This window comes from Manis pentadactyla, chromosome 15 (genome assembly GCF_030020395.1).
Source record: "Manis pentadactyla isolate mManPen7 chromosome 15, mManPen7.hap1, whole genome shotgun sequence".
In the NCBI taxonomy this organism is placed as follows: domain Eukaryota; kingdom Metazoa; phylum Chordata; class Mammalia; order Pholidota; family Manidae; genus Manis; species Manis pentadactyla.
Window position 1 is genome coordinate 1,529,129 of NC_080033.1, and position 63,072 is coordinate 1,592,200.

The window sequence follows — 63,072 nt, forward strand, 5'->3', positions numbered from 1 at the left end:
CCTCTAGGCTAAGCTACCTTCTTGAAATAGATCTTTCCTTTAAGGATATGAAAATGGGGGTGGGAGGGCTCCGGGGTGATGCTGCCTGACAAAACGCCACCCCTACTCTGAGGACCCGCTCTGCGTCACCTGGAGGCCCACTCTTCCTTCCGCCCACTCTCCTCTCCTGGTCCCTGGCGCCACCTTGGCTTTCTTGACGTTCCGCTTTTTTCCCGCCTTTTCGCTCTTCCACAGCTGATTGGCTGCGTCCAAGCCCCGCCTTCCCTCTTTTCCCACCTCCTCAGGAGCTGACAAGAACTGGGGCGTGGCCTCAGTGGACGTTGGCCTGCCCGCCGTTGGCTGGTGGCGCGCGAGAGCCCTCCCCCAACCTGCCCTTCCCGGGGTCTCGCACCTCCCACCCGCCCGGCCCCTTTCCCTTTGAAGCTCGCGGACAAGGAGATACTTCTTCGGCGCATGCGCTGCAGCCAAACAAGGAGAGTAAAGGGGAAAAAAAAAAAAACCAGGAAGAATGCGCATGAGCAGTCGAGACAGGGCGGCACAGGAGAAAAATGGACCAGGCTCTGCGCATGCGTCTTAGTGCAGGCTGAAGCTGAACCTCAAGGGCCCAAGGACGCCTTCCTGCACATGCGCAGAAGGCTCAATGACAGTCGAGCGTTGGCTAAGGTGAGGGAGAGGGCGGAGGACTGCATGGTCCAGGGAGGGCGACCTTGCACACTCTATGTAGCCTTTCTGAGCATCGCTTATGCTCTTAAGGTCCGCCTTCAGCCCAGACCCCGCAGAAACCACTTGTAGCACCACAGAGTCACTGGGCCAGCAAAAGCACCCAGGACCTGAGACCTCTAAATCCCTGCTGGGACCTAGTCCAAAAGAACAGTGTGGGTAGGACGGGCAAGAGGTGTTAGAAGGCTGGCGGATGGATTCTGCGCCGTGCCGGGGGGTGGATGGCCCTTGGGAGTTGGGGCGTGGAAGTGGAGTGTATAAGCTTTTCCTCCGGATGACCTTTGGCCCCTGTTCATTTCCCTCATTTAGGCTCCGGGAAAAGGGTCTGGCCATGCTACATGTGACCCGGGGGGTCTGGGGATCCGGGGTCCGAGTATGGCCCCTGTTGCCCGCAAACCTCGGGCGCTCCCGGGCCCTGTCGTCGCTGCAGGCCAAGATGGGGGAGTACCGCAAGATGAGGAACCTCACGGAGCCCCGCGACTGGGCCCAGCAGTACCGCGAACGGTTCATCCCGTTCTCCAAGGAGCAGCTGCTCCGCCTCCTGACACAGGTACCGTCAGTCTCGGGTTCAAGAGCCGGGGGACTACGACTCCCGGCAGGCCTCGCAGCGGCACAACTCTACGTCTATAGAGGAATACCCTGGCGCCTCCTGGGAGTTGTAGTTCCCATTTCCTCTTAGAGTCCCAGGTGGGCGCGGGATGAGTTGGAAGGCTGGGGTAAGACCTCTGAGATGCATATGTAGCCGCAATTCCTGACTCTAGCTTGTTTTGGGGGCTTGCAACAAGCATTTATTGGGGCATAGTTTTTCCCTCTGCAAAATGGGGTAATCATCGTCATCATTACCATTCCTACTACCCACTGATAATTATGTCTGTGAAGCTCTTATTGTAATTGCTGTCACACTGTTTGAGCTGTCACTGTATGGCACGGTGCTAAGCATTTTTCACATATTACTGAATCATCAGAACAACCCAGTAGGAGAGATGCCACCATCATCCCTATTTCGCAAAAAGGTAACTGAAGCAGGAGAAGGAAAGGGATTTACCCGGGGCTGTGATGTAGTGGCTCAAATTTGAACCAAGTGGTCTGACCCTAAAGCAGGGTGGGGACTAGGCTGAGGCAGTAGGCACTTGCTTGACCCTTAGGGTGAATGTCTCCTTAAATTTTGCTTCATTTACCTCACCTGGTCCATCTCCAGAGCTTAAGCTCTTACCCAGCTGTGTTCATCACACTTGTCATTATTGAAGATCATCATTCATTCATTTAACAAATTATTTATTGAACACCTCTTTATGTGCTAAATCCTGTCCTCTGCTTTATCCACACACACACACAAATATATACACACATACATAAACATACATGTACATGTGGACACCCATAGTTGCGTTAAATTCTCACCATCGCTCTCTGAGAAGAGGGTGTGATCCTCTGTTGTTAGTAAGAAAGCAGGCTCAGAGATGTGAAGACATTGACCCAGGGCACCAAGGTAGGAAGCATAAAGAAAAGGTTGAATATGTGTGCTCTGGGGTCAGGCATGGATTGGAGTGTCTGATGGGGGTCAGGCATGGATTGGAGTGTCACAGTGGAGACACTGTGGCCCTCAGCAAGTGATGACTTCTCTGAGCCTCAGCTTCCCCCATTGAAAACTAGGGGTTATAAATCCATCAACTGCTTTACATTCATTCTCTGGAGGATGGCATTGTGCCGGCAAACAGTGCCAGGCACACAATTAGCATTGTGTGAATGTTGCTGAGTAAGTGTCAAAGCAGGAACTTGACCTTCTACGCTTCCAGCCATCTGTTTTTCACTATATACTGGGCTACCTTAGTTTCTTGGTCAGTAAAATTGACCAACCCCTTTCTACCTCCCCAAACAAAGACCCCAGAACTGTGATTATCTGTGTCTGGCTGCCTGGCAAAGAATTCCCATGAGGAAGGGGAAAGAGTCCTAAAAAGAAGTTTTGCTTCCTGGGGTAACAGGAATTCCACTCCAGCCCTGTGGAAAAGGCGGCTTTCGAAGAGTTCTCATCCCACGTGGACTTCTGCACCTTGTTCCACTACCACCATGTCCTGTCCCGCCTGCAGGTGAGGATAGGGGCCCCTCGGCCCTGTCATGCTTTTTTTGCTCATCTACTCTTTTCAGTAAAAATTGTCTGAGCACCTGCTTATTGCCTGGCCCCATTTTAAGCACTGGGGATTTGGCAGTGACCAGGACAGATGAAGCCATGCCCCTGTGGAGCTGACATTCCAGTTGGGGAGACAATAAATAAATATAAAATATGATGCTCAGGAGTGGTAAATGCGAGGAGGAGCAATGAAGCAGAGTGGCAAGATGGGAAAAGATAGGAGACTGTTTTAGACAGGGTGATCAGGGAAGGCTTCCCCGAGGAGGTGACAAGGGAATTAAGACCTAAGTGAAGACACGGAGGGAGCCTGGTAGATGTCTGGGGGAGGATGTTCCAGGCAAAGGGAAAAGCCACTGCAAGGCCCTGGGGTGAGAGTGTTGGAAGAACAGCAAAGGGCCCACTGGAGGGGAGAGAGGGTGGGAGATGAGGGCAGAGTGGGGATGGGGGTAAATAGTTCCTGGCTGTGTGCGCAGTGGTGAGGACTTGGCTTTGGCTCTAGGGTTGCTGGGAGCCACAGGAGGGACGTGAGGTGACTTGGGTGTTAACAAGATCCTTGTGGCTGCTGTGTGGGAGCTGACTTCAAGGCAGGGAGATCTGTTACAGAGGCTGTCATGTTTGCCCAGGTGGGAGATAATGGCAGCCGCAACAAGAGTAATGGCAGTGAAGTGGTGAAAAGTGGTCAGGCGCTGCTAATGGTTGGGAAGCATCAGCCTTTGCCTGTGTGGGCGGGGCGATGAGAGAGAGGGGTTGTGTGCCTCTAGCGGTTCTGGCCTGCTCCTCCGGAAAGGGGGAGCTGCAATTCACTGAAGTGCAGGAGATGGGGCAGGGGCAGTAGGCAGATCTGCGAGGAAGCTCGAGAGCTCAGTTTTGTACTTTGGAATTTGAGCTGCCTGTTAGACAGCCAGGTAGAGAGATGGACTCAAATGTGGAGTCTAGAGGTCAAGGGAGGGTCTGGGCTGAGAAGGAACCCTGGGAGGATCTAGATGGCACTAAATGAGAGCAACAGGGGGGTTAGCTGAGCCCTAGGGCGTGCCATCCTGGAGTCGGGAAGGGGAACTGGAGTCAGTGAGGGGGGCAGACAAGGAGCAGCCAGAGAGATGTGCAACCTCAGCAGAGAGTGGTGTCAGGAAGCCCAGTTCTCAGTGTCCCCCTCCTCCTCCCTAGGTCCTGCCTGTGTTGGGGGTCTCCAGGACCACCCTCAGACTCAGACTCTAGAGGGTTTTCTAGATGGACTCACAGAGCTCAGAAAAGCTTACAGCAATAGTTTTTACAGCAAAAGGATAACAAACGGAATCAGCAAAGAAGACAGGCAATAGGCAGGGTCCAGGGGAGACCAGGGGAGGGCTTCCAGTTGTCTCTGCCAGTAGAGTCAAAAGACAGCGCTTCATTCCCACGGCACTGATGTGTGACAATATCCACGGAGTATCATCAACCAGGGAGGCTCCCCCAAGCCTGGTGTCTAGGGTTTTTACTGGGGGTCAGTCACATAGGCCTGGAGCACCCCTGTGACTGACCTTAGGTGCTTGCTCTCCAGCCCCTTCAGAGGTCAGGCTGATACCACGTGGTCCAAGGCCTCACCATAAGTCCTGTTTTTATCATAAACTAGCTGGTGTGGCCCAAGGCCCCAGGTAAACAGACACTGTTATCGGGCAGGACATTCTAAGAGGTTAGAGGTTACTGCCCAGGACTGGGCAAGGGCCAGTCCTTTGCAATAGGCAGGGTTTGGACAACCCACGTCTACTGAGTTAGCCCTTTCACACTGCGCCCCTCCTGCAGGTCCCCCCTTTGCTGTGAATAGTAGCAGCAACAGGTCTTCAGAGCCCCTGTCGCTGAGCGCTTACTCTGTCAGCCCGTCAGCTCCTTCTCGCAACTGTGAGGGGCAGCTGTCGTCAGCCCCCCTTGCTGAGGCAGAAACCGAGGCTCCAGGGGGACCCAGGATGTACCCCAGGTTGCACAGCCCACAGTGTCAGAGCCAGGATTTGTGCCCCTGTCTACCTGCCTTCTTGCTCCTCCCTCAGGCCCCTGGGGTCTCTAGAGTCAGGGTTTTGTTTTTTATTTTTAAGTTATTTTGAAATATTTTTCATTATGTAACTACTTAAATATATAGAAATATAGAAAGAATGTACTGTGAAGATGCATATTTCCACTGAGACAGGAGATTTTAAACAGATGCTAAGAGGGGCAGGGTGGGAGCACCAGAAGGCAGGTGTGACACTCTGAGTGACCTTTTGCTGGTGACCTAAGTGCCTTAAGGAAGAGGCCTGGGGCAGGAAATGAATTAGAATAGCCCCAGTTCAAAGGATAACAGGTGATTTATTTTTGCCCCTCCTTTCCATCATTCATTCATCACTGAATTCACTCAGTGGATATTTATTGAGCACCTGCTTTGTCCCCTGAATGGCTCCAGGTCCTGAGACATAGTGACAAGCCCGAGAGATGTGTGTTATCTGCTTCCCGGGGTCACATTCTAGTAAGGGAGACAGACCCTCAACAAAGTAAAGGAGTGAAATATGTTAAGAGGTGCTAACTACTAAGGATAGAGTTGCCAGATAAGGTAACAGGATGCACAGTTTATTCATTTCCTCCTGCTGCCATAACAAAGTACCTTGAACCAGGTGACTTGAAGCAACAGAAATTGATTCTTTCAGGGTTCAGGAGTCCAGGAGTCAGAAATCGAGGTGTTAGTAGAGTTGGTTTCTTCTAGTGGCTCTGAGCAGGGTGCCATCCCACACCTCTCTCTCAGCCTGTGGTGGCTGCTGACACTCTTTGGTGTTCAGTGGATTGTGGACACATCAGTGCAATTTCTGTCTCCATCTTCACGTGGTCTTCTTCATTGTGCCTCTGTATGTCCTTTCCTGTCTCTTATAAGGACAATCTCATTGGATTTAGGGCCCACCCTAATCCAATATGATCTCATCTAGATCCTTACCTTAATTACACCTGCAGAGACCCTATTTCCAAATAAGGTCATATTCAGAGGGGACATGAATTTTTAGGGGACACTATTCAATCCTTGATACCCAGTGAAATTTGAATTTCAGATAAGCTGTGAATTTTTTTTTAAGTGTAATGCACCATGCAATACAGTCCCCAAATATTGCATGGGGCATACTTAAACTGAAAAATGGTTTGTTGTTGATCTGAAAATCACATTTGACTTGGTGTCTTTTATTTTATTTGCTTATTTGGGGCTAAATCTGGTAACCCAAATTCAGGAGGAAAATAAAGCAGGGGTGTTTTGCAATTCCAGGTAGGGTGGTCAGGGAGGGCTCACTGAGGGGGTGACATTTGAGCAGAGACCCGAAGGAAGCAAGAGTGAGTCATGTGGAGATCTGTGGGAACAGTAAGTGCAAAGGCCCTGTGGCAAAAGCATGCCTGGTGTGTAGGAAGAACAGCAAGGAGGCCAGTGGGGCTACAGTGGAGTGAATGAGAGTGGAGGGCTCGAGATGAGGACAGAGAGGGGACTGGGGCTAGATCCTGAGGGTCCTGTGGTTCACAGTGAAGAGTTTGCTTTGATTCTGAGTGAAGTGGAAGCCACTGGGAAGGTCCTGAGAAAAGAGGGATGTGACTTAGATTACAACAGGCACCGTCTGGCGGCTGCATGGGGAACAGACTAGGGGGTGGGGATAGAGGAGGTGAGCAGTGCTGAGACCAACACAGTGAGGATGAGGGTGGCTCAGATGCGGGGGGGAGTGAGAAGTGATCAGATCTGTTTGGAATGTGGTGCCATCAGGACTTGCTGATGGGATCAGCGTGTGAGAAATAGAGGGGTCCAGGATGGCCCCAGACTTGAGACCTGAGCACTTGGAAGGATGGCCTTGGCTTCCTGAGCTGAGGAAGATGGCCAAGAAGCAGGTCTCAGGGGTGGTTTCCGGACCCCAGCTGGGATACAGTGGGTTTGAGAGGATGCCTGTCAGAAGCCTGTGGGGGGGCTTCCAGGGGCCCAGAAGACATCTGGAGGGTGTATCAAGTAGGCTCTTGGCTGTGTGAGTCTGGAGCTCAGGGAAGATGTCCATTCCAGAGACAGAAATCTGGGAGTCCTCAGTAGACAAATGGTATTTGAAGATCTCCAAGGGAATAATTGAGGACAGAAAGTGGCAGCAGCCACCTTCATGAAGACCCAATGACATCTTTCATTCTTTCAGCAGATGTGTACACAGGGCCCCATGCCAGGTGCTGGGGCTTCAGGAGCAGTGAACTCGGGCCTGCACTCTGCCTTTGGGGAGCTGACCTCGGGTGGTGGGGACAGCTCTGGGTCACACACTCTTCTCCAGTGAATGGATGGGTTGAGATAGTGAACTCAGGGGGCACAGTCCTTGAGAGCGGATAACAAAGCTGACCTTGGTTTCTACACTGGGGTCTATGTGCAAGTTAGAAAAAGGCACCCCTTTCCCTATCCTGGTGCTGTCTAATTCCATAGTCTAATGTGACCCACATGTGGCTATTTATGTTTGAAATAACTGACATTAAATACAATTTTAAAACTCTACTCCTCAATCTCCTTCATCTCATTTGTGACCAGAGGCAACTTATTGGTTGGTATGGGTCAAGATGTTTGGATTATAGCAGAGAGTTGTATTTTATTCAATGGTGCTGTTCTGTACCCTTTATTTTCATCTGAAAGGGCGAATTTATGATAAGCATGTATAGGTCTAGAGGATCTACAATGATGCTTCTTAGAGCTACTACCTTTGTGCAGTGCACACCCTGCCCAACCATACAGGTGGCCCTGCTCAGCCCAGGGAGTGGACAAAGGCTTTTTAGAGTGACAAGAGAGGTGGAGCATGATAGAAGTATAGGACTTCAGCAATGGGAAGGGAAGGAGGCAGGGAGGGGGCAGGGAGAGTCTCCCTACAGCATGTACAATGTCCCATGCCTGAAGGAACTAAAGCTAGTGTGGCTGGTGTGGAGCGACCAAACGGGATTGTCATGTCAGGACCTTGCAGGCCACAGTACAGATCACGGTCCTGCTTCCTGAGGTCAGTAAGAGCCTTGGAAGGATTTTAGCTGGAGATTGACATGATTAGTTATATAACTCCTGATGTACCATTTCCTGGCTATGTGACCTTAACCCCTCTGTGCCTCAGTTTCCATATCTGTAAATGAGGATTACAAAAGTATCATTCTCACATTGTGTGTATAACACTCTTCAAACGGTGCCTGACATATGCAATTGCTATATAAACACATGCCATTATCATTTATTACTGTTATTGATGAAATCTTGGCTGCTGTGTGGAGAACAGATTGGTTGGGGGAGAGGAGGCAAGGGAATTTGGGGAAGCCATTGAGCAGGTTCCTCCAGGCAGGAGGAGGTGATGGGGTGCAGATGGGCCAGGGCTGGTGGGGAGGAGAGCTGGGCCAAGTGGTAATCTGTTCTGGAGGAGAATTATCAGGAGCCATTGAGTGAGGGAAGGGAGCAGCACGGGTCACTTGCAACATCCGGGTTTCTGGCTTGAAGCAGTGGTGAATGTGAAGTTCCTGGAAGGGACTCTGGCTTGCAGCAGATTATCTGATGAATGTAGACACTGCCTCCTCCAGCTCTGAGATACCCTCCGTCTCAAGTTGTAGTCCCGGGAATGGAATTTCTCAAGGTCACTCTGTGACTCTGCGAACATGGCCCGTGGGACCTGCTCTGTCAGCGTGGGCTGAAGGACTCAGGCACAGGCCTTAGCTGTGGGCCAACAAGCCCCAGCCATGGGGGTTAGTTCAGAAGAGGATTCGCGAGGCTCGACTCTCCTGCTTCACATCTCCTTGCTCAGTTGTTTCTGAGGCCCTGGGCCTTCCCACCTCCAAATCTTTGCTCAGGTCCTTCCTCCCACTTGGAGCACTCTACCGTCTTCCCTTCCACTAACTCAAAATCACACCTGGCCTAGACAAGTTGCTCCTTAAGGCTACTTTTCCCGAGAGCCAGAGAGTCGGGTTTATGGGCTTGTTTTATGGAAGGGTGACTTCCCTCTGAGGGTGTGCTGTATAGTTTGGGACAAGTCACTTGTCATCCTGAAACTCAATCTCTGCACAGGTAAGCTAGGTGCCTGGAATCTCACTCATTCATCATTCCACAACTTTTTGAGGGGGATTGTGGTGGGTGCCTAAGATGCAGCAGGCAAAGCAAGAGGCCAGTTTGCAAGGCCTTTGAAGGTGGTGGAGTAATTCTGGCATTTACTCCCAAATGCAGCGGGGAGCACTGGACCGATAGGGTGTGGGAGGCGTTCATAATCGAATTCAGCTCGTTATGACAGCCACGTGGAGAATGGTGTGGAAGTGGCAAGACTAGGAGCAGGGAGAGCAGATGCCCAGTGCAGTTTAGGGATGGAGTGAAGGTGGCTGGGATGAGAAGGTAGCAGCGGGGATGGAAGGGGGATGGAGGGGGCATGGGTTCAAGAGCCACTCAGAGGTTTAGCCAGTGAACCTGCTGGAGGATTGGATATGGGGATGATGATAAGAAAGGAATCAAAGGTCAGAGCATCTGGTGGATGGTGGCAAATTTCCTGAAAGGAGAAGATGGATGGGTAGACTTAGGAAGAAATGAAGCCCTCTCCTTGAGCCACGTTAGATATGAGATGCCATTAGACATCCAACTGGAAATGTCAAAGAGATCATTGCATATGAGAGTCTGACGCTCAGGGGAGAGGCCAGGATTGGTTCGGAAAATCGGTTTTGGAGAGGGAATCCAGAATGGTGGTTCGGTTAGAAGATGTGGATGCGAGGATGTGATCTGTGGGCTTGACACATTGGATTTGAGGTGATTGTGACATCCAAAAAAAAATGTCAAATGAAGAGTTTGGATTAGTTGGTATAACAGCTTAGCTGCTGTAACAAGCAGACGTGTAGGGTTAAAGGAGGTGGAAGATCATTTCTTTCCCACTTAACAGTCCTGTGGTAAGTGGGCCAAGGGGGTAGATGGCTCCATGCCACATGAGAGGAGGCTGAGGCTGCTGGGAGCTATAGTCCTGCACTAGCTCATTTGGTGCCTTCGGTGAATTAGAAAAAGTTACCTCTTTCCCACGTGGCTCCATGCCATTCTGGAACTCAGATTCCTTCCATCTTGTTGCTCTGCCATCTCTTTGGACATTGTCTTCATCTCTGTGTGGTCAAAACTGGGTGATGGGCAAAACAGTGCTCTAAGCTGGCAGAGGAAGGAAGGGAGAAGGAGTTCATGGGAGTAAGAAGTGAGGGAGAAGGAGTACCCAGCACTTCTGCCCACATCCTGTGGATGAAAACTTAGTCTCCTGGCCACGCCTAGCCTCAAGAGAGGTTGGGAAAGGTAGTATCTCTGGGCAGCGCCATGTCCGCCTTCTCTTCTGCCACTGTGGCAGAAGGAGAGGACCGGTGCTCATGCTCTGGAATCAGATATTAGGTCCAGAACTTGGAGGAGAGGTCCAAGCTGCAGATGTGAGTTGCACAGAGATACACAGACATGCACAGAGTGGTGTTAAAGTCACGGGAATAGCAAAGCAACTTAGGGCAAGCTGGAAGAGAGAAAAGGGGAGAGGGCTCAGAGTAAGCCCCGGGGTACCCCATCATTCAGAGGATGGGGCCTGAAACACCCGTAAGTGGACCCACAATCCCTCATGCTGTGCTCTAACCCATTTTTCTTTCTCATTCTCTCTGCAGGCCTTGTATGACCCCATCAACCCCGACAGGGAGAGCCTTGACCAACCTTTGCTCACAGACCCCCAGCGTCTGTCCAATGAGCAGGAGGTGCTTCGGGCTCTGGAGCCCCTGCTGGCCCAGGCCAACTTCTCCCCACTCTCTGAGGACGTCCTGGCCTACGCTCTGGTGGTTCACCACCCTCAGGATGAGGTCCAGGTGCCTGTCTTGCTGACCAGAGGCAAAACTCCCAGCAGGCCTTGGGGCAAGGGAGGAGCTTTTGGGAGGCTGAGGCTGCTGGGAGCTATAGTCCTGCACTAGCTCATTTGGTGCCTTCGGTGAATTAGGAAAAGTTACCTCTTTCCCAGGTCACTTCACTGCCATCTGTTGGAAAAGTGTAAGATACAGATATCCTTTGCACTAGAAACTTCATTGCCATCTGCCAGAATATTGTACTAATAAATAATATAAAACGCTTATCCTTAAAGTGAACAAAATTATCATAAAAATACTGATATCTTCCAAAGTTCCATATTTTAGTGATTTTTAAGATGTACTTTTTAAAAAATCATATCTTACTGTCTCTGAAATTGGGATGTGCCTTGTAAGCGGCAGTGTGACATAGTTTAATTGGCATATATTTCCTCTTTTAGTTGCTTCAGAAAATAACTGAGCCTCCAATCAGCAATCATATTACAATAAACAGATTATCAAAGTAACACATTGTATACCTTAAATGTATACACTGTTGTACATCAAATTTATTCAATTAAAAAATAATGGAGTATCTTAAAATCATTGGCATCTCAGTTTCTAGGAAATATAGTAATAAAGATGACTGTGATGTGAATGGTGCGATCTTAGATGGTATGCCCTTGTGCAGTATAAAACGTGAACAGCTGTATATGGCCACCCTGCCTAGACATTGGGTGATGATAAGCCTGGGAATGAGGGAAACTGTTGGGGAGAGGAGCATCTAATTGCAGTATCCCGTGCTCATGTCCCAGTCCATGCTCAGCCGCCTCTGCTTCCCTTGTGCCCCTTGGCAGGTGACAATAAATTTGGATCAGTATATCTACATGCAGTTCTGGGCCCTGGGCCAGCGAGTTGGGCAGATGCCCCTTAAGTCCAGCGTGGGCTCCAAGCGTGGCTTCTTCACCAGGTCGCCCCCTGCAGAGAGGTGAGGTGGCCCTTGTTCCCCAGCTGCAGCGAGAGGGAGCAAGGTTAGAGTCGAGAGGGGACCGACAGGTCAGTGTCTGGACTGGGGTGTCTGGGCCCTGGGTGGGAAGTTGAGAAAGGGTGGGGTGGTGAGTCATCCAAATGCTACCCTTTCTTTGCAAGGGAAAGTAAGAATTACATTTCCCAGGGGAAGAGATAAAGTAGGGGTACATCTCCCCATTTTCTGAATGAGGACAACTGAGGCAAAGAGAGGGAAGGCCACGTTCTGAAAAGCCACAGCACAGCCAGGATTCTGATAAGCATCCTATTTTTAGCAGAGGCTATTCAAATAGAGAGAGACATACACAAATTCAGGAGAGCCAGATCTCACAGTCAGCCAGTGGGCCTGTAAATTACCCAGTCTTTCTGGAAATCAGTTTTTCAAATATGGTCACAAATCCAAAAAAATAAAACTCAACTAAAACCAAAGACAAAAGCATCCCCCCTCATCTCACTTAAGCCAGTAATTCCACTTCTAGAAATTTATTCCAAGAAGATATTTATGCTCTCATATGGTGTGTTTTAATTATCTGTCGGTCATGCTGCACTATAAGCTCCACAGAGGCAGTGACTGACTCATTTTGTCTCTCCAGAGCTTAATAGCTCTCCCTTGGCACTTAGCAGATACTTTAAAATATATGTAGAATTTGAATTGGAAAATTAATTAAACAAAATAATTGTATACAGCTCTCATTTATCAAGCATATATAATCAGAAGAAACCTAGGTGTCCAATAATAGATATGAGCATTATTTAACTAATCCCCTATTGTTGGACATTTACCTTACTTCTGATTTTTTTCCTTTCACCATTGTTAAGTAGCTTTTAATGTGAGTTTGTGACTGAAGAGCCAGAGAGTGTCCTGGGGTTGGAGGGGGCTCCTTGGGGCAGTCCTGACCACCCCACCCCTCTGTCTCTGCCCGCCAGGAGATACTTTAAGCGGGTGGTGCTAGCAGCCCGAACGAAGCAGGGGCATCTGGTGCTGAAGAGCTTCAAGGACACGCCCTTGGAGGGCCTAGAACAGCTGCTGCCTGAGCTAAAAGTGCGCACACCCACCCTGCAGCGTGCCCTGCTCAATGTCACGCTTTTCGTCTCGGGCATGGTGTTGTTTGTCAACGTGGGCATGGTGGTGCTCTCAGACCTCAAGGTGGCCACCTCCCTGCTGCTGCTGTTCTTTGCTGCCTTCATGGGCCTGCGGGCCTCCAAGGTAAGAGGACCTCTAGCCATGCCTCCTGGGTCCCTGCTTCTCGGTGTTCAGCCAGAAGGTCAGGCCACCATATAATTGTTTATTTCATGTGTTATTGCTGTTTTACGCTGTACTTCATTCCTTCCCTATTTTCCCTTCCTTTGTCCGTCCCTCCTTCCTTCCTTCCCTTCCTTATTTACTCAACACTTTGGGCAGGTTTCTCGGAATCTCTGTGCTTTGGTTTCTTCATCTGGAAAGTGGGAATAATAGGGAGACCCACCTTGCAGGGTGACTGTGAGGATCAAAGGAGTGAATCGACAAAAAGCACCGGGTACAGTGCCTGGTACACAGTAGGCACTCTATGCGTGGGCACAGCCAGTCACTGAGTGCCTGTTTTGAGAAGCACTTTAGTGACATGGTGAGGGATGTGTGTTTTAGAACCAGACTACCTGAGTTTGAACCTAGCTCTTCTGTCTTCTAGCTGTGTGACCTTGAGCAAGACACTTAACTTCTCTGTACCTCAGCTCTTGCATCTGGAGAGCAGAGGTGCCAATGGGACGTAACTCATAGGGTTGTTGCGGGGATTAATGAATTAATACACATGTGGTGCTGAGAACAGAGCCTGACATAGCCCAGAGGTACTATATGAGACTTAGCCATTACCATTATTATGATTATTAATTGGGCTATGGTTCCCTGAGTCTGGGTTCCCTGTCCTGGCCAGTTGTCATTGTCACCAGGGGAGCTGTTCTGTAAATGCAGCCTCCTGAGCTCCAGCCCAAATGGACTGAATTGGAAACTCTGGGACTAGAGCCCAGGAAACTGTATTTTTAACAAGCTCCCTTCCTGATTCTGCTACATGTGATTGCAGGACTGCCTCATGACAGTGGCATAGGTTGTTTGCCATCCAATGAGCTGTGGCCAAGGGGAGGGGTGGGGGCTGACACCCAAGTTGTACTGCATGCGCTGTCTCGAGGCTGAGTCGGCCCCGGGGGCTGCCTTTTACTGATTCTCCCCAGGGTTGGCACTGGCCCCAGGAGTGTGGACCTGCATGAGGCGTCCGTTGTACCTGATCATTCGCTTGCTGGTTCAGTGGTTTTCAAGCTGTTTTCAGCCATCCCAATGGGCTCTTAGGAAGACTGGTAATAAATCCGGCAGATAACAGCCAGGCTGCACTGGCTGAGAGGGTGAAGGGCTGGGGCCGGGGCCAGCTGGTAGCAGTTCCTGCCTAGGACAGGGTTCAGGTGGGATTTAGAGGAAGCTTTGAAAGGGAAGGATTGAGCCTGGTGGAGAAGGGGCTGGGCGAGCAGAGCGTGGAGGATCTTGGGGCTGGAGTCCAGGGTGCATGGTGGAGAAGTGAGGCCCCAGAGGGTGGCAAGGACCTCAGATGCCAAGATAGGGGCCCTGGACTTTGTCCTCAGGGCAGCAATTGCCATGGAAAAGTTGTAAGCAGGGAGGGAGAGCAGGCACCGCGGAGGACAGAGTGGAGCAGCGAGACCAGAGGCAGGGAGGCTGGTGAGGGGTGTCAGCTGGTCTGGGGAGGACACTGAGTCCCAGCCCAGGGTGGACCATCTGTCCTACCTCTAGTGCCCCCAGGAGCCTCTCAGGCTTTGAGCGGCATAGTTTAAAACCCAGTTCACTAGTTAATTCAGAGCACCCATTAACATTTTCCCATGCCTGGGCTGAGCATCCCACTCTTCAGTGTGGGTGCTCCCCAGCCCCACTCGGCTTGTTCTCTCCCATGTGTCAGTCACTTCCAGATCTCTGTCTCCATTGCAGGCTCCTCTCCCAGTCTCCAAATCCCTGTCCCCACCTGCTCCCTGGACATGCCCAAGCCCTTCCCATATGCACTGCATGCCCACTGAGCTCAGCTGCCCTCTTCCCCTAGCCCCTGGGAGGCTGATTTCACTGCAGGACGCCCATCCCTTTCTTCCCCCTCGAAGAGCTCATCGGCTTCTGTGGTTTCTGTAAGCAGTGCTCCCTGCTCAGCCAGGAGCAGCCAGTTGAGGAGCAGCCCTCCTGGCAGGCCCTTGGCACTCACTGCAGCAGCATCTCCTCCACACCCACTCTTCCTAGTTCTCTGTGCACGGCCCCCCGCTCTTTGGCTCGACCCCAGAGTGGACTCGCGCCGGCCCCCAGTCTATCAGTGCTCAGCCCATCCTTCCTGCTCCAGGGTAAACTGTCTCATTCCACATGGGCTGCATTCAGAGGGGACAAGCAGGAAGTGAGAGGGAGAAATCTTTAGGGGCCAGGCCAGGGAGCTCAGACTTTCTGAGGGCACTGGGGAGCCATGGCAGGGCTGTGAGCCAGGGAGGAGCAAGGTCAGCTCTGTGGCTGTTTTGGGACAGATTGGAGGGAATGAGACTGGGGTGGGAGGTGGGGGGGCTAGGGTGCTGCAGTAGGTGGGTTGGAGAAGAGGGGTAGGGCAGGAGGACAGGGCCGGAGACTGACAGGCTGGTGAGGAGGGGTGAGGATGGTGCCAGGGGTCTGGCCTGTGACTGGGTAGATGATGGGGCTGCTCTGATGTGGAGCCCAGGGGAGAAGGACCCAATAGAGTGGATTTGGGTGAGGGGAGACACTACAGTCAGCGGAGCCGTGGTGAGCGTTGAAGGTGGCAGGTGGTGAGCCCTTTACAGGGAGAGGTCTGGCCTCATCTGTGTGCCATGGACTGGCATGACCTGCTCATTTAACAATTGAGAATTCAACTCCATAAGCTGCACAGAAACAGACACAAAACCTGGTGTGTTTTTCATACCTGACAGTGGCTAACACATGCAATTCCTGCATCTTACCTTCAACCAAAGAAACGGCGATTTGTTCCAATACAGGGACATAAACGGACTGTGCCAGGCTTGTAAGAAGAGACTACAATCCATACACAGCCGTGTCATTGGTCCTGGGCAGGTCATTTCAGCAATTTTCAGGGGTGTGTTGACTTCAGAGGCATTTCACCTTATATCTCTGTGTGATGGATAACATTATGGGCAGGCAACGTGTACAATTAAAAGGCAGGCAGCACCCAGCATGGGGTGAAGATGAATATTCAATAGTAGCTAATGCTTAAATGCTTGCTATGGGCCAGGCTCAGCGCCAAGTGTCTTAACTGTATTGACTTCCTGAGACCTTCCTGTTATCTACCTCATTTCACAGACAGTGCTATCCCAGGACTTAGGTCTTAGTCAAGGGATCATAGTTGGTAGGGACAGAGTTGGGACCGGCTTCCAGGACCCAAAAGCCTTGAGCCCACTTTGCAGGTGAACGGAGGAATGCGGTGGAGGTTTTAAAGGTTTTAAGTGGTGCCCAGAGGGTACCAGTGGGGTCTCATTTCCCTCCTTAGGGACACCATGGATGGGGAGAGAGATCCTGGTGAGGAGGTGGCCAAGGGTGAGGAAGGGGGCAGCTAATAGGCAGCTGGGCCTCAGACCTGCCCTGCCTGCCATTCTTTTTCCCTTAAAGTGGAACTTTTGAGTATTTGCTGTCTGTTAACATTTCTCTTTACAATTTAATATTTAAAACCTTTTTTTCTTATTCTGGAGAAGTTCAAACAAATGTAGAAATAGAACAGTATGATAAGGCCCCTCACGTCTGCCAGCATCCACGTCTGCAACTAGCAGTAGTCAATCGGGTTTCATCTAAAGATCCCAGCTCTCCTCCCACTTGGATTATTTTGAAGCAAACCCTAGACATATCATGTGGAAATACTTTAGTATGTGTGAAAAGATAAGGACTTTAAAAATCATTGTAACAAAAATTTCCAAGGCTAAAATTCCTATCATCTGGAAATCCTTGAACAAATCAATTTCATCCGTGGCTCACATGAGCAAGCCACAGAGTGCAGCTGTTGCTGCAAGCTTGGTGGCCCCAGAGTCTCTTGTGGCGAGAACCTGTGTGTTAAAAACAAATACCGAGGCCCAGGTCCTGGGGACCCGAACCGAAGACGTCGGGGAAGGACCCGCGAGCCCGCGGGGCGACGTTACCTGCGCGAGTGACTGAGGGGTGTGGGAATGGGTGGAGGCGTGGGGACCCAGCGCGGCCCTGCGTCTCCGGGGTCGCCCGGCTGAGCGCGCGCGGGCCGCTGTCCCGCCTGCAGATGTTCGGACAGCGGCGCAGCGCGCAGGCGCTGGAATTGGCGCACATGCTCTACTACCGCAGCACGTCCAACAACTCGGAGCTGCTCAGCGCCCTGGCCCTGCGCGCTCAGGACGAACACGCCAAGGAGGCGCTGCTGGCGCACAGCTTCCTGGCCCGGCGGCCCCGGGGCGGGCCGGAAGGTAGGAAGGACTTGGTCAGGGACCCCTGCGCCACGAGGCCCCGCCCCACCTCTTTGCTGCTCCGCCCCGTCCCGCGACGCCAGGCTCTGACGTGGCCCCACCTGGACAGACTCCACGCTGTCCCCACAGGGTCAACACTGCCCTCAGTCCCGATGGCTCCGCCCCAGTGAGACATCATCCCCAAGCTGCCCACTGCCTGCTCTCAGCTCTTGCTGGTGAACTTGACCTATTTTTCCAGCTGACCCTCCTTAGACGGAACCCCTGAATCCAGTTTCCGGTCCTGACGGATGCGATCCCTCCCAGGGGTGACCTCTCTTTCCTGACCTCAACCTCCATAGAGATGTTGGATCAGACTTCCCCTGTGGCTTGCCTCCCGTCACCCCTCCCCCTCCCTGCGCACTCCTTCCTAGGCATAAGACCCTTGTCTCCCTCCCAGGTGGTCTCCATCCTGACAGGAACCCCCACCCTTCCCTGAATGAGAGTCCTGGCTTGTCTCTGGACGAAAGTCCCAGAGCTGGACCCTCCTAAGTCTTGTCCCACTCTCTTCCTGTCCCCAGGTATACCCCAGGCTTCTCTCAAACTCAGGCCCCTCATATTCTGCGTCCTGAGCCCTCCCGATGCCCCCTCCACTCCTTCCCGTTCCCAGTCACCTCTCAACACCTGCCTTTCCCCCTGCAGAGACCTCCCAGTGGCTCCAGTTGGAGGTGGAAAACTGGCTCCTGGCCCAGTCAGGCTGCGACGTGGCCTTCAATGGAACTCGGGCCCTGGCCCACCTGCAAGCCCTGACCCCCGGCATCGGGGTGTTCCGGTCCCCGGGGTTTCCCAAACTGGATCCATTGGCTTCTGAGCACCCCCAGGCCGCACCCAGCAGAGACAAGCCGTGAGCACACCTCTCTGCCTATCCCAGACCCTCCACCTGGTTAGGAACTAAGCCCCGCCTCTGCGACAAGCTGTCAATCATAGTTACTACGCTTTGCCACTCCCCAACTTCCAGTTACAGGAGATCACTTCGTTACATTGTATTCTTAAAGCCAACAAGCAAGGCAGCCTGCAGTTACTAGGCCCCCTACTTCTGTTGAACAGCCATTCAAAGCTTTTTGACTCTGCTTATATTCCATCTCTGAGTTCCACAGGTCCATAAACACCCAAACGTGGTTTGACTGCGGTGGGAGTGTCAGCAAATCACAGCTGTTCAGCTCTACAACCACCAGGCACAATCATAATCTACCCTCCGAGGCGTAGATCACTGTCTTTTTAGTCTGTTTCAGGCAATGTGCCATCATTTCAAGAAGGCAGAGTCCCAGTCCACAACCAATGAGAGCTGTCCAGCCCTCCTCTCTGGCAGACCGCCAATGACAGCTGCTGGGCACTGTCAACCTTGGGCAGTCCGTTATCGCTGCATAGAAGCAACCAGTTAGAATTTCTAAAGGAAACCTGATCTTTCAATTGCTACTTACAAGGCAGGCTATCTGGTCAACTGCCGATCAGCTTGTCCAGGCTGAAGGGCTTGGGAGTCACATTGGGCAGAGAGCTGTGGATCTGGAGGAACCGGAGACCCATCCTCACCCAAAGACTCACTGCCACTCAGGCCCCAACAACCTCAGGTGCCTTTCCTGCCCAGGTCCCTCACCCTTTCTACAGAAACTACCTCAGTCTGGATCTTCCCTCCACCAGTGGCCTGTGCAATATTTATTGGTATATCAATATCTCCCCCCTCTCCCAAATAAATCATGATTAATAAGTTTGGGTGAGTGGATAGCTGCAGGGGTTGGAGAGAAGGAAGGCATCAGAATTCTGGAAAGAATTTGAGTGTTGGGGGATCACATTTGTGTAGGTCCTAGGCAAAGAAAGCCATAATCCTAGAGAGAAACTGGGTTTGTGGTTGATAGAATCCACTGGCTGTAGGTCACAGAAGAGGATCTTAGAGAAGACTGATTACTGAGGAGAGGTCCTGGTTCCCAAAAAGACTGGTTCTTGTGAGCGAGGGAGATAGGGTGGCCATGTGCAGTTGTACTGAATGTTCACTGCACAAAGGCACACAACCAGGGGATGGGTGGGTGAAAAGCCCTACCCCCACACCCTACATGTCCTGGTGGGGCTAGTTAAGCCTGGAGAAGTCGGGGGGATGCCATGTGTTTTTACTAAGGTGTCATTATGGGCCATAGGGAGAATTTGTGGAGGGGAAAGAAGAGGGGTTGGGCTCTAGGGAGGGAAGGAGACTGACTGGGTTCTAAGAGGGAAATTGAAGTGTCTTCCCAGAGAAAGGGTCAGAGAGAAAAAGAGCAAGGAGAGGACTGGAAACCTGCCCTCTTGGCTCCTCCCCAGAATTGTGCGAAGGTCTAGACTCAGAGGAATCCTGAACCTTGGGACAGGAGGACCGAGGGCTTCGGGTCTGTGTAGGGCGAAAGCAGCTGGGACCCCAGGCCCCTGCCTCCCGGGTGAGGAGGTTCTGGGGACCTGGATCTGGACCTTCTGAGGGTGGAGCTGCTGGTGCTGGGGGTTGTCGCAGGTTCAGGAGAGATCAAGCGTGAGCAGCCAGGTGCCTAGAGGAGGAAGAAAGGAAAGGAGGCAAAGCAGGACACGTGGTCAAACGGTTTTATTTTCCTGGGGACGAGCAGAGGAGGAGGGGGAGCTTCTGGATGAGGCCGAGGGGCCCTCACTCCCGCTTTCGCAGGTGGATGTAGATGATGCCGCTGGCCAGGGAGAGGGGGAAGGCCACCCACGCCAGGGCAAAGCAGTATCCGAAGCTGCCCCCGGGCGGGTGCTCTGCCAAGATCTCCCGGGCGTGAATGGCGTAGATCAGCGCCCCAGTAAACACTGCCACGCCTGCGGAGAGACGGGAACCCTGTCAGGCGGTACCGCAAGAAGACTGCATTTCCCAGCACCCCTGGGCAGAGAGGCCGCGGGCAGGCCAGGGCGCAGCTCCCCTGACTGCTGGGGGTTGTGGACTGCGTCCCCAGCGCCAGGCAGCGAGGCTACTACAGACTGGCCTTGTTCAGTTTAATCTGTCTGGGTCACCTTTACTCCTCCAGAAAATGGGACTATAATATGAGTGACATAATGTAATATAAATGAGTAGTTATCCACTCATTCATTCATCCGCTCAAGGAATATTTCTGAGTGCCTTTCTACAAGCCAAACATGCAAATAGAGAAGTTATAATACAAGAGAGTGGCTTTGCAGGGAACCTAAGATAACGTTCCTCAAACTGAGGCTGATGATTAACTTAGCCCTTTGCACCTAAGTCAAAAAACTGAAAAGTATGTAAAACTCTGACATGTCTGATACACAGTAGGTCCACCAGAAACAGCAGCTGGCTGCCATTGTAAGACCACTGCTATTAATGTGCACATTTCTCTCTTGGGGTATTAATTAGCTACCTATCTCTGCCCTCCCATCCTTGCGATCTAAATTATTTGCCCATCCCATCTTCCCCAGCAGTAGCTCCTTAGTGCCAGCTCCCACATGATTCAGAGACACACACTATAAACCGCCATTGAGTCAATGAAAACTAAATTCCTGTAAGTCCATAGGGCAGAGAGGTAGCCGATGGGGGCACCTGAGGTGTCCTCAGGCTGTTGAGAATTGTTTTCTTTCACCAGATGTCTGCTTTCAGGGTTCCCAGCATCCCAACAGGCTGCCCCCTTTCCCTTCAATTTCCCAGGCCACAGTGCTTACTGGTGCAAAGCTGGCAGAGGCCAGTGGCATAGAAGAGTCCTCCTCGCCTCATGGTGTAGAGCTGGAACATGAACAGGATGAAGGATAGACAGCAAAGGATGAGGGAAAGTACCATGAGGACCTGCACTGCCTTCAGCCAGCCTGCATTAGGAGGAGATAGATACAGAAGTCACAGCAGGTACAGGGGTTCAGCTCCACGTGCTCATCATTTGCCACTCCTTCCCCTACCCCACCTGCCAATTTAGAGCTATCCAGTTTTAGATACTTAGGAGTATCACTTATATTGACCCCAATCCCTGTAACTTTGCTAAATTCCAAATTCTAGAAGCTGTTTTGCAGATGCTTTTTCTACACAAACCTTTCCGCTGGGAATAGACACATCTTTACTTCTTCCTCTCCCATCTATACGCCTTTTATTTCTTTTTCTTGCCTTGTTGCATTGGCTACCTCCAGTACAACACTGATTAGAAGTAATGAGAATAGAAATTCTTGTCTCACTCTTAGGTGAAAAGCATTTAATCTTTTACTTTCTTTCACTTGGAAATTTAGATGGGTGTGGCTCCTTCTCTTTAGAACTCAGATGCATCTGGCCCTCCACCCACCTCCTCTAGACTTTGAAAAGATTTCAGCCCTGTCTCTTTAGAACTATAATGTGGTTCCCTTAGAATTTGAACAAATTGGTTCAAGCCAGCCAGCCATTCAGAACACCAGTCCCTTATCCTTAGAACTTTAGAAATAAAATCCTATCTTCTCAGAATCTTGGGAACCTTGAGAAATCTAAGGATCTTTCTCCCCATTCCTTAAAACCTATAGCTTGTGGTCTCCACTCTTTCTGAATCACAAGGGAGGGGAAATTTTAGTCCATCCTCTTGAGAGCATGAGCATATTATTCCTCACCATCCAGATAGACGGGTCATACATCAGCCCCACTCACTCAACACTGGGAACCAGACCTGCCCATTCAAACCTCTGGTGGCTCCTAATCCTTGGTCCCAGGAGGGAACTTGGGGTTACACGTCTCCCTTTCAGACAAGTCCCTGATGTCCCTTACCATTCTCACTGACAGTACTGCAGGCCCACGTTTTGTTGTCATTGTTCCACGTGCAGTCATACCAGAGATTCAGGGACTCCTTCCCAGGTAAGGTCCACCAGGACTGGGATGGACAAAGAAACAAGGACAGAGTTAGGAATGGAAAGTGGGTGGGGTCAGGGAGACTGTGGGAAGGGTTAGGAAAAGGAGGTGCTGGGAAGGAGCTGAACTGGGGAAAGCCTGAATTTGGTAGGAAAGGGGTGGGGGTCCAGGGGAAAGGGCAGGATGGAGGCAGGAGAGGCAGAGCTCAATAGTGTAGATGTTAGGAGAAAGGGGTGGGGCCAGAGGGACTTGCCAGGAGAGGCTTGGAGTATCACTTATATTGACCACAATCCCTGCAACTCTGCTAAACTCTGCAGGAAAGCAGGAGGCTCTGGTGCTGTTCCCAGTAGACTTACCTTGTCCAAAGTGGCCACAAAAAGCAGGATGAGAATAAGGATGTGCAGGGCGGAGACCACTAGCAGGAGGAGTGACATGGCTGCGTGGAAGCCTGGGGTGGGGGACGTCAGGAAATGGCTGTCTCAAGAGGTTGGCACAAAGGCAGGTGAGATGCTGATTTCTGGTAGAGAAGGAAGCCCAGTCTAGATTCCAGGGAAGGAGGAGGGGGCTGGAGGACTCGCCTCCTGAATTCCCTAGGGGCTGGAGAGGGCCAGGAATGGACTCTTGGGCTCAGGAATGATTAGGACTAGCAATGTGGCTCCTGTCTCCGCAGAGGCCTGTTTCTGGGCACCTATGAGCCAGAATATGAAAATTCAAGTTGAACCCCTTCAGATTCATCAGAAACTGGAGGCTGCCCCTGGAGACAGGCATCCTTGACTCACCCCACTCTTCTTCTGGGGTGGGAGGGAAAAGGGGATGGAGTGAGTCATCTGGTGACTCACCCCACACCCCCCCTTGCAGCCAAGCACCAGGGAAGCCCCAGCCCTTGGCTATGCCCACGAGGTCCCCACCCTACCCTGCTGCCAGACTGGTGCCTGCTGGACACCTTGTGGGGGAAATGGACAAGATCCTTGTTTTGGGGAAAGAGGCCTGAGAAGAAGGAGCCAGCCTCCTAAGACCCTTCATGAAGTGCTCAGGAACAGGGAGCTGGGGGTTCCCTGGAGGTGGGGTGTTCTGCAAAGCTCTGATCTCAGGGGAGAGTGGACAGTCATGAGGAGACCCGTCAGTGCCCAGGAAGGGGGGGACTGGGGGTTCCCTGGAGGTGGGGTGTTCTCATGCAAAGCTCTGATCTCAGGGGAGAGTAGACAGTCATGGGGAGAAACTGCGGGAAGGTTTCTGGTGGAAGGCTCTGCTGAGAACCCCAAAAATCTTGCCCAGCCCCACCCCTTCCTGAATCCCCACCGCAAGTGCTAAGAAATCACTTCTTAAATTAGAAGGATTTCCGTGGAGTCTGAGAGTGGGGGGTCGCTCCCAGCCTGGGGGTCCTTCCCCAACAGCTGCACTTCCAAGTGAAGAACGGAATCCTAGTCCGAATAACGGACTGGAAACTTACCGAGAACGGCGGAAAAAGTCCGAGTAGGAGTCTAGTCCCTCGCTTGGGCCTCCGCGCCCCGCCCTCCCCTCCCTCCTTCCACCCTCTCAAGGCCCCCGCCTCTCGCCGCCGGCCTCCCTCCCTCCCTCCCTCGCTCCCCCTCCCCTCCCGCGCTCTGCCTCCCAGTCCTGGAACCCCTTTCCTCTCTCTGTTTCTCTCTTTTCTCTCTTTCTCTCTCCCCACCCCTCTCTTTCTCCTCCGCCTGCCTCTTGACGCTCTCCTGGCCTCACCGCCTATACCTCCTTCTCTCTCTCAGTCTCCTAGTGTCTCTCCGCTCCCCTCAATATATACTGACCCTTTTATACCCACCCTCACCACACCCAGCTGAGGTCTGCAGCCAGAGGGAGGGCCCAGGCGCTCGGGTTCCTCATTCTCTGGGCTCCCACCCACTGTCCCAAGACAGGCATCTTCTGAGGCCCCCTCCCAGGGTTGAGCTAAGAGGTCCTTGGAGTAAAGGGAGCACGGGGGGCTCCAGGGTGGGGGCGTTACTGGGTGGGGGGGCCAATTCTAAGGCCTCTGCTCTGCGTCTGGTCCTGGGACCGGATGTCTTCTTCCCTTCGTGGGGCTCAGGACTGGGTATTCAGAGGGATGGGACAGCGGCCAGATTCCTGCCATGTGGAGTGCGCCGAAGTCTGATGGAGTTGGCCTCGGAAGGGGTGAAAGGTGGGGTTCGGGGGATGGGACATGGGGGAGTGTGAAACTCTAGAAGAGGGCAGGAGGTGGAAGTTAGGAATCCCAGTGCGAGGACCCTGACCAATCAATTCAATTCTGTGAGCTTGGTTTCCTAACCTGGGTGGGTATAATACTACCGATAATATTGACAATATACTAATAGTGATGATTATAGTTCTGATACTCATTCTAAATAAATAAGGTAATACCAGTACACTAACACATCTAACACGTTCATTCCTTTCTTCATCAAACACTTATTGAACATCTATTATGAACGAGGAGTTAATAATGAAGAAAACAGGTGTGACGCCTACTACCTAGTAGTGGGAGACAGACAATACAGAGAAAACATCAATGAAGAAGATAAATTCCAGATAGTAATAAGTACTTTTAAGGAACTAGAGTAGCAGAGATAATGATGGCAGGACAGTGGAAGGGGACCTACTTTAAGCAGGGTGACCAGCAAGGCCTCTTTGAAGAGGTGACATCTGAGCTGAGAGGAGTCATCTGAATGCTGGGGGAAGAGGAAGTACGGAGGCTCCTGTGCACAAGCTCCGGGTTTTTGGGAAGCAGACAGAGGGCCAGTGGGGCTGGATAGAGGCAGCTAGAGGGAGTGGCGGGAAGGGCGATCACAGCGCCCTTGAAGACCAGGGGAGGAGTTTGGATTTTATTCTCAAGCAGTGGGCAGCCACTGGAGGGTTTTAAACAGAAGTGCGGTACCAGGGACTTAATTCTAATAATTATTACTACTTATTCTTGGGGAGGGTATTTATTACTTAATCTGTATGATAATTATTATTCACCTACGTACTTGGTTCTCTTGGAAAGGCTGGTTGCTGGTGAAAAGGGATGGGCAATCAGGTGTCCAGGGTCCTGACAGAAATTGAGAACTGGAGAACTGAAATCCTGGGTTCCTGCAAGGGATGGGAACTGGAAAATGGGATGTCTGGGTGTCTGATGGGCCAGAGCTAAGGGGAGGGAGAAAGGTTGGTCATCTGAGATCTCAGAAGGGGTGAAGGGTGGGCAGTTCAGTGACTGGGTGGGTACATAGACCCTGGAGTCGTACTGGCTGGATCTAAACCCAAGCTGCTTACTCATTAGCTGTGAGTTGGCAAGTCACTAATAACCTCTCATGCCTCAGTTTCTTAATCTGTAAAATGGGGATAACAGTAAACACATTTTAGGGTAATTCTTAAGAGGAGTGCCTGGCACATAGTAGGCACTGTTGTATGTGCTTGTTATATCAGGCATTGGGTACCTGAGTGAATTCGTGCTGGGGGACCCTAGTTCATGCTATCTAGGATTTGCAGAAGGGTCCCCTGGGCCCCAAGGCTAAAGAGTTGGGAGTATAAAATGAGGATCCCCAAGGGTGGGGCATAAGTAGTACCAAACTTAGGTCTAGTAAGGACAGAGACTGGGGTTCTGAACTCAGAACCCAAAGGAACTTAGAAAGTTTGGGCCACTGAGGAAAAAATTAAAGACTTGGAGGGTCTCGCTTTTCCTGGAGTGCGGGCAAAGGAGGGGACTTGGTCCTTGGAGGAGTCTGGAAACCAGCGTCCAGGAAGATGCAAATTTGAGCTGGAGAGGTGGAGACATGGGGCTAGGGCTCTGAATCAGATTCCTTGAGTGGTATCAGCGCCAGACTGCGGCACCCTGGGGATGTTCGGGGGCATCTCTCATGCTAGAGCCCTGTGGAAGGGTGAAAATGGAGGCCCGAGGCGGTAGCGGGATTTCCCCGTCCTGGGCCTCCTAGGATACGAGCTGAGCTGAGCGCCCGCGGGCCGCTTCCTCCCACAGGAAACCGCAGGCGACAGGCACACCCAGCCTGCGCCCACTGCCCGCCAGCTCCAGGCACCCACGTGGGCAGCGGCGGGCCACTGAGGGGGCGTGCCCTGAGGAGCGAGGGGGTGTGGCCATATGAGGGCGTGGCCAGAAAGCGAAGGGTGGTGGCCGGAGCTCCTGAGGCCCCACCCACTTCCGCCTCTGCCCTGACCTCTCAGGCAGCAAAGCGTTTTTGGCGGCTTCTCTAGGGGCCGTTGGCTGCGCATGCGTAGTGAGCCGCTGCGGGAATCTGAGGCAGTGGTGAGCGCTTCTCCCCCTCACAACTCCCGGCATCGGCACAGGCTCCCTGCTAATGAACCCCAAAATAACGTGGACTTAATCAAGTTAAGACACGCATCTCCCGGGCCCTGTCCAGAGGAACCTCGGCCTAGCTCCAAAGCCTTCCAGACGTTTCCCTCCCTGCCCTGCCTCCACAGGCTCTTTCAGCTCCTGCCTCTCCCTCCCGGAACACACATCCCACCCCTCACCAGCCCGTGACCATCTTGAGACTCAGTCTCTTGCTCTTCATGCAAACCACCCCGACCTCCTTCCAGTGCCCTCCCACGGGACCCCTCAAGGATTCTTCCAGCCACGCCCCTCCTAGGCCCCTAAGCCCCGCCCTTCACAGGTACCCGTGTCCCTCCCCTCGTCAGCCCCGTAGCCCCACCCCCTGCAAGGCCCGTAGCCCCGCCCTTTACAGGTGCCCTGCTGCGCCCCTCGCAGGGCTTCCAACCCGCTGGCTCACAGCCCCGACGATCCCCGCAAGTCCACTCGCAGCCTCGCGGGCCCCTCCTCCCCCTTTTTCCCACCGCCTCGGTCCCTCCCAGGCCGCTGTCCTCAGGCCTCATTGGCCCCTTATCTCCCCAGTAACCAGACTACAACAGTTGAGTTTGGCGCACCCACCACGGACAGGTCAGGCACTCCAGCAGGTAGGGACCGGGCCTCGCTCCCTACACGCGGCTGGGGGTTCGTCCCTCCTGTGTGACCCGCCTTCCCCGACAGCCTCGCCTCGGAGATTCCGAGAGCCTAGAGGACATGTGCCTGGTGCCAGTCAGAGTCCAGACGCAAGACAGAGAATGTGAGAGGTGAGGGGTGGGGGTGGGGGCGAGTGGGGAGAGAGGTATCCCCCTCCAACACATTGGAGGACTGAGACTAAAAGAGAAGCCAGAGCCGGTCCTGGGGTCACCCTCTTACAGTTTCTAGTCCCTCGCGGTTTGTCCCACCCTACTCCTGGCTCTCTCCTGCTGTCTGAAGGGGTTCTGTCGCCCCTACAGGAGCTCCACTTTCTTTGGACAAGATGCCTTTGGGACTTTCTGCAAGGAGAACCCGCTCCGAGGATGGAAGAGAGGCCTTCCTGGAAGGAATGGGTAATTCTTATGTTTTAGCTTAATTCACTTATTCTTTTCAGTTTCTCCAAGTGCCAGGTCCTATGCTGCAGGGCCCTGGGGACAGGGAGGCCTTCCAGAGAGTCCTCTAGCGGGGACCACACTTGCCCTGAATGAAGGTACAGCCGGGCATATATGGGTGGGCCAAACCTGAGGAGTGGGGCAAGCTGGGAAGACTTCCTGCAGCAGGAAAAGTTTGAGTGGGACCAGAACTCCTCCCAGGAATTACCAGGGGGCAAAGTAAGGGAAGAGGGTTTCAGCAGAGAGACCAGCATGTGGCCAGAGCAGGGCTTCTCCACCTCCGCACTGTTGATGCTTGGGGTCAGGTAATTCTCTGTTGCAGGGGCTGCCCTGTGAGTTATAGGACGTATAGCAGCATCCCTGGGCACTACCCCTACATGCCAGTAGCACCCTCCCTCCACCCCTACATTGTGAGAATCAAAAATGTTTCCAGACATTGCCAGATGCCCATGGTGGGCAGAATCACTCCTGATTGAGAGAACCACTGGGTCATGGGAGGTGGGGAGCTGGGGGATGAGACTGGAGAGGTGGGTAGGGGCAGGTCACTTGGGGCCTTGGACACCAAGAGAAGGAGCTGGGACCTTGTCCTGGGAGAGCCAGGGGGTCTGTAAGCAGGGGAGGGGCAGGTTCCACACTGGGTGTAAAAGACTTTCTGTGGCTGTGAGGGGAGGCTGGGAGGTTGGGAAAGAGGCCGGGGTGATGGTCCAGGCAGGAGAGGATGAGGTCTGTGCCTAGGGTGCAGACAGGAAGGGGGGGTTTGGGACTTAGGACTGCTGGGCGGTGGGGGCAGAAGGGGAGGGAGGGAGCAAGAATGCTGTCTCCACCCGCTCCCTGGGGTCTGGACACCTGTCCTTAGCTTTCCCAAGATCCAGGGCCTGTGGGGAGGGTCCTTGAGGACTATGGACTTCCAGGTGCGCCCTCTAGTGGCAAAACAGTTGTGTGCCCGAACCTGGGGTAGAAGTGGGTTCAGGGGAGAAACCCTGAGGTCAGCTGGGGCGGGGGGATGTGAAGAGATGAAGAAGTTGAGTTTTGCAGGAATGAGATGCAGTCCTAGAGGGCCGCTGGAGACTGGGTCTGAAGTTCAGTTGACATTTGTGAGACCCTAAGGGAGCCAGAATTCCTAGGTCCTGGGAGGCAGGGCCTGGGGCCTGGGTTGCTATTGAGTCCTTGCCTGGTCCTGCCCTCAGCTGATTGGGAGCTGAGCAGACTGCAGCATCAATGCAAACTGATGGAGGGGGAAAGGCGGGCCTACAGCAAGGGAGTCCACCAGCGCAGCAACAAGCAACTGTGAGCCCAGGCCGTGGAAGGGGTGGGGGCCGAGTCCTGGGTCCGAGGGCAGAGGGCAGGCCCAGTGTGTCCAGCCTTTTGTGATGCCAAGCTCTGCCCCTTGCCGGCATCCCCTCCACCTCCCTGCCTGGACAGTGAGGAGATCCAGCGCCTGGAGGAGGCACGGGACAAGCTTCAGGTCCAGATCAGCGTCGCCCAGAGCCAGGTCAAGCGGCTGCGGGACAGTGAGAGGCTGCAGACCATGGGCCACCTGCTGAAGTGCCGGGCCCAGGTGCAGGCCGAGGTGGGGGAGCTGCAGGAGCAGGCCAGAGCCCTGGACCAGCAGGTGCGTTCGGAGACCAGACTGTGGGTCCTGCGCAGAGGCAAGTACCGTAACCGATTAGAACCTTATGTTCCCCATCTGAAAACCGGGCCCATTGAACACATCCACCTGCAGAGTTGGAGTTGTGTTCAGGCTCCAGTAGGAATGTGGGTGTTCAGTGCTTGGCTCAATCCCACATTCAAAAAGGGGGCTGGTGCAGTTAAGGCGAAAAGGTTCGCCTTCTGGTGTCAGCAAAACCTGCATTCGAATTTCGGCTCTGCCTCATCAGAGCTGTGTGTCCCCACGGGCAAGGTTTCACCTCTCCGGGCCCTGCTTTCTTCGCCTGCCAAAAGAGGGTGTTGGTAGTGCAGCAGAGTCCAGACAGTTTTCTAATCCCACCTGCTCAAGATCTTGCTATTTGACCCTGCTGTTTAACAATGTGACTTTTCTAGGCCATTGTTCTTTCAAGTTTTTAGGACCATGCCTACTTGTGACACAGTTCATATACCCACAGATGCATATGGATATAAACACACAGCGTGTATCTGAAACAAAAGTTTCACCAAATAATACTTCTGTTTTTCTATGGGATTCGTTCTGCTATTTTCTATTCTCCTCTTTGTTTTAAAAACTTGCTTGCTAGTGTAAGGCGGGGAGCATGGGGAAGTCAGTATAGCACAGAGAAGACAAGTAGTGGCTCTATAGCATCTTATGCTGATGGACAGTGACTATAATGGGGTATGTAGTGGGGACCTGATGATGGGGGGAATCTAGTGACCACAGTGTTGCTCATGTAAGTGTATATTAATGATACCAAAGAAAAAAAACTTGCTTGCCTAGGCCAAGTGATTTCTTGTACATTGTTGGATTGTGAACAGGAGTTTGAAAGTTAGTTTTTGAAAGTTACCGTTTCCTGGCCTTTTCCAGCTTATAGATGCACGTGCATGCCTTGCCCCATGGCTCCTTTCTTTATCTTCTAAGCCAGCAAGAGTCCGCTGAGCCTTTCTTGGGCTGCATCACTCTGATGTCTGCTTTTGCCATTTCTTCTTCTCTAATTCTGACTCTCCTGCCTTGCTTTTTCACTTACAAGGACCTTTGTGATTACCTTGAGTGCACCCAGATAATCCAGAATAATCTCCTCACCTCTAACTCTGTTACTTTATCATATCTGCCAAGTCCTTTTTGCCATTTAAGGTCATGTAGTCACAGGTTCCAGGGATTAGGATGCGGACCTCTTGGCGAGGGGGCATTATTCTGTCTACCACATGGTCTAGAGGTTTTATGACATCTGACTTTCAGCCAGTTTGTTCAGCTCTCAGTATCGTTCTAAGCCGCCTTTTGGAAGCTGAATTCTGATTCACACATGCCAAACTTTTGGCTCATGGTAGTACTGTGGCTCAGTGCGTGCCGGCTGCTTGAGTTAGTATGTCTCTGTCTTTCATGGAAACTCACCAGAGACAGGCCCAAGCAGGATGATTTTATTATCTTGACTCCATGCATTGCTTTGTCCTGACAAACTTGATTATAGAGAATTGTAGGTCAAGTGGGAGATAGGGTTCCTAAAATAGAGCTCTGTAAAGTTCCCCATAAGGTCAAGAAAGGATGTAATTATCTGGTGACATTCATTCAGCAAATATTTATTGAGTGCCTACTAAGTGCCAGGCCCTGTCTAGGTGTTGCAGACACAGCAGAGAACAAAACAGACAAGGGCTCTGATCTCAAGTGCTTTACATTCCACTGGAGAGACAGCTAATGAGCCAAGTAAAAGCTGAAGAAAGAGTTTGTTCAGAAGGAAATATCCAGAGTCTAAAACAGAGAGACAAAATAATGGGAAATACGAAAGAGCAGTTAAGAGACATTGCCGATATAGGAGATTAAATATATGTCCACTAAGAGTTTCAGAAGAATGTAAAGAGAATGGGACAGAGATAATGTGTGCCAGGATAATATCTGAGAATTTTGCAGAACCAATGAAAAAACAAATGCACAGATTCAAGGATGCCTTAGAGTCCAACACAGGAATAAAAAATCCACACTTTTACAGAACATAGGGAGATTTCAGAATATAAAATCAGCCAGAAAATAAGACATTACATTCAAGGGAGCCACAATTAAATGTACAGGTTTCTCAAAGGAAACATTGGAAGTCAGAAGATAGTGAGATTATCATTCACTGTTCAGAGGGGAAAGCCATCTACTTAGCATTTTATATCTTTGAAAATATCATCTATGAATGAGAGAGCAGAAGAGACATTTTTCTGGCAAAGAAAAATGTAGAGTTTGACATAGGGTTTCTCAAATTATGTGTCTTAACAAATTAACTTTTAAAACTTCCAATCTGTTAGTGACTGATATTTTTGGAAGGCTTGGGTCTTGTGTGTCTGGTGTAACTTGACACATGAATTCACCAGCACCCAGGAACACAGTTTCTAAATGCTTACACTCATATTCTGAACCTGTCACATCAGAGGCTGATGACTGACAGTCCTCAAATTTGCCACAGTTCATAGCACCAGTCTGTGTAGATATAAAAAAGTATTTGATAAGATTCAGGTCCATGAATGTTAAAAACTCTTAGAAAGTAAGGAAGGAATAAAAGGAAATTTCTTGAATTTGATAAAGGCCAACTATAAAACATCTCTAGCATATATCATATTTGATGAACATGAGAAAAAATATCTTTGAGACCAGTAACAATATATGGCTGTCAGCTAGCACCACTTCTATTTAATGTTGGACTAGAGGTCCTATCTAGATCAGTATGGCAAGGAAAAGAAAAAAAACATTAAAAATTGGAGAGGAAGAAATGAAATGTCATTATTTATAGATGATATATTTGTGTACATAGAAGATCCAAAAGAATCTAATGCTAACTTACTGCAATTAACAAAGTATTTTAACACTTGGCTGGATACAAAGTTAATAACATTTCCCTGCATAAGCAGTAATTTAGAAAATATGAGAAAAGACATATTCATAATAGCCAAAACAAGGGCCTAGGAAGAAATCTAACAAAAGTGTGCAAGACCTCTGTGGAATAAATGGTAAAATTTTATTGAGGGATATTTAAGAGGAACTTAATAACTATAGAGATATATACCATATTCATGGACTGGAAGAGTTAGTGTTGTAAATGTCAGATCTCCAAATTGATTTATAGATTCAATGTAATCCCAAAGTACTAAAAGATTTTTTTTGGAAGGAACTGACAGATTCTAAGGCTTATATGGAAGGGCAATGAACAGGATGACTAAGATTGACTTAAAGGAAGAAGAACAATATGGAAGTATTTTCTCTGTCACTTATCAAGATTTATTATAAAATTCTTGTAATTGATACAGGGATAATCAAATGGATCAATGGGACAGAATAGAGAGCCCTAAAAGAGACCTATGCATGTGTGAACACTTGATATATGACTTCAAGAAAAGGAAGCACTTGATATATGACTTCAAGAACACTTGATATATGGAGGATCCTAATATTCATGCTGTGAAAATTGGATATCCAAACTGTAAGATGAAACCAAACCTTCACCTCTCACTGTACCCCCAAAATTCATTCTAGATGGATCAAAGGTCTAAATGTGTGAAAGTGTGGAAGGATTTCTTAAATAAGTTATAGAAATTTCTACTTCTAAAGGAAAAGACTGATACATCCTATGACTTCAAAGTTAACCACTTATGTTAAAAAGAACCATAAAGAGTGTACAGAGGAAGTCACAGAATGGAAGGTCATTCACATCACATATAGCTGACAACTGGTATCGAGATCACATAAAGAACTTCTACAAATCATAAAAGAACCAGCCAATTAAAAAAAAATAGTCAAAGGATTTGAGCTGACACATCACAAAATAAAAATTCAGATGTCCAATATATGTAGTAATTACTTATCACTCATTAGTAATCAAAGAAAGGCAAATGAAAATCACTATGAGATACCATTAAACACTCACTGGATTTTCAAAAATTAGCTTCCATAAATATCAAGTGTTGGGGAGAGATGGAGCAGTAGGAACCCTTACAAAATGTTGGTGGGTGTATAAACTATCATATGTATTCTGAAAAGTATTTCCCCCATTATTTATTGCATTTGAAGGTAGTCATACCCCGTGATCTGGGGTGGCATCCACGTGGCATGGTCACCAGAAGCAGTCTTGGGTTCCACCTGACATTCACACTCGCAGGATCCGATAGGCACAAAGTTTGCTTAACTTTGCAGAAGGAGAGGAGACAGGAAACAACAGCATCTTGGTATGACAGCATCAAAGTCATCTTCCCTGAGCTACTTCTCAGCACCTCCAGCTGGGTGATACTACATGAATGGGTGGGTGTTGCCCACCTGGCATAGGGAAGCTTCTTACTCAAGAGGAGCCAGCTCATGAGGGCAGCTTCTAGGCTTCCACCAGCAACATAGTTATAAGAAATACCCCACAGAGAAATCAGGTGTCTATTCAGTCTTTATCACATGGGACCTTGGGGTCTATAATCCCACGCAGAATCCTTCCAGTCCAGTGTCATTCACCAATCAGATTATTTTTATAATAAAGATTGTTGCCTGGAAACACAGCTGGCTTCCCCTTTTTACTGTAATGCAGTATGTTTCCAAGGAAACAGTATTGGAAGAAAGTTAAGTCAAAGTCATCTTCCAATAGAAAACAGGTCTAGCTCTGTTGTTAGCTCTTCCTCCCACCCAGCAACTCCACTTCTGAGTATATAACCTGGAACCAGGGTTCATGTAAAAGAATGTTGAAAGAAACCTTATCCATATTAGCTGGTTGCAGACCAGAAGCAACCCAGATGCCCATCAATATCTGAATGAATGAATAAATTATGATGTGTCTGTATAATGAAATAGTATACAGCAACTAAAAATGAGTGAATCACAATTATGCACAGCAACAAGGATGAATCTCACAAACATTTGAAGGAAGCAAGAAATAAAATATCATAGGTGGCATTAGTTCATTGACATGAAATTCAGAATTAGGCCAAGCTAAACTTTTTTAGGGGGTATTTACACAGGTTGATGAAACTGTAAAGAAAAGTAAAGAAACAGCTTTCACTTGAGGAAGTGTGGCAAACAGAAGGATGACTCCCCCACCATCCCCATCCCACCAGAGATGTCCACATCCTCATCTCTGGAACTTGTGAATATGTGACCTTCCATGGCAAAAGGAACTCTGCAGATTGGATTAAGGATTTTGAGATGGGGAGATTATTCTAGATGAGCTGACTGGGCCCAGGGTAATCACAAGCGTCTTATAAGAAAGAGGTAGGACCTACGTACCGGGCCGTGCTGCTTATGGTGGCGCTGGAGAGGGGGCGCTGAGCTGTTGGGTATGAAGTGTAACAGAACAGACTTTACCACCTGAAACTGCTGCTTCAAGTTCAGATCAGGCAAGGAACAAACCTCAGAAGAACCAACAAGACCAAAGAAGAGTACACCTAAATTGAAGACACAACACTTGATCTGAAACAAGAAGTTTGTGCCTACTCAACCGCTTTGAAAGAGCACTTCCCAACGCTGCTAGTAGTCTTTGTTTTCTTCAGTGCTGTACTGTGAGATTGCCCAGTGCAGCAGCAGTTGTATTCTTTATTAGCTTGATAGATCATTTTCTCTCATTCTTTTTTTTAATACTAGCAACTTTCATCCTTTGAAACGTGTGCTGTAAAAGAAGAATCAGCAAATACTACTGAAAGTGCAATATTTGATTATCACTGCGAGATGAGCTTTGATCCAAACCTTCTTCATAACAATGGACACAATGGGTACCCCAATGGTACTTCAGCATCACTGCGTGAAACTGGGGTTATTGAAAAACTGCTCACCTCTTACGGATTTATTCAGTGTTCAGAACGTCAAGCTAGACTATTCTTCCACTGTTCACAGTATAACGGCAACCTGCAGGACTTAAAAGTAGGAGATGATGTTGAATTTGAAGTATCGTCTGACTGGCGGACTGGGAAACCCATTGCTGTTAAACTGGTGAAGATAAAACCAGAAATCCTCTCTGAGGAACGAATCAATGGACAAGAAGTGTTTTATCTGACTCACACCCCTGAAGATATAGAAGGGAATGTTCAGCTGGAAACTGGAGATAAAATAAACTTTGTAATTGATAACAATAAACATACTGGTGCTGTAAGTGCTCGTAACGTAATGCTGTTGAAAAAGAAACAAGCCCGCTGTCAGGGAGTAGTTTGTACCATGAAGGAGGCATTTGGCTTTATTGAAAGAGGAGATGTTGTAAAAGAGATATTCTTTCACTATAGTGAATTTAAGGGTGACTTAGAGACTTTACAGCCTGGAGATGATGTGGAATTCACAATCAAAGACAGAAATGGTAAAGAAGTTGCAACAGATGTGAGACTATTGCCTCAAGGAACAGTTATTTTTGAAGATATCAGCATTGAACATTTTGAAGGAACTGTAACCAAAGTTATCCCAAAAGTACCCAGTAAAAACCAGAATGACCCATTACCAGGATGCATCAAAGTTGACTTTGTGATCCCTAAAGAACTTCCCTTTGGAGACAAAGATACAAAATCCAAGGTGACCCTACTAGAGGGTGACCATGTCAGGTTTAATATTTCAACAGACCGACGTGACAAATTAGAACGAGCAACCAACATAGAAATTCTATCAAATACATTTCAGTTCACTAGTGAAGCCAAGAGAAATGGGTGTAATTTTCGCCATGAGAGATGGTTTTGGTTTCATCAAGTGTGTGGATCGTGATGCTCGTATGTTCTTCCACTTCAGTGAAATTCTGGATGGGAACCAGCTGCATATTGCAGGTGAGGCAGAGTTTACTGTGGTTCCTGATATGCTCTCTGCCCAAAGGAATCATGCTATTAGGGTTAAAAAGCTTCCCAAGGGCACGGTTTCATTCCATTCCCATTCAGATCATCGTTTTCTGGGCACTGTAGAAAAAGAAGCCACTTTTTCCAATCCTAAAACCACTAGCCCAAATAAAGGCAAAGAAAAGGAGGCTGAGGATGGTATTATTACTTAAGATGATTGTAGAGTGAAGCTGACTATTGCTTTTCAAGCCAAGGATGTAGAAGGATCTACTTCTCCTCAAATAGGAGACAAGGTTGAATTTAGTATTAGTGACAAACAAAGGCCTGGGTAGCAGATTGCAACTTGTGTGTGACTTCTAGGTCGTAATTGCAACTCCAAGAGGCTCTTGGGTTATGTGGCGACTCTGAAGGATAATTTTGGATTTATTGAAACAGCTAATCATGATAAGGAAATCTTTTTCCATTACAGTGAGTTCTCTGGTGATGTCGATAGCTGGAACTGGGGGACATGGTCGGGTACAGCTTGTCCAAAGGCAAAGGCAACAAAAGTCAGTGCAGAAAAAGTGAACAAAACACACTCCGTGAATGGCATGACTGAGGAGGCTGATCCCACTATCTACTCTGGTAAAGTCATTCGTCCCTTGAGGAGTGAACACAAACTGAATACCAAGGAATGATTGAGATTGTGGAGGAAGGGGATATGAAAGGTGAAGTCTATCCGTTTGGCATAGTTGGGATGGCCAACAAAGGGGATTGCCTGCAGAAAGGGGAGAGTGTCAAGTTCCAGTTGTGTGTCCTGGGGCAAAATGCACAGACTATGGCCTACAACATTACACCCCTGCGTAGGGCCACAGTGGAGTGTGTGAAAGATCAGTTTCGCTTCATTAATTATGAAGTAGGAGATAGCAAGAAGCTCTTTTTCCATGGGAAAGAAGTTCAGGATGGCATTGAGCTACAGGCAGGAGATGAGGTGGAATTCTCTGTGATTCTTAATCAGCGCACTGGCAAGTGCAGGGTTTGTAATGTTTGGCGAGTCTGCGAGGGCCCCAAGGCTGTTGCAGCTCCGCAACCTGATAGGTTGGTCAATCGCTTAAAGAACATTACCCTGGATGATGCCAGTGCTCCTCGCCTAATGGTTCTTCATCAGCCAAGGGGACCAGATAACTCAATGGGATTTGGTGCAGAAAGAAAGATCCGTCAAGCTGGTGTCATTGACTAACCACATCCACAAAGCACATCATTAATCCACTATGATCAAGATGGGGGGATTCTGGTGAAGGGTTCTAAATATCTCCCTCTTCATCCCTCCCAAAATCTGGAATACTTAGTCTGTTGAGCTATTATACCAGTTTTAACACCTTCCTCGTGTTATGTTTTAAAAAGTAAATAAATTTAAAAAAGAAACATTTTAAAATTATGCACAGTTGCAGCCTGGAAAACTTAAGGTGGTGCATTATAGTATCAATTTTAGGAGCTTTATTTGGTGCATTTAACGCAACTGGTAATTGCGAGATCCACTTCGCCTGTGTAAGTGAGAAATATAGATTTACCTTGTTGGCCCTATGAAATTCTGCACTTGATATTTAGTATATACTCTATCTTCATTACTTCTGGCAAAATGTTCTGCCTTAACACTCAGTTGCATTATTTTTTCTTTCCTGTTCATTATGCTTTAATTCTGAGGACCATATGAGGGTAGAATCTATTAAAATCATAAAAAATCTGTATAGGCAAACCATTTCCTTAAGTTGATGGCCAAATGTTAAAATGTTATTTTTCATATCATTTATAATCCTGTCACAGTCCACTTAACGAAGTTTGGTTAGATTTAAATGAAAATGATCTTCCAGAGTAGTTTTTCTTCCTGGGATGGGGGTGGGGGGGTGTAACTTTACTACAATTAGTATGTATGGTGCAGAATTTCATGCAAATGAGGTGTGCCAGCAGTGTGATAATTTAATCGTATTTAAACAAAAAGGGATGAGTGCACAAACTTGCTGCTGCTTAGATCACTGCAGCTTCTAGGACCCAGTTTCTTTTACTTATTTCAAAACAAAACAAAAATAAATAAAAAAGTTGTGCCCAAAAAAAAAAGAAAAAAGAAAAAAGAAAAAAGAAAGAGGCAGGAGTGTCAGAGCCAGAAAAGATGTGATGACAGATAAAAAGGAGATTAATAACAGAAGCAGAGGTTGGAGTGGCCACCAGCCAAGGAACCTGGCCTCTAGACACTGGAGCCTCCCCTGAAGCCTCCAGGAAGTACAGCCAGGCACCTTGATTTCTGACCCAGTGAAACTGATTTCAGACCTCTGACCTCCAGAACTGTAAGGTAATAAATCTGTGTTGGTGTAAGCCAGTTAATTTATGGTACTTTGTTACAGCGGTGGTGGGAACTACTACAGGCAGGAAGGCAGGAGCTCTGTGAAGAGGAAGATGGTAGTGATAAGAAGGGGGGTCATCTGGAAGACTGTCAGTATTCTAGCTCTTCACCTGGGTGGTGGTTCCAGGATGTTCCCTTAAAAATAGGTAACAAATTGTATGTACATGATCTATGCACTTTTCAGTGCACAGTAACATTAATTTTTTCAAGGAAAGAAAAAGAAAAGATGTTACCATCATAGGTCTAAATGGGAAACCTAAAACTATAAGACTTCTAGAAAGAAACATAGGAAAAATCTTTGTGAGCTTGGGTTAGACAAAGATTTCTTAGATATAACACCAAAAGCATGACCCATAAAAGTACAAATGGCTAAATTGAAGTCCATAAAATATAAACACTTCTTTTCAAAAGGTACTGTTCAGAGAGTGAAAAGACAAACCCCACAATGGGCAGAAACACTTTCAAAGCATATATCTGATAAAGAACTTGCATCTAGAATACATTAAAACTCTCAAACTGACAAAACAAAACAAAATACCAAAAAAAAAAAACCCACCAAAAAACACAGATGACCCAGCAGAAAAAATGGGCAAAAGGCTTGAATAGACACTTCACCAGAGAATATATAAGGTGGCAACAAGCACATGACCGATCCTGAACAATACCAGTCATTGGGGGAATGCAAATTAAAATCATGAGATACTTCTAAATGCCTATTTGAGTGACTAAAATTGAGAAGGCTGGCCACACCAAGTGTTGATGAAGATGTGGAGGACCTGGAACTCTCATTCCTGCTGGTGGGAATGCAAGTGATATAGCTGATTTGGAAAACAGTTTTATAGTTTCTAAAACATTAAATGTGCCCCCACCCTATGATTCAGACATTCTATTTCTTGGTATTTATCCAAGAGGAAAGAAAGTGCATGTCTGTGTAATGAATTGTACATGAATGATCAAAGCAGCTTTCTTTGTAAACTCAAAATAGAACAACCCAAATGTCTACTAAAAGGTGACTGGTTAAAACAAATGATTGTATGCTCACACAGTGGAATACTACTCACCAGTAAAAAAGAATGGGCTATTGATACACCCAACAACATGTATATTTTTTAAGTATGTGCCATTTTGTTCTGTGTCACTTACACCTCAACAAAGCTGACAAAAAATTTCCTACCTCACAACATATAAAAACACAAGTTCTAGTTGGATGAGGGACCTAAATGTGAAAAGCAAAATCTGACTACTTTAAAAAACTGGAGGAGAGGATGTTCTAACCTTGGGAAGAATTTCTTGAACAAGTGGGTCCTAAGCTTTCCTTGTCCCTGGAACCCTTAGTTTAATTTCCTTGTAATTTTTTTAATCTCCAAAGAAGTTTCTAACATAGGTGAGCTGGGAAACTGACAGTGGCAAAGAGCCCTGATGTGTAGCGCCTGCTGATTTTCATAACATAAATACAGGGATTCCCCAGCTTTTGAAATGTTTGCGTTCCCCTACTTTGCTTGCACAAAACACCTGCATTTGTACCTGTTTTCACTAACTGAAAGAGATCCAAAGAGGATTTCTGCTTTATGAAAAAAGGCAGAGGGTGAATATAATGTTCATCATTTGTTGGGCAGCGAGCAGTACAGAGGCAGCCGGCACCCCAGCAGAGCAGCGAGAGAGGCCTGCCCAGCCCCTTCCCAGGTACCACCTCTCAGCGTCAGGCCGCCAGAGCTCTGAGCCATGTCTGTTGGCAGCGTGCTTTACCTCCACTTATTTGCTGCATCTGCTAGCAAGACGTGTCCTAAGGTATCAGAAAAGCCTAGGAGAGGTTTTTGGGCCCGGATAGGCTAAAAAATTTTTCCATATAAATTAATGGTAATTGCTTCTCCACTTTCTGCCATTTGGGCTTCCGAAAGGTTTCATAGGCATGTTCTACTTTTGAAGAGTGGGGGCACCGTGTCTCTCCTCGGGGCTGTGCTGGACATACCCTAAGGTGACTCAGTGAGTCACTGCTGTTATCCTCCCCTCTCCTTCAGTGGGGACAGAACCTGTGACTTGTTTCTAGCCACTGCAATATAGCACATGTGACGCAGTGTGGCTCCCTGGATTAGTTTGCTGTGTCGAACTGCACGTTAGTAGACAGGAGAGAGGTCCAGCTGGCCTCGAAGAGGGAAGCTGCCATGGTGTGGCCGGGGAGCCGCCAGGGGTTCCTAGGAGCTGAGGGCCTCAGTCCTACAGCCTCAAGGAGCTGAATTCTGCCAGCAGCCACAGGATGAGCCCCAGCTGAGACCGCCACCCTGGCAGACACCACGGTCTCATCTCTGGGAGACCCTGAGCACAGGATCTGGCCTAGCGAGGACTCCTGACCCAGGGAAACTTCAAGATGATAAATGGGTGTTGAAATTTTTAATGCAGAAGTAGAAAGCTAATATAATGTTCAATTTGAAGCCGCCAAGAATTTAACTTACATAATTCCTGAAAATGTAACACTGAGCTCTCAAGGGCTGTCCCAGGGGGGCGCCAGCATTGTCCTGCTAACATTTCTGCCTATTAGGTAGATTGGACCGAACAACCCAAGTGTTTGCGTCCTGACAACCTAGGAACCATTTGAAAAAATATATATACATAAATGGAAAGAAAATTATATTTCATTCTTAAAACCGCAATTATTTCTCCGCGGAACATTTGTGCCTACTGGGCACTGCGCACCTTTTCAGATCTTGGAGTCAGATTGGGCATCGCCACCCTCATTCCGTGTGACTTCTGGGCAGTGCTTGGCTTTTTTTGACGGAAAATTTTACTGGGATAATTGTAGATTCACATGCAGCGGAAGAAATAACAGAGAGAACTCTTGTATGCTTTGCCCAGCTTCCCCCAGTGGTAACATTTTTGGGTATTTGATTTTCAATACCCTATTTCACAGCAGCTGCCAGAAACTCAGTTTCACAAAGATGTGACATCATCGGAAGGGATGTAGCGCCATCTTGTGTTGAACCCGTGAACTACCTTGAGCTTGTAGTACATGAGGTGTCTGACCGATGTCAGTATGCCTCCCTCAGAACCCCACACATCCCCGTGGTCCCCCCTTTGACTTCGCTGCAATGCTCTCGGGTGCCCTCGTGCACGTGTTAGCTTTCAAAGGACCACCAACTGGGTGGCCTGCAGGGCAGAGGTTTATGGTCCCACGGTCCTGGAGACAAGGTGTCCGCAGGGCTGGCTCCTTCTGAGGGCTGTTCCCCGCCTCCCCGCCAGCTTCTGGTGGGTTGCTGGCGCTCTTTGGTGTTCCTTACTGCATAAAAGCATCACACTGAACTCTGCCTCCGTCTTCCCCAGGCGTTGCCATTGTCTGCCCGAGTGGGCACATTCCCCGTTTTATAAAGACACCCACCCTACCGGATTAGGGTCCGCCATGATGACTTCGTTTTAACTTGATCACCTCTGTAAAGACCCTGTCTCCAAATAAGGTCGCCTTCTGAGGGCCTGGGGATTAGCACTTACAGCCTGAGTATGGGGGAGACACAATCCAACGCAAAACAGTGCACAGGGAAACACATTCTTAAGCAGTTCATTGATTCATTTAGTATGTATGTTTTGTTGAACACCTGCCCTGTGTCAGGCACAAAAAAAGACAGAAATCCACACTCATGGAGCATCTGATTTAGTTGGGGAGACAGAATACCCCAAATAAAGGATTGGGTCACATGCCCACCTCTAGGCCAGTCCTTGTTGATGGTCCAGCCCTGACTCCTGTGGCTGGCAGGACAGCTGGTTGTGGCTGGAAGACAGAAGCACACAGAAGGTTGGGTGTTGTTGGCAGGAGAAGGGTAGACCAGATGGCTGGGGCCACAAGGCCAGCAAATGTCAGCCACACTCAGCCACTCTCTCTCCCACTCCTCTCCCTTGATCTCTCAGTCTGTCCCACATTCGGCCAACAAATAGGTACCATCCTCTTTCTTCAGATCCAGGAGTGGGACACCCGGATCTCTGCCCATGGCAAGGATGCCACAGCTCTGGGATTTATCCTGGACCAGAAGGTCAAGGTCCGGCGAAGGCTCAAGACCCTAGAAGACCAGTTGGACAGGGTGAGGGTCAGCTCCTGGCTCTCCAGCCTGACTCTGGCTGTGGGGGAAGAACTGAGCGTGGGGCCAAGTTCTGGAAATAGTGGGCCCAGGTCCTGGAGGTGGGAAGGCCTGAAGCACTGGGCCCACTGAGGGTTCAGGAGACGAGATCCCAGAGGGATGGAGGGTCCCCAAGGAAAGGAGACTGATGCCTGGGTCCTTGGTGGGGGGCTGGGCAGTGCTCTCAGGGTCCCCAAATTGGGAATGGGTTCCATATCTGACAAATGCCCCCTTGGCCTCAGCCAGACACTGCACCCTCTCACGTCCCCCTGCCCCCACTCTCCCAGGTCACCTGTCGCTTTGACGTCCAGTTGGCGCAGAATGCTGCCCTGCGGGAGGAGCTGGATCTCCTGAGGATTGAGAGGAACTGCTATCTGAATGTGGATCGCAAGTTTCAGAAGGTCAGTGGCCCTGAGGCCCAGGACCCCGTGGCACCAACGGTGTGGAGGACAGGTAACACCTTGCCGACTCCCACACTTGGGCCTCAAGTATGTAACCGGAGCCACAGGTTCACCTTTGTCTAGAGGGAATGGAGACCTGGAAAATATTCCAGGACACCTCTAATGAAGACAACAGCCTCATTTATTCTTGCAGAAAGCAGAGATGTCATTTTGAATATTGTCACCCCGGGCGATCAATGAGCAAGCAAGACCATTTACATTCTGTGGGTATCTCTGTACCCTTTGAAGTCCTTTGAGGAATGCTCCCTTCCTCTCTCAACCCTCCCTTCCCTGCAAGAATAGTACAAAGAACTATATATCCTTCACCAAGATGGATTGTTTTCCATATTTCCCCTCTTTATAATTACTAATTTTACTGAAAATAATTTACTATTACAATTGCTGAACTATTTGAGAATATGTTGCAGACATGAGCTTTTAAGAACTTTGGTGTGTATTTTCCAAGAACATTTTCTTATGTAAACATAATGCAATTATCCAGATCTATCCAGATCTAAAGTCAGGATCTCTAACATTGCTGCCATTCTGAACAGTCCATATTTAAAGTTCACTGACTGTCCCAATTTCGCCCTTTGAACAAGCGAGTTTGATTTTCCTGCGGCAGGCACCAGCCAGGCGCCCTCATTAGTGTGTGGCTGTTCTGGCCCCACGCATCTGGACAGCCCCTCTCCCTTCTTCGTCTTGGTGACTTTGACATTCTGGAGGCACCCAGGCCAGTCGTGTTGGACAAGGTCTTTCAAGATGGTTTGTCTGGCCTTTCTTTGTGATTAGATCCAGGTGCATTTTTGTGGGACATGCCAGAGGTGATACTGTGTCCTTCGTGTGCGTTGTATCGGGAGGCACGTGATGTGAGTTTGTCCCCTACCTAGAAATGTTGGCTTGGATCACCTGCTTAGCCCTGTTTCTGCAATCCAGCGTTTCCCTGTTTGTCCACTATGGACATATCCTGTTCCCTGACACATTTTCATTCAATTGTTTTAAAATCCGTTACTGATTCTTGCCTGAATAATTACTACTGTACTGGCTGTCAAATGGTAATTTTTTTCTAACTCTTATCATTCCTTTTACACTTATAAGATGGCAGTCTATTTAAGGAAGAGCTTCTCTGTGTGTTTTTGTGTTATCAGTAAGCATTTGTGTATTCTTACTTTATTTTATGGGTAGTAATCCATGGCTATCAGGATTTAGGATGATGTTCAAATTGTCCCGGACTTGGTGAGTAGGAGCCCCCTTCCAACTGGCTTTTGTGTCCATTTCATATGCTCTCTTGTTTATTTTTTTGAGCACTTCCATAATTTCTGGCACAGAAAGACAGTCCAGGCTATTTTGTGCGCCGTCTGCCCCAAGCCTGGAGCGAGCCATTTCTCCAAGGAGTCCCAGTTCTTTCTAGTGGGAAGTAGGTGTCGAGACACAAAGACACAGGCTCAAAGAGTCCTTGTCGCTACCGGCATGTCTTTGCTTTGAGGCCTTTTGAGGCCTTTTCTCTGGAGAGAGCTAGGACGCACACACACATATTTTAAAGCCCTGAGTTCATATTGATGCCTCTAATTCCCGTCTAGCATCAATGGGTTATTTCTGAACATTCTCCAGTTTTCACCTTTCCGTCTCTCTTCTCCCACAGCGGGAACACTGGCTCCCAACCGCATCCACACACAAACTCACTTGCTTAATCCCATAATATGCGCAAAAGAGGGTCAGAACTGCTATAGCTGTCCCTCCAGCCCCCCGAACCTAAGAAGCAGAGTTCAAGACGTGTGTGCCGTTGTTTTGTCTTCTGAGGGCATGGGGAGCAATCAGTCTATCTATCTATACATCCAAATTATTGTATTCAGAAGTCATTTGGATTAGTTCCTTTTTGTGTGTGTCTTCTGGGTGGTTATGTTCTTTGTTTGAAATACAGTTCGGTTCATTTGCTTCTGTTTGTATTTCCATCTAGTTTGTTCCCCTATCATTGTTGATTTAATTTTCTTTATGAGCATGTAAACCATTAACAAGGTTCCCAGACCACAGCTATTCAAAGTGCCCCAGAGCGGCATCACGGTCCCCTTCATTCCCACCCAGCCCCTATGGTTCCTGGTTATCTCTCTTGGCTTTCTTTGGCAAAATTAAATGTGTGTGCATGTGCGCACATATGTGTTTACATATGTCTGTACACGTATGCATACATGTATATGTGTATTATACTTATACATATACGTTATATATGTATATGTGTATTTATGTATTTGTATATTGTATATACATTAGGATAAATATACACATTATAAGTATGTACAAAATGTACATATAATTTCCTCCCTTTGTTCTCCTGAAAGAACCCTTTTTACCAGTAGGTAATACTGCAAAGACATTTCTGTGAAACTACAAAATAAGTTAGTATGGTCGCAATTAGGAAACTCACACAGATTTCTGAGCCCGACCACAAAATTGGTTCTGGGTGGAGCACTTCATCGGGAAAAGGTCCCTGGGCCAGGTTCCAGCCCAGAAGTTTGGCTTTCTGTTTACCTCCTACCTCTTTAAAATCCCTCTCGCTGCGGCTTGGAGGGCACAGCTGGGGGCTGCGGGGAATGAGGTCTGGGGCAACGAGGCTGTGAAAGGCCGCCTCTGTTTTGTTCTCTCGCAGGAGCTCCAGCTGCTGTGGCACACGGTCGACGGCCTCATGGTCTCCTCCACCTCTGCCTTCGCCGTCAGGTAGGGCTCTGGAGGCCTCCAGGGTGGGGGCCGAGTGCACCTTTTCGTAAGGCAGTGATGGGAAGGCTCAGAATTCTAGATGGACGGGCAGATCCTACATTTTGCTTTCATGAGGTGCCCCTTTGTCTTCCTCCTCCACTGGTGTCCCTGTCCCTTGGGCCAGGCCCCCTCCTTGGGCGTAGGCATGAACCTCTTTGGCCCCAGTCTGCTAATGGCGTGTGGCGCATGGGGCTGTAGAGGGAATTAGGTAAGGAGGTACGCCAGTGCAAGTGGCAGGGGCCCAGGAACCTAGGAAGCATCTGTGCATGTGGGTGACGTGATAATTTATCAGTACTGGCTGAAAGGGACAGAGAGATTCAGGCCACCTTCAGATAAAGCCCCATGTGGTCTGGAATCTGGAAGCCCAAGATGCTCTGCCCACTGGCTGCTCTCCATCTCTGGGGCTCTCGTGGGCTCCACGCTCTCTCTTCCTCCATCGCTGCTTCTCCTGGAGCTCCAGCCCTGTCCTCTTGTGGCTTCATACACTCCATTCAGTAGCTTATTTCTACCTCGTGACTTCTGTTTACTCACAGTCTGTGATTCCTCATGACCTCAGTTACAGCCAAATCCACCTTACGGCTTCTGTGGTTTTATTGTTTTGAGTTAAGATGCACAGAACAAAATTTACCATGTTAAAGCATATGATTCTGTGGCATTTTGGACATTCATGTTGTGCCAGCAACACTTCTGTCTAGATCCCAACACTTGGGTCACCTGTGCCCACTAAGCAGTCACTCACTCTCGTTTCCCCTCTTCCCCAGGCCCCTGGGAACCACTGGCTTCCTCCCTGTCCCTACGGATTTACCTACTGCAGACATTTCATTAAGTGGAACCATACAATACGTGACTTTTCGTGTCTGGCTTCTCTTTGTGTCACGCGAGGTTCACGCACGTGGTAGACTGTGTTGGTGCCTCATTCCTTTTTCTGGCAGATTCTGTAAATTTCTTACCTTTGGTTCACCACGATGCCTTCAGAGCCTTGACTGTACCTCATGGTTTCTGCTCACGCATAGCTTGGGCTTCTTTATAACCTGATCTTCAAAACATGATGACTTTCAGTGGCTTCTCCCTATACATCCTTCTGTCTTCAGCTTGCTGCCCTGTCTAAGCATTTCCCAATTCGATTTCGGATGGAGAGAATCTGGCCTGGCTCATCTTTTCCACCAAGTGCCCAGGTGATGGCCTCTCTGTGCCTGGGCAGGATCTGGTCTCTGCCAGCTCTCCTCCAGCCGACCACACGGGCCGCCCACAGGAAGCACGGACAGGTGGTTTCTGCTGGAAGGTGTGGGCAGGTATCATCACTCACACTTCCTGTCGGGCCAGCCAGTGTCTCCAGGGCTGCCTTGCTGGGTGCCCTGGGGCAGGTCACTTCCCTTCTCTGAGCCTCCATTTCCTCCACTGTGAGGTAGCAATAATAACGGTATCTACCTCAAGCCCCGCAGGGCCAGGCTTCCAGGAAGCTGGGTTCCCTCTTCCTTGCCCCTTGGTTGGCATGGAGCTCAAGGCACAGAAAGAACTGAGTCATGATTCCTGCAGGGGCTGCCACCCGAGGCTAGAAGGGTCACTGAGGGCTGGCGTGGGCGGGGGAGGCTTTCCAACCAGGAGGACTGAGCTGAGTAAACTAGACCTGAAAGGAATTAGAGCCGAGCAAGAAGCTGGTGCCACCAAGGGTGGTGGAGGTGTGGAGGTGGGAACCAGCGTGACCCCTGGGCGGGGACTGGCCTGCTGCTCTCCCAACCTAATGACCCTCTGACCTTTGACCCCACAACCCATGAAGTAGACTTGGGGCACTCTCAATTTACAGTTGGCTGCACTATGTTTAAAAGCTCAAAAGCTACATTTTCAGAGGAACAGTCTAGGGGACATTTAGTGAACAAGGCTTCTGGGGTGTCTCCAGTATCTTAACAGGGCATGTGCTCAAGTACTGGTGATGTCACCCACTTGGCCAACAGAAGGCCCTGGAGGGTCTGAGCCCCTTACATTTGCAATCACACAGACCTAAACTCCGGCAGAATGACCCAGACCTCCTGTGCCTGTGCTCCCCAGTCTGCGAATAATCTCTCCCCCTGGCCAGGTTGCCTCCTCTTCCACGGCTGACATAGCAATGCCCAGGCCTCGGGGATGCCCCTGGCATGCCCTGCAGCGGTGCCCCCTCCCATGGCCTGGCACCCGTCAAGGCCCAGACTCCACCCCGTAGCCCCATCCTGACCCACCTCTAGGATCCTAGAAAGTTTTCTGCCTTTTGAGACGTCAGGATAACGTCAGCCAGATTCTGCCCCTTCCCTGGATCCCGGCTGCCCTGCTCCACACAGTCCCCAACCTCAGGCTGCCCCCGCCCATCCCGGGGCTCCAGGCTGCCCCCAGCCCTCCAGTCTCCCTGACCCGGGCTACCCTCGCCTTCCCCTAGGGAGGAGGCAAAGAGCAAGACGGGGCTGCTGCGGGAAAGGGCGGAGCAGGAGGCGGCCCAGCAGCGGACGGAGGTGCAGCTCCTGCGGCGGCAGATCGCGCACCTGGACCAGCTGCACCGCTTCCTCGAGCGCAAGGACCACCGGCAGCTCGACCCCGCCGTCGTGGAGAAGCGCGAGAAGCGGGGTGAGGCCGGGCGCCCGCGGGGCCGGAGCGGGTGGGGTCAGCGCGGCCGGGGCGCCGCGGCCTCCGCTGCTCCCCAGCCGGCCCCGCGGCCGCCGCAGCCCTGGACGCCGGGCCCACTGCTCCCGCTTCCCCAGCCCGGGAGGCGGCCCGGGGCCTCCGGAAGACCTCGCAGGAGGAGCTGCTGCCGCGCGACGAGGACGCCCTGATCAAACTGTCCCGGCGCAGCGGGGAGAGCGACCCGGACCTGATGGTGGAGAAGTACCTGGAGCGTGAGCACCTGGCGGGGGCGGGAGAGGTGGGCGCCCCATCGCGAATCCGTGCCCGCCGTGCTCCGTGCGCCCCTCCGTCGCCCAGGGCGGCCCTCGCCCGGGGAGCCCCTTACGTCGGCCCGTCTCCCGCCGACCCCACGCCCGTCCCGCCCGTCTCGGGCCTCCTGTCCCCGGCCTTCCGTGTTTGTCTCCCTCTGGTCGGCATCTCTGTCCTCTCCGAGTGCCTGTCTCCCCGTCTTTTTGTTTCTGTCCCATTCGGCTCGTGTGCCCGGCCCCCGCCTCCCCCACCCTCTTGCCCGGGCCTGCCGCGCACCCCCACCTCCGTGCTTCTCCCGCCCCGAGCCCGTCGCGGCGTCTCCGGGGCCCTCGGCTCTCTCTCCCCCCGCGTCCCGTTCTCTCCCCCACTTCCCCGCGTCTGGGCCCTCTCGGTATTTCTGGGCCCCTCTGTGACTGTCTGTCGCACCTCCTGCGCCCACCCGGGCCCGCCCCGCCTCCCCGTGTCTTTGCCTGCGTCCCGCCCTCGCTGTCTCTGTTTCTTCGTTGTCCTTCTCAGCATCTGTTTCTCTGGCCTCCCGTGTGTCCGTCCGTTTCTCTGTGTCTCCGTCTCTCTCCGCCCCGCCCTTCCCGGCTCCCCGCAGTGGAGGACCGCAACTTCGCGGAGTTCAACTTCGTCAACGAGCAGAACTCGGGGCTGGAGCGCCTGCGGGAGGAGACCAGGGGGGTGAGTGAGACCCGCACCCCCCCCAGCCCTGTCCGGGCGCCTCCCCGCCTCCCCGCGTCAGGCTCCCCCTGAGGCGAGCCACGCTGGCGTCGGTCACACGGCCGCAGGTGCAGGAGGCCAAGGACAGGGCGCAGAGCAGCGAGGGGAGCCGGCGCTCGCGGCAAGAGCAGCAGCGAGCCGCCCTGCAGCAGCGCGTGGACGAGGTGCGCGCGGAGGCCGAGACCCTCGAGGGCCGCTTCCAGGACTTTCGGGGACAGCTGGAGAAGCTTAAGACCGGTGAGCGCCCGCCCCGGCTTTTGCACTGGGGAGGATGCAGTGGGCGCGCGGAGGGCCCGGGCCCCCGGCACTTCTGTGCACACTCTGGGACATCCATCCTACGTCCGGCCGTCCCGCCGTGTGGTTTCTCCTGGGTGAGCCCTTCTGGACATGGGATGGGCACTGCCTGCTTCGTGGGGTTGTCATGAGAACTGCATGCTCAGTGGGGGCTGGGTTAGTGGCCAGTCCTCCTTCCTCTGCTCTTGCTGATGAGGCCCGGTGGCGGGGTCCGGTGGGGAGACAGGCATGGGCACTAGGCACTAGGGTACTGCCGGAGCAAGAGGGGCCCCGACTCTGTGCGGCGCAGGACTGAAACTTCCCGGCATTTGCAGAAGGAAAAGGCAGGGCCCCTTGTTAAAAAATTGTCAAGCATTCAAGATGGCCACGGCAGAGCCTCAAACCCAGTGCCGGGCTCTTCTGAGCACCCGGCCAGGGCCACTGCGCAGGCTGCACGCCACCACCCGGCTCTGCTGGGGAGTCAGGGGAGGCTTCCTGGCAGTGGTGATTCTGGACGCTGACTTTGAAGGACTCAGAATTTGACAGAAACTCTGGGGAGTGGGGGTGCTTCCAGCAGGGGCGGCCAAGGCCTGGAGGCACTTTCAGGGAGGTCGTCTCTGTGCAGAGAGGGGAATGCCAGGGTGTGGGTGGGAGGGAAGGAAGGCCAGATCCTGAAGGGCTGCTGGGCCAAGGCACGAGGGAGCCATGGAGGGTTGCAAGCAGGGGAGACGGTGGATAAGCAGGTTAGGTGGTGAGGGTAGATGGGCTCTGGGGGTGCGGAGGGGAGAGAGGCACACCAGGGCCTGCCTGGTCAGGGTGGGAGCCTGGGAGAAGTGGGTTTGGGGTGGCCTGAGCTCAGGGTGGGAGGGCGGTGTATGTATGAGTCTGGAGCTCCGCGGTGAGGCCGGTGAGGCCTGGGGGCAGATTTTTGTCAAGGTCATGGGTGTCTTTTCACTTTGTTAACGATAATCAGTTAACTAACTAAATGCAAGTGGGGTAGGCAGGGGCCTTTTGTGAGAGTGTGTCATGACCGCGACCCGCAGACCAACCAAAGGCAGCGATTAACCCAGTTGTGTGCAACTGCAGTCTGATAAGAAAAACACCCCAGGCATCCTTGATGCGGCTGTGAATTTGAATTTCCTCGGACTGCTCTGCGGGGCAGGCCCATGAGTGTTCCTGGGGGCAATCGGGCGGAATGGCATTTGGATGTTTGTAACAGAGCCTCGTGGAGGTGCCTTTTCCAGCTTCTCCTCGGCCTCCCTGCCTCCCGGCCGTCTGCACGGGGCCCTGGCTGCAGGACGCTGCCCTCCCTGGCTGAGCCCCGGCAGCTCCCTTTCCCCCCTTCCAGCCTCACTTGCTGTCTCTGTAGGGCGGGAAGCAGGACCAGAGGGGAGGAGAGGGCCGGCACTCAGCGGGCTGCGGATCTGGGACAGCCTGTGCCCTCTGACCCCAGATATCCAGCGGCTCTTCACCAGGGCGCAGGGCGACACCACCACCATCAACGACCTCCTGGGGGTCAAGACCTACATGCGAGACCGGGATGTAGGCCTCTTCCTGGGCCTCATTGAGAAGCGGCTTGTGGAGCTCCTGACGGTGCAGGCCTTCCTAGATGCCCAGGTGGGGGCGCAGGGCACCCCGCGGGGGCCGGGAGCCAGCGCCTGGGATGCGCCTGAGCTGGCCACCGGCTTCTCCGCCCTGCAGAGTGACTCTCCTGCCAGCTTGGCCGGTGCCGCCCTCCTAGTGCTGGGCCAGAGCCCTGAGGAATTTCCAAAGAAGCTGACCCCACCTCAGCTCCCTGACCATCTGTGAGTCACAGGGCAAGATGGACAAGGGGGAAGGGGACAAATGAGACGGAGGGCTTGGGGTGGCTCTTGGGGATCAGAGGGGGGTGCGGCTCTGGGCGGGAGTAGATGGAGTGTGTGCTTTGGGGGAACCAGGAGTAGGGCTTCAGGAGACCGTGGAGGACAGTGGGGCCCCAGTCTGATTGGAGTCCCGCGGGGCAGGGTCTCAGGGCTACCTAGGGCTGCCTACGGATGGGGCTCTGGTACAGCAGTGAGGGGCCATCGGCCTTTTGTGGCTGGGCACGTTGTCCCTTCCCATCTCCCCCCCTTTTAGGGACGACCCTGTGGGCTTTGAGGCCAGAGACGACTATCCTATGAGCAAGGAGGAGCTGCTGAGCCACGTGACGAAGCTGGTGAGGATGGGAGCCTGCTGGGGTGGGGGACAGGCCCTTAGTCTCCCTGGTACCATGACTTGCCTCCCCGCAGATGGAGGCCTAGGAGCAGGTGCAGGGCCCGAAGGAGCTGGACAGAGCCCCGAATGTGGTCCTCTCCAGCCTGGAGGGCCAGCTCCAGCACACCCCCGATGACCAGCAGGAGTCCAGTATTGTCCCAGGGTCCACCCTGAGCCACAGGACGAGCAGCATCCTGATGTCCAGTGGAGGCCGTGCCACTAGCTCCAGTGTCGGCCATGTTGCCTCCCATGACCCCAGCTCCAGCACAGGCCGCGTGACCTTTGGCTCTACCAATGTCACTGAAGGACTGGTGTCCAGCCGGAGCTCAGCTGGGGACTGCGTAACCTTCAGATCCCTCAGCTCTGGTAGTTACTGGGGATCCACTGGGTACTTGGGGTCCAGTGCAGGCCAAGAAAACGTTAGTGGCATGGAGGGCAGAGGCGCCGGGTCACAACTGAGTGGAGGCCTCGAGTCCGGCATAGGTTGAGTCTCAAGTGCCGGCAGTGCCTCCAGCATCGACCTGGGCTCCACCACCAGCAAAGGTGCCAAGCCTGCCCGGCTCCTTGCAGAGCCTCCTCTGTGTCTCCACCCACCTAGTTCCCTGCAACTCTCCATCTTTCCCTCCCAGTTCCAGGCCCCTGCATCCCTGTGCCCCTACCTCTGTCTCCACTGCCCTCCATGTGCCCACATGTCTGTCTCCACCCGCTCTTCATTGCGTCCTCATCTGTCTCCTGCTCCCTTCTCTCTGTTCCCAGCCCTCCTTTCCCCTCTGTCTCCCAGGCTCCTGTTCTCTCGGTTTTTCATTCAGTGTGCGTGTGTGTCATTTCCACGTCTGTGTCCCCATCCCTGCTCTAACCTCTGTTTGTCCCCCGCCTCCTGGTTCTGCTTCTCTGTTTCTAATTCCCCCTCTTCATCCCCATCTCCCAGACTCTCCATGCATCTCAGGTCCTGTCTCTGTAGCGCCTCCTTCCTCGCCCTCCCCCAAAACCCTCAGTTTTGACCAGTGGGAGAGGAATCAGGCAAAGACTTCAGGGTCACCATGAGCTGCGACCATAGGAAATAAAAGTTAGAGCCTGGCTTTGATGGGTTACTAGCGTATATGTGGGACAGTCAGCTTACGACACGGCTGTTTCCTCCATCTCCAGTCCAGGGGATATTTATGCCCCTGTCCCTACTCCCTGCTCTTCCTTCATTCATGCATTTTCTTTTATTTGAGGCCTCCATATTTCAGCTGCATCAGTCATGACAGGCGGGGTTGTGCTGCAGTAACAAACAACCCCACAATCTCAGCAGCCCAATGCAGCAAAGGCTTATTACTCACTGGTGTCTCTGGTCTATTGTGGGTCAGCCAAGAGCTCTGCTCCATGTCATCCTTGTGACCCAGGCTGATGGGACAGCATCTCTGGAGTCTTGCCAGTCTCTGTGGCATTGGAAAGAGAGAAAGTGGCAAAGCGGCAATGAATCGTAAAGTTCTTCCCTGGATACAATGCCTGTCCTGCCACTCATTTTTATCAGCCCTAGCAGGTCACTTGACCATGCCAGGCTTCAAAGGCAGGTGGGAAGTACAGTCCTTCCGTGTGTCTGGAAGGAGAGAGGAAAAGGAATATACGTGGATGGCCCAACTGCCTGCCATAGGGTCACAGAGATGAGCCGACTCCCCTTCCTGCCATGGGCTGGGTTTGGGAATGAGGGGTAAGAATGCCGTGGATAACCCCTGTCCTTGCGTCATGCCAACTGCCCTGTCAAAATGTAATACAACCAAATCCAGACAGATAATCCACCACCCGCCTTCCTAATCCAGGAAAGTACCATTCGGCCTTGTTCTCCTTAAATGGCTGGGTAATAGTACATACTTCCAAGAGGGTTTTTGTGACAGTAAATGAATTGGTACATGTAAAGCCTTCGAACAGGATCTGGCATGCAGTAAATGCTCAAAAGTATCTGTGATGATGAGTATGACAGTGATGAAGATGAAAATGAATCTAGTGTTTTCTCACTTGATGAGATAATCCGGTCTTCCTCTCCCCTCATCTGACCTATAATGTGGTGAGGCTCACTCGTGGTGAATGTTTAACAACTGGCCCTGCAGGAGAAAACTCGGAGTGCTTGCTCATTGCTGTGGTGTAAATATTTCCCCTCTCCCACCATGGTGATTTCAACCTACCAACATGATCTGAGCATGGAACTGGGTGGGGTGAGGGCGAGCAGTCCTCGTGAGCTGGTAGGAACTGCCCTGGCCCGCCACTGGGCCTGACCCACATCTGGTGACTTACCCTCAGCGATTGTCCCTCCCCAGACCCTATCCTCCCTTAACTCCCATGAAACCCCCCAGCAAACTGAAACACAACTGCTCTGACCCTTTGAAAAAATTCAAACCATTTTAAAAATCGAGGTTGCCTTAAAATTTTAACAGCAAAAAGGCTGTTTTCCAATGTACAAAACTACTGCATCAACAGTTAAAAAAACACAAAACTTAAGCAAGAAAAATAATGGAAATAGCAGCCTGCTTGGTATCAGTACAACATCCCAATCTAAAAAGAAGGCCTTGTGAGCAGCAAAGGGATAGTGTGGAGATAAAGCAGGGTGTGTTCTTGTTGGTACCCAGGACCCAAACAGACTGGCTGCATCTCACTTTCTGGGTGGCAACCAAAGGTGCATATGCTCTGATCACAACCTTCCAGAACTTTCTCTCAAGTGGGATGTCAGGACATCTGACCTCCAGGAGGTCAACCAGGTCCCTCCCTCTTAAATGGGCAGATGGAACTTGACCTCACTGGCTTGACTCTTTTTAAAAAAAAAATCTATAAAGAGATATAAAATAAATCTATAAAGATTAAAATGTGCTAAAGCAGGAAAAGGCCATTTTTGCTCCTGTGCTAGATCACAGCGGGTGTGAGGATCTTTTGCTGCAAAGGGTTGCTTTGGGCCTAGAAAAGGGATTTCATGCTTTGTATGGAGGCTCTACACGCCCTCCACAAAACATGCTGATCAGTGTTGGCTTTGGTCTTGCTTCTGGAAACATGACCTACCAGCTGTGTATTTCAGTGTGATGGCCCTGAACTCGTGGGTGATCAATGACATTGCAGTCACATGAATTACTGTCATATGCACGTAGCATAACTGTCAATTGTAGGAGCAACACGTTTTAGCTGGGCTTTTGCACATGCGCTTTCCAATATAGGTTAACTTGGAGTGACAAGTTGTGATGAACTTCTATCAGCCAATTGAAATACAAATGTATATTTTCACTATAAGAATGAGATGCTGCAGTCATCCTTTAATTGTAAAAGTGATTAACTTTAGGTACAAAACAGATTGAAGAAATCCCTAATAGTTGCATGAACACTGGGACGTTAAGGGAGAATGCTTGCTAGGCAAATTTAGAAAGACTGTGACCTCCTTTTTGAGTAAACAAACATCTATAAAAACTGAGAATGTGTGCTGGAATAACAGAAGCTAGGTTCTCTCTTAATTCTCATCTTTGTGGAATATTTTGGTGTATCTTTAAGACTTTAAAAGAAAATTCCTGTTTTGGCATTCTCCACCTCTCAAGAGGGAGGAATGAAAGCAGCATGTCAACCTTGCTTCCACAAAATCGCCCAAGAAAACTCCCAGTTGCCCACCACATCTTTGATGAATTAGCTCTAATCAAGACATAGTGAAGAATACAAATAGTAGGATGACAGGAAGACAGAGTTAAAGAAAAATAAGGGATCTGAACACATTTGTTCTTGCCAGTCCAGTTCAACATACAGACTCTCCGAGAAGGTTTTCAGAAAGAGCGATCTTCAAAGTGCACTTCCCACAGAGGTAACGCTCGCCCTGTGTATTTGGGCAGCCCGCACGGGCCACCACCTTCCACTCTCAGCCCTCCCGAAGTCCAGTCATCTGTGGTCCTGGTGTCCGTTTCAAGAGCCCTCGGCCAACGCTGAGCAGACCTTCCTCTAGTCCGGGGCTGGGCTGTTCATTTACAGATGGTCAACCCTGTGGCAACAAGCCCAGAACACGTCTGAGGGCCCTGACAGACAGGCCAGAGAACCAAACCCAGAATCCTCTTGGTTCCCAGCCAGGCAGCACTTCCTGGGGGTCCTCGTTACATTCCCTTTGGCCCAGGGTGGAGAGAGGGATGGGAGTGCAGATGTGCGGGAGCAAGGCCGTAGCTAGCAAAGAGAGTGGATTCTGATACCTGCTTTGAGGTGGGGATGATTGTGGTGGCGATGTGGGTGGTGGCCACCGTGGGGGTGGGGGTAGTGACAGTGTTGGTGATGGTGCTGGCAGTTCCATGGGTTGTGGGCTCACCACAGACTTTTTATCTCTAACTCAGATTCATTCTTTTATGTATGATGACTTATATTTTTAAGTCTGAGCTCTGGAATGTCCTAAATGTACATTATACAGTAGAAGAAAACATCAGACCAGCGCAGCTCAATCTCACTGGCAAACAACGGAGAAAGCGCTGAATCAAATTGTATCAATAGCAGTGAGATTTGGAGCATTCAGTGATTTCTCTCCTCCAGGAGTGAGGCAGAAACTGACGCTGCCACCCACACCCTGTGTGGCCCTGGACAAGGTGTCTTCACGTCTCTGAGCCCAGGCCATCTTGAAATCAGAGCTGCCAGAGAATCCCTGGAGACAGCACAACCTGGCAGAGAAATATCACCAAGGAAGTGGTCTGCGTGCTAATCCTTCCCTCCATCATTATCTTTGTCAGCTGAAAAAAAATGGGGATAACCTATGACAGCAGGAAACACTATCCTAGATTATCGGTGACCACTCATTACAGAGTCAGGAAATCAATTTAAGGAGAGCTGACCTGCATTTAAAAATAGGAATTAGAGTAGGAAAAAACCCCACCACGTAGTACAGGGTGGTATTTCGTGCAACTGTGATGATGTGAAACGATTCCCTACTGTGCATAATGGTCAGAAACGTTTGGAAGCCCCTGGCAGTCAGCCCACAGCTTTGCGCTTTGATTTCCAGACAACTGCCCTCTGTTAACACACGCGGCAGTAACTTCTCGTCAGAAGCGGTTGGAGCCCCCGCGTACAGAAGCAAACATGTCTCCCGGCGGCGCTGTCTTGGTAGGAGTTCGCCGCCAGGAGGCGCCCGTGCCCCGCGGTGAGCGGTTCGCTCCGTCCTCAAGTTCATTCCGCAGTGCTCATTTCATTATAGGCCACTGCGCGAGACAACGTTCTGCCCGCGGAGCTCACGTCCGGGAATGGGACGACAGACAAGACCCCAAATTCACAACCCTGCCTGTACTGGAAGGCCTCCCCGCCTGGGGCTTGCGAGCCCAGTATCTGCTGCGGGACAGCCCAAAGGGAATCCCGTCTAGCCCTGGCAGGCTGTGTGACCTCCAGCAGCTTGCATAGCCTCTCTGTGCCTCAGTTTCCTCCGCTATAAAATGAGCACATAGCATCTACTTCATAGGGCTGAGGGCATTAAATGAGTTAACATTTGTAAAGCACTTAGAAAGGGCCTGGTATGTTTTGTTAATCCAACTGTTAAGAATGCTCATTTTACCGGACCTGGGAATCAACTCCCTGCCCCTCCCCTCCAGGCTGAGTCCTGGGATTCTGACTCCCAGTCGGGGCCTTTTCCTGCGTAGCGCCCCCTGGGGGTTCGAATGGACCCAGCTCCCTTTGAGGGGTTCGGGTGGTGTGGAGGGGCCTGAAGGTGCCGCGCCGTCCAGGACCAAGCAAGCTGTGAGCTTGGGAAACCGCAAGCGACAGGCAGTGGGAGGAAGGGCCGAGCTGGAGTCTTTCCTCCACAGGCGGGGTCCCTTGCCCCCAGGTCTTCCTCCAAACACCCAAAGAGGAACTTAAAAGAGCTTTGGGGCCCCATGAAGCTGTGGGCACCCAAGAGGTCTGTGACATCTCTTTTTCCTCTCCTTTCCCCTTTCTCCCTCCCTTCCTTCCCTCCACAGGTTCATTAAGCATAATTTACAGACTTTAAAAGCCTCCCTTTGTCAGTGTATAATTCAACGATCTCTCCTAAACTTACAGAGTTGTGCGGTCTTCACCCCAGTCCAGTTTTAGATCATTGCCACCATCCCCCCAGCCAAGTTCCCTCTGGCCAGCTTGCGATTTCCTGTGCCACCTCCAGCCGCAGGCATCCGCTGATCCACTGTCTCTACAGATGTGCTTTTTCTGGCAATTCTATAACATACCTTTCTACCAGACGTATGTGGACGGTACAACCCAGCAACTCCGCTTTGAGTGTCTCTTACCATCAGGAGACCCATCAAATTGGTTTTAGCAGCAATGTTTGTAATATTTACAGTGAGCTACATAACAGGGGCCTCTAAAACGAACTTAACTTCAAAAATAACCTACAAGGCAGTGAAAATGAAAGAACAAATTTGCAGGCAACTCAATTCATCTTTCTCTGGGAGAAGCGGGCACAGAGAAATGCTCACTGTGATACCATCCTACTGAGGTGGGGCAGGAACATGGGACACATATCATGATCAACTTTTCCTGCCTATGATGAAAAATACCAAGACATAAACAGTATAGTAAGAACAGGAGAAACTACATCTTAAGGCTAAGATTCCATTTTAAAAACCAGGGAGTTAGGAGGTAAGATTCCTAACATATTATATGGTCATCAGTCAACAACCTTCAGGCAGGACAAGTAGTCTTGAATTATATGTCCCCACTGTTTGAGGGTGACCACTATCTTGGAGAAGAACAGGATCAAGAAATTCTTTGTGTTACGTTTATCTTACAGAATATCTGGAGAACAGACTATGAATGGTGATATAATGTCTCTTACAGGAGATATACATCATGAGACCACAAGTCAAGCCTACACCCAAAAACCCCACCCATCCTGCCCTTTGTCCCATTCTTGAAATCCTTAAAAGACAGAATCCTAAGTCTCTAAGCCTGCCTCCTCTCTGAGGTTGCCCACACTCCTTTCGTTGAGTGCACTTTTTAATTTAAATAAAGACTTTTCTCTGTTCAACTTGCTGCACTGTGTCTCTGCATTCTTCCGGTGGCATCTTTATTTTGCTATTTCATTCAATGTTCTAGACTTAAGCACAAGTCTTCTCTCTCTCTCTGTTCTACTTCAGACAAGTAGGGAGGGGGCTACTGAGACTGATTTGGGCTTGTAAGTTCACGCCGCCTAGGGGACCGGACAGGACTGCAGTCGTATGATCATGCTCCTCAGTAGCGTACCTGAAAATCGCCTTTGTTTGCCTTTGGGAAGTTCTCAGAGCATCATCTCACTCCACCCAGGGCTCTGCAGCTCCCCCAAATCCTGGGGTGGTAGGGGCTTAGTTTGCATGCCATGCACATTCAAGTGGACACTGGATGCCAGGTGACCCTGGCTTTAGGAGCCGGCAAGGGATCTGCCCCATGCCAAGCAGGAGTTCAATGAGTTTCCCTTTCTTCCGTTTTTCTTTGCTCTCTACTTCCTGCCCAGCTGCTGACATTTGCTTCTACTCTTGCTTTCATGAATTCCTTCCTTACCTACACTCGTCTGACCTATTCGAGAACTCTTTCCTGTTCAGAGTCAAGAACCCTCCCCTGTCCAGGTCTAGGTTTCACCTAGTGTGCAGGGAAAGACTTCTCCAGAGGCAGCTGCCTGGCAACTATATGTAGCATGAAAATCAAAAAAATGAGAAAATATGGTATTTGGGGTTTTATGCATAGCAATAAACATAAGAAAGCAAGGGAACGAATAATTAAAATGTAAGGTAGTGGCTTCCTCTTGGAAATGTTTGGGGGATGCCACCCTTAGGTATAAACAAGAATCACCTGGCATTTCATGATGAACCCTTTATGGGCCTGGATGGTGGGTGTGTGACCACTTCATTGACTTCTAAGTGTACATGTACATGTTCATATACTTTTGGGTAGCTAGCTCTATTTCCCAATTTTTAAAAAGTTATAAGGAAAATAAAGAATCAAGATAGAGCTGTGTGTTTAGATATGTATTTTCTACAAGAAAGTAGATACCATGAGCAAAAGCTTGCTTTATTCTTTCCTTTAGACCTGGGGTCAGTGAATTATGAATGGTGAGTTAGTAAGTTTTACTTTGTTAAATGGTTGGGACAAAAATAATCAAAAGAATATCTCATGATATGTGGAAATTATATGAAATTCAAATTTCGGTGTCTATACATACATTTCATGGGAACACAGCCACATGTACTTGTTGGCCTGCATCAGCTGTCAGGGCAGAGTTGGGCAGTGAAAACAGACACTGTGTGGCCCACAAAGCCTAAAATATTTACTCTTTGGCCATTAATAGAAAAAGTTTGCTAACCCAGTCTAGGCCCAGAGTGTACCACAGTCCATGACATAAAGTAGAAACTCATTTAATATATATACATCTGATTGATAATAGCATTGTCTCAAAAGCCAGAATAATTTAGGGTGGAAGGTTTTCTTCTGGTCTTTAATAAACTTGATTATTTCACCTATGTACTGTGGTACACAGAAGAATGCCCCCCAAAGATATTCACATCATAATATCCAGAACTTGTGAATGTTACCTTGCATGGAAAAATGGTATTAAGGTTGCTAATCAGCTGATCTTGTGATAGGGAGTGATCCTGGATTATCCAGGTGGGCCCAGTGTAGTCACAAGAGTCATAAAGATAAATGAGGAGGAAGGACAGAAAAGTGGGGGTCAGAGGGATATGATATGTGAAGGACTCAACCACTGGAGCTGGTTTTGAAGGAGGAAGGGGCCATGAGCCCAGGAAGGCAGGGGGCCTCCAGAAACTGGAAAAGGCAAAAATATGGATTTTCCCCCTTGGGCCTCCAGTAAAGAACATAGCTCTATGGACACCTCTATTTTAGCCCAGTTGTTCCCATTTGGGACTTCAGAAATGTTAAGAATACATTTGTGCAGTTTAAAGCCACTATGTTTATGGTAATTTGTTACATCAGCAACAAGAAACTAATACATGTACTGGACCCTGAATTACACACCGAAAACACCTATTGCTTTGAAACTCAAAAGAAGCTGTTTAACACCAGCAAGTTTCCTTACATTCTGTGCTTCAGTTTACTCATTTATAAAAAAGAGATGTTAAAAGTGTTTTTCCATGGAGTGGTGGTAATAAATGATGTTATATATGTAAAGACTGAAATACATAAAGACTAGCTCATAATAAGGGGCATGTAAATTTTCCCCTTATCATATGAATGAATTAAAAAAAAACACATTGCTGATAGAAAAGATGGTTAAAACACAGACTAGGAAGAAAACTCACCTGTAATATAGAAAGTACCCAAACTCCTATGCATCTAATAACATTGTCGCCAAATACATTAAGCAAGAATTGACAAAACTATGACTTTGATAATCCACTTCCAGAGTGGGATATTTTGTTATAAAGTTGCTCAGTAAAAGATAGATCAAGAATAAAAAAATCTGTCGTAAGAGACTGTAAAAAATTCTAAAAAATCTCGACCATTCAGACATATCCTGAACCCTGAGCCCACCCAACACCAAAGAAATACAGTGTTTTGAAACACAGAAACAACTACTAAAAAAAAAACTAGCCACACTCTGGGTTTATCCTTTAGCACTTCACTTGAGTTACAAATATTTCCCTTAAAATGCTTCTTAGTCAAACTAGGGCTTCCTTCACATAGGTCTAGAAATACAGCCAGCCTATTGTAGCCATGGACACCCACAAATATGCCACTGGGGAGTGAGGACTCTTGTGTTGTGAGGGTTGTTTTTGGGACACTGACCTTCATTCCAATGATCTTAAAGCTGCTTGTGCTAACTCAGTGAATTTCATCCAATTTCCAGAGAGCAACAAGGAAAGAGAGCAAAGGAAATGTGGTTGAGAAAAAAAGAGTGACAAACCCTCTTCCAGGAATTCAAACCCTCCTAACTGGCTAGGGTTGTGAGCCATGAGAAAACATCATAAATGCATTTAAAAACATTAAACAGTACTAATTCTGGAAAAACAAACCTATGTACTCTTTTTAATAAAGATGATAGAAGAGGATATGAACAGATACTTCTCCAAAGAAATTCAGATGACCAACAGACATGAAAAGATGCTCCACATCACTAATCAACAGAGAAATGCAAATTAAAACCACAGTGAGATATCACCCCACACCAGTTAGGATGGCCAACATAGAAAAGAGTAGGAACACACCAAAGACCCCGGATAGCCAAAGCAATCCTGAGAAAGAAGAATAAAGTAGGGGGGATCTCACTCCCCAACTTCAAGCTCTATTATAAAGCCATAGTAATCAAGACAATTTGGTACTGGCACAAGAACAGAGCCACAGACCAATGGAACAGACTAGACAATCCAGACATTAACTCAGACATATATGGTCAATTAATATTTGATAAAGGAGCCATGGACATACAATGGCGAAATGACAGTCTCTTCAACAGATGGTGCTGGCAAAACTGGACAGCTACATGTAGGAGAATGAAACTGGACCATCATCTAACCCCATATACAAAAGTAAACTCAAAATGGATCAAAGACCTGAATGTAAGTCATGAAACCATTAAACTCTTGGAAGAAAACATAGGCACAAACCTCTTAGACATAAACATGAGTGACCTCTTCTTGAACATATCTCCCCGGGCAAGGAAAACAACAGCAAAAATGAACAAGTGGGACTATATTAAGCTGAAAAGCTTCTGTACAGAAAAGACACCATCAATAGAACAAAAAGGAACCCTACAGTATGGGAGAATATCTTTGAAAATGACACATCCGATAAAGGCTTGACGTCCAGAATATATAAAGAGCTCACACGCCTCAACAAACAAAAAACAAATAACCCAATTAAAAAATGGGCAAAGGAACTGAACAGACGGTTCTCCAAAAAAGAAATACAGATGGCCAACAGACACATGAAAAGATGCTCCACATCGCTAATTATCAGAGAAATGCAAATTAAAACTACAATGAGGTATCACCTCACACCAGTAAGGATGGCTGCCATCCAAAAGACAAACAACAACAAATGTTGGCGAGGCTGTGGAGAAAGGGGAACCCTCCTACACTGCTGGTGGGAATGTAAACTTGTTCAACCATTGTGGAAAGCAGTATGGAGGTACATCAAAATGCTCAAAACAGACTTACCATTTGACCCAGGAATTGCACTCCTAGGAATTTACCCTAAGAATGCAGCAATCAAGTATGAGAAAGATCAGTGCACCCCTATGTTTATCGCAGCACTATTTACAATAGCCAAGAATTGGAAGCAACCTAAATGTCCATCGATAGATGAATGGATAAAGAAGATGTGGTACATATACACAATGGAATACTACTCAGCCATAAGAAAAGGGCAAATCCAACCATTTGCAGCAACATGGATGGAGCTGGAGGGTATTTTGCTCAGTGAAACAAGCCAAGCAGAGAAAGAGAAATACCAAATGATTTCACTCATCTGTGGAATATAAGAACAAAGGAAAAACTGAAGGAACAAAACAGCAGCAGAATCACAGAACTCAAGAATGGACTAACAGGTACCAAAGGGAAAGGGACAGGGGAGGATGGGTGGGTAGGGAGGGATAAGGGGGGGAGAAGTAGGGGGGTATTAAGATTAGCATC

At 49.7% G+C, this 63,072-nt stretch overlaps 3 protein-coding genes and 1 pseudogene across 7 annotated transcripts; 3 read left to right on the plus strand and 1 right to left on the minus strand.

Moving 5' to 3' along the window:
* The first annotated feature begins 537 nt into the window (after positions 1-537).
* TMEM143 (transmembrane protein 143) lies at positions 538-18,858 on the plus strand. Of its 3 annotated transcripts, none has more exons than XM_036885630.2 (8): positions 538-663; positions 1,030-1,270; positions 2,703-2,807; positions 10,466-10,660; positions 11,491-11,621; positions 12,587-12,866; positions 16,936-17,116; positions 17,795-18,858. In XM_036885630.2, the coding sequence occupies exons 1-8, from the start codon at positions 641-643 to the stop codon at positions 17,998-18,000; spliced, it is 1,362 nt and encodes a 453-aa protein (XP_036741525.2). In that variant the 5' UTR covers positions 538-640; the 3' UTR covers positions 18,001-18,858. The 3 variants fall into 3 exon arrangements, 2 of the variants coding, with proteins under 2 accessions (XP_036741525.2, XP_036741524.2); XR_005024809.2 differs by lacking the exons at positions 538-663; positions 17,795-18,858 and adding exons at positions 680-879; positions 13,865-13,987 and having other exon boundaries at positions 16,936-17,074; XM_036885629.2 differs by lacking the exon at positions 538-663 and adding an exon at positions 683-879.
* An 839-nt stretch (positions 18,859-19,697) lies between these two features.
* Positions 19,698-23,521, minus strand: EMP3 (epithelial membrane protein 3). Its single transcript, XM_036885632.2, has 5 exons — positions 23,377-23,521; positions 22,283-22,443; positions 21,846-21,948; positions 20,795-20,935; positions 19,698-19,942 (listed from the first exon to the last, which is right to left on the minus strand). The coding sequence occupies exons 2-5, from the start codon at positions 22,358-22,360 to the stop codon at positions 19,773-19,775; spliced, it is 492 nt and encodes a 163-aa protein (XP_036741527.1). The 5' UTR covers positions 22,361-22,443; positions 23,377-23,521; the 3' UTR covers positions 19,698-19,772.
* A 3,106-nt stretch (positions 23,522-26,627) lies between these two features.
* On the plus strand, positions 26,628-52,592 carry ODAD1 (outer dynein arm docking complex subunit 1). Of its 3 annotated transcripts, XM_057492715.1 has the most exons (15): positions 26,628-26,840; positions 27,186-27,278; positions 28,505-28,604; positions 28,740-28,929; positions 42,033-42,155; positions 42,479-42,592; positions 45,276-45,343; positions 47,790-47,974; positions 48,109-48,243; positions 48,882-48,964; positions 49,072-49,240; positions 50,646-50,893; positions 50,978-51,081; positions 51,392-51,470; positions 51,544-52,592. In XM_057492715.1, exons 2-15 carry the CDS (start codon positions 27,209-27,211, stop codon positions 51,553-51,555), a joined length of 1,680 nt encoding a protein of 559 aa, XP_057348698.1. In that variant the 5' UTR covers positions 26,628-26,840; positions 27,186-27,208; the 3' UTR covers positions 51,556-52,592. The 3 variants fall into 3 exon arrangements, with proteins under 3 accessions (XP_057348698.1, XP_057348699.1, XP_036741389.2); XM_036885494.2 differs by lacking the exon at positions 26,628-26,840 and having other exon boundaries at positions 27,061-27,278; positions 50,730-50,893; XM_057492716.1 differs by lacking the exons at positions 26,628-26,840; positions 28,505-28,604 and having other exon boundaries at positions 27,055-27,278.
* On the plus strand, positions 34,197-37,131 carry LOC118912418 (cold shock domain-containing protein E1-like; annotated as a pseudogene).
* Positions 52,593-63,072: the final 10,480 nt, after the last annotated feature.

Bases quoted from the DNA above. Each gene is read 5' to 3' on its own strand.
- ODAD1 (XM_057492715.1), top strand. From the start codon at position 27,209: ATGCCTTTGGGACTTTCTGCAAGGAGAACCCGCTCCGAGGATGGAAGA. The intron at 48,965-49,071 runs GTGAGTGAGACC...ACACGGCCGCAG, and splicing joins TGCGGGAGGAGACCAGGGGG to GTGCAGGAGGCCAAGGACAG. The intron at 51,082-51,391 runs GTGAGTCACAGG...CCCCCCTTTTAG, and splicing joins CCTCAGCTCCCTGACCATCT to GGACGACCCTGTGGGCTTTG.
- EMP3 (XM_036885632.2), bottom strand. From the start codon at position 22,360: ATGTCACTCCTCCTGCTAGTGGTCTCCGCCCTGCACATCCTTATTCTC. The intron at 21,949-22,282 runs GTAAGTCTACTG...TGTCCATCCCAG, and splicing joins TTGTGGCCACTTTGGACAAG to TCCTGGTGGACCTTACCTGG. The intron at 20,936-21,845 runs GTAAGGGACATC...CTCCTAATGCAG, and splicing joins CAGTACTGTCAGTGAGAATG to GCTGGCTGAAGGCAGTGCAG.
- TMEM143 (XM_036885629.2), top strand. From the start codon at position 743: ATGCTCTTAAGGTCCGCCTTCAGCCCAGACCCCGCAGAAACCACTTGT. The intron at 2,808-10,465 runs GTGAGGATAGGG...TTCTCTCTGCAG, and splicing joins ATGTCCTGTCCCGCCTGCAG to GCCTTGTATGACCCCATCAA. The intron at 12,867-16,935 runs GTAAGAGGACCT...TCCCGCCTGCAG, and splicing joins TGGGCCTGCGGGCCTCCAAG to ATGTTCGGACAGCGGCGCAG.